Source organism: Tasmannia lanceolata, unplaced genomic scaffold (genome assembly GCF_043159265.1).
Source record: "Tasmannia lanceolata isolate RefF3 unplaced genomic scaffold, GAP_Taslan_0.1 ptg000011l, whole genome shotgun sequence".
NCBI lineage: Eukaryota > Viridiplantae > Streptophyta > Magnoliopsida > Canellales > Winteraceae > Tasmannia > Tasmannia lanceolata.
The window spans coordinates 13,066,044-13,138,132 of NW_027518688.1; the positions used below are offsets into that span (position 1 = coordinate 13,066,044).

At 39.2% G+C, this 72,089-nt stretch overlaps 2 protein-coding genes across 2 annotated transcripts; one reads left to right on the forward strand and one right to left on the reverse strand.

The window, feature by feature from the left end:
* The first annotated feature begins 1,982 nt into the window (after window positions 1–1,982).
* On the forward strand, window positions 1,983–47,533 carry LOC143886155 (DnaJ/Hsp40 cysteine-rich domain superfamily protein). The gene is made up of 5 exons (XM_077390110.1): window positions 1,983–2,186; window positions 2,529–2,617; window positions 2,746–2,818; window positions 38,454–38,550; window positions 47,185–47,533. The coding sequence occupies exons 1-5, from the start codon at window positions 2,129–2,131 to the stop codon at window positions 47,261–47,263; spliced, it is 396 nt and encodes a 131-aa protein (XP_077246225.1). The 5' UTR covers window positions 1,983–2,128; the 3' UTR covers window positions 47,264–47,533.
* A 7,021-nt stretch (window positions 47,534–54,554) lies between these two features.
* Window positions 54,555–59,108, reverse strand: LOC143886920 (uncharacterized). The gene is made up of 3 exons (XM_077391096.1): window positions 58,954–59,108; window positions 58,701–58,809; window positions 54,555–55,355 (listed from the first exon to the last, which is right to left on the reverse strand). The coding sequence occupies exons 1-3, from the start codon at window positions 59,106–59,108 to the stop codon at window positions 54,555–54,557; spliced, it is 1,065 nt and encodes a 354-aa protein (XP_077247211.1).
* Between the last annotated feature and the right edge of the window lie 12,981 nt (window positions 59,109–72,089).

Here is a 72,089-nt window from a genome sequence, read left to right on the forward strand (position 1 = left end):
CACTTCCCATTTACTCTCTTTACCATGACTACATTAGTGAGCCATTCCGGGTAGTGAATTTCCTTAATGAAATTAGCTTTTAGGAGCTTATCTACTTCTTCTTCTTTAATATGGGCTTGCCTTTCTGGGGCAAAGTATCTCTTTTTCTATTTAACTGGCTTGAATAAAGCGTCTACAATCAACTTATGGATGATCACCTCATAAGAGATTCTGGGCATATCATATGCCGACCATGCAAACTGCAAAGACATCCGCATTAGCTTGAAGAAAATTAATCAAGTCAGTTCTGATCTTACCTGAGAATAAGGAACCAATCTAGACATTGTTTTTCTTCATCTCCTTGAAACAAATGTATCTTATTGAGCTCCTCCATAGGTTCTCCTCTCGTTGTCCTTGGTTTATCCTGAGAGTCCGTTGAATGAATGGAAAAAGATTCTTTCGGTTTATTGGTGCCTTTTAGACTAACATAGAAACAAGTTCGGGCCTGATCTTGGTCACCGCATATAACACCGATACCTTTTGAGAAGGGAATTTAATCTTTAAATGGGCGGTGGAAACTATTGTGTGGAGCTCGTTCAATGCGGGTTGTCCAATGATAGCATTGTCAGTGGAGGGTACCTGGACCACGAGGAAGGTTTGCATGAGTGTCCTCTGACACTTATCAGTACCGAAGGTTACTGGGAGATCAATTTGTCCGTCTATTTTCATAGAGGTACCCGAGAAGCCATGAACGGACCATTCGACTGGAATGAGGCGATCAACACCTATTCCCATTTGGTCAAATGCCTTATAATGAAGAATATTCACCGAGCTTCCAGCGTCGACCAGAATCTTACCGATATTAAAGTCAGCGACTACTAAACGAATTACCACTGCATCATCATGCGGCACCGTGGCACCTTTCTTAAACTTATTACTGTGGATATATGAAATTTGTGTAAGGGTATTTTGGTCATTTTCTATGATACAAAGGTATGTTGGTCAATTTTCCATGAGATAAGGGTATTTTCACCGTTCTCTCCAGATAGAGATATTTTGGTTAATTATTCTATGAAAGACAGATATTTTTGTCATGTTCTATGAAATAGAGATATTTTGGTCATTTTAATGACTGGATATTTTTGGCCATCTCCTATTAAAGGGCTATTTTGATTATTAGTGATCAAGTTTTTAGATTTTTTTCTTGATTTTTCTCCCTTGTCATTTCGGTTATTTTTTTATTAAATAATCCGTCATTTTCAATGTTATATTTATTTTGGTAAATAGAGGACGAGCCGCAATGGTAAGGTTGCTCCATTGTGACTAGGGGTGGCAATGGTTCGATTTTGACCCCCAAACCGTAACTGAACCGAAATTTGAATCGGTTTGGTTAAACCAAACTGAAACCGAATTTTCGGTTCGGTTTCGGCCAATATCGCCACCCCTTACTCATATTCAATGGAAATCAGGGGGCAACGGTTTGGTTTGACCCCCAAACCGAGCCAAGCCGAACCGAAATTTGAATCGGTTTGGTTCTACCGAACCGAAACCGATCTGAAATTTGAATCGGTTTGGTTTTACCAAACCGAAACCGAATTTTTGGTTCGGTTTCGGCTCGATTTCAGTTCGGTTCGGCCAATTTTGCCACCCCTAATTGTGACCTGGTGGTATCTGGTTCGAGTCACGGATTCAACCTCTCTACAAAGGAAGGGTAAGGCTGCGTACATCTAGCCCTCCCTAGGCCATACAATGGCAGGAGCTTCGTGCACCACCATGTTTTAATATTTGCACAAGCCTAGCTTGTCTTTTTTGTTTTTTAATCGACTCTTGAGAGCTTTTTGGGAAACGTAACAACCTTTTGACAAATCTTTAAATACTAAAAGACAAGATAGTTTAGTGAGAATATCAAAACATGGTGTAGTGCGAGTGGGAGGCACAGAGAGCCTCATCGTGTGGTTGAGGTCGAACGGTCGAACCTTATATTTACCGAGACACAGATAAAGAGAGCATTATCATCTTTCAAACCCCAACTGAAACTTCTTCGAACTGTTTTTCAGCTTCCATGGAAGCCTTTCTTTTCTGAGCCTTTTCTGTTCTTAAGGAGAAAAGTATCCAAAGAATCTTCTGACAGAAACCCATTTATTCTAACATGGCAAATGCTCTATGCTTCAACTCCATATATTCCTTCAAATCACCAATCAAACCAGGTGATTCCCTCTTCTATCCTTCTCTCAAAAAATACCCAACTTTCAATTCTTTCACAACACTTTAAACCTTCCATTTATTTGCTTTGTTTTTCAGAAATTCAAACTTGGTTTCATTTTTCTTCTTTGAATGTTGTTTGAGACTTGTTTATTGTTTCTAGGGATTGTAATAGGCTCTCTCCCAATCCCAAAACCTTCTCTCAAAAAAACCCCAACTATCAATTCTTCCACAACCCTTAAAACCTTCCATTTATTTGCTTTTTATTTATTTATTCCAGAAACTCCAAATGGGTTTCATTTTTCATTCTCTGATTGTTGCTTTGGACCTTTTTTTATTATTTCTAGGGTTTGGAATTGGTTCCGAGGCTCCAAAGGTCCGATGCATCGATTTCGTTGGAGCTCGAAATGCTAATTTTCGCATCCTCAAGGCGAAGGTTAGGGGGCTTACAATTTATGCAGTCAAAATACTAAATTTCACTCTGTTGGGTTGAAGTTTAGAGAGATTTGTTAAAGTTGCATTAATACTTTTTTTTCCCGTTGTTTGATATCTGTAATTCCACAGGCTGAGGAAAGTAAAGAAAGCTCTGGAGGTGTGAAGCGAAATAGCATTCTTTGTACTGATTGTAATGGAAATGGTAAAGGGAAGGGGATTAGTGAAAATATCGATTATTAGTTTATTTCTTTTTTGTTCACCCATGAGTTAAAATCCAAGTTATTTAATTAAATTTACATGATGGGAATTGTAGCAATGATTTTGGATATTAGATTTCAGGAATTAATAGAAGCATATTTAATACTTATTCTCTGTATATGGTTGTTGATTTAATTGGTTAAAAGTTTATAGAATAATTAATTGAATTTATAGAACTTTCTGCATTGATGGTCTGTGCTTTGGTATCTACTGTGGAATGTGACTCTAGGCAAATGGATAATGCTTTTCTGTATGGGTATGAGTTGCATTAGGAATCCAATATGGGAATGCATTTATTAGTTGCACAGTATTTCATTATATAGTGACTTTGGAATACAAAAACTGTGTTTCAAACTACAAAAGATGCATTTTATCATGAAGTGGGCCTAAATGGTCCATGGGTTTCATATCCTCATATGTTGGTGACTTCGACAAAAGCTTCAATTTTTCATGTAAAAGGCCTCATTATCAAACGGGTTATCATATGGCAACTTTTCACTTACAAAAACTTCACCTTGTCATGTAAAAGACCTACCACGAATTGTTTGTCATGGGTTGGCAGGTTTGGTTTGCTTAAAGTACATTTTTTTTTTCTTTTTTTGTGTCTGTGTTTAAATGTCAATACTAAATGGGGTTTCGTAGATTATCAACTTCAGCCACAAGTAAATCGGTCCTTCTGAAATTGCATTCTTCTGTGTAAAATGTCTCAACAGTTATTGTTTTTAAATCAATTATTTTTTGTTTTGATTTTATTAAGAACTGCAGTTCTGTTTACTTGGTGAACGCATATACATCAATTCCAGGTGTGTTGCTCTTCTTGCTTCTTGATCTCTTATTCATGCTTGGTGGGGAGTCTTTTGGAGATTTGTTTAATGGTTTAGACCATTTTATTTTTGCTTTTTTATAAAACTGCATCCATCGGTCATACATGTTGTGGTGTAAGGTGGCATTTGACAACTCAATATTCATTCCCTCAATTCTATGGGTAGAGAACCTAGCCTCATTACTTTGCTACTTCTGCATGCTTTTCTTGTTTTTCTTGTTTTTTTTTTGAATGGTAGCCAATTTTACTTTGCTACTCATTTGTTTTTTTTTTTTGTTAAAGTGGAAGCATGCTTCAGAAGTTCTGTGTGACCGTAAAATACCTACCAAGTTGAAGGGAAAGTTTTACTAGACAACTGTGAGGTCAGCCATGCTGTACGGCTTAGAATGTTGGGCCACCAAGATGAGTGTAGCAGAGATGCGAATGCTTAGATGGATTTGTGGCCACACAAGGTTAGATAGAATTAAAAATGAAGACATTCGTAAAAAGGTGAGGGTCGCACCAATTGAGGAGAAGATGTTACTCGTGCCAAGTTGCTGGAGTAAAAAGAGGTATTGGCAGACCAAAAACAACTTGGGTAGAAACAGTGAGGAAAGACTTAATGGCTAGGAACATAACAGAGAACATGACCTTGGATAGGAGAGAATGGAAAAAAATGATCCATGTAGACGAACCCAACTAGTGTCAGGATTAGACTTATTTAATTTGAGCCAGGTAGATCCTTTCACTTTCTTCATGTAAATTTTCTAAAGGATTCATTAGCTGACCCCAACTAGTTTGGGACAAAGGCTTAGTTGAGTTAAGTGGAGTTGAATGGTAGCCAATTTTATTGCAAGTAAAAAGGACTGAGATAGTCAATACACAGAAAACAAAATACAAAAAGGATAAGCAAGACTAAAAATAATAAAAGAGATCAAGGGGGAAGTGACTCAATAGCGCCAGAGCTTCTTTTGGGACACCTTCCCTTGCTAGGCTATCAGCCACCCAATTGGTGGAGCAACGCACATGCTTGAGGACGATAGAAGCAGATCCCATCCAATCTAGCATTTCATCAAAAAGACAATCAAATCTCCAAGGATGTTTTTGCAAACCTTTGAGCCATCTTCATGCTTTTCTTTTTCTCCCTACGAACAATTGAACCTCAATAGCTGTTGAATTCTGAATCTGAAACTCAGTTCCAGTGAAGTTTCACAAGAATACTTTGTCAAACATCCAATATTCAAGGTGCATCTTAAATCATCCATTAATTTTCCTAAAGTTCTCGCTATTGGTTCTATCTGTTCACTAATGTCACATAAGCAACTCAAATTGATGATATTATTCATGAGAATCTGATTTAGTATCTGGAACCTGACTAATATAGATGTCGTAGTTGCTTATGAGAGAGTTAGGCCCAATCTATGTAAAATAAACACTAATAAAGCCTACGATAGGGCCCATGACATCACTCCCCTCAATTTGGTGGGGAGTTATCTTTCATGCCCAGCTTGGCTGTCGTGAAGATGAGCTTTGCAAACACCATTTGCCAATACATCAACGATCTACTCATTTGTCGTAACATAAGGTTCACAAATTTGGTTGGTCTCCAACTCCTTGATGAATTGTTTGTCCATTTCGATATGCTTTGTCTGGTCATGCTGTAATGATTATAGCTGATCACAGCCTTGTATTACAATACAAACTCATAGGTTCTTGAATTGTAATGCTCAACTCAAGCAAGAAAATCCTTAGCCATAACAGCTCCCGCACCCTCTCTGCCTCGAATCTATACTCTGCCTCTGCACTTGATCTGGCCACTAGTGTTTGCTTCATACTTCTCAAACTAGCCATGTTAGCTCCTGTTTTAATTGAAAGAAATCGAGACTAAAGAGGAAGAAGAAGAAAAAGTAAAGAGGTAGAGAAAAGAGAAGAGGAAGATAGTTTTAGGGGGTAAAGAAGTCGTAACAATTTTCAAACCCTATAACCAGCCTTTTATTCGTTTTTTGGGAGAAGGGATAAGCCCTCCTTAATGCAAGTGGGTGGAATACACTTCTTAACACAAATGGCCCCCACTCACTTAAATGTGCTCTCATGTTTGTAACATTAGTTATAAACATGAGATTTACTTATTTACCCTCCTAGTAAACACTAGAGACAAGCCCAGTCGTTCATAAGGCACGTTTACATTTATGTGGGCCCTATGCTCCACTCATATCAGACATATAGTATTTGCACGCGTTCAACATAGTTTGCAAAGAATATGTTGCAAATATCCTTGCGGAACGGCTTTGGTAAGAGTGTCTACTAGTTGATCTTCAGATCAAACATAAGGAATCGTAATGATATTGACCTCCACGTTTTCTCTGACTAAGTGACAATAAACTTCAATATGTTTGGTTCTCTCATGGAAAATAGGATTTGAGGTAACATGTATCGCTGTTTGGTTTTCGCAGTGAAGTTTCATCGGTCTATCAGCTGTACCTTCCATCTATCTGAGAAGAGTTTTGAGCCACATAAGCTCACAAGTAGCATGAGCTGTGGCCATGTATTCAGCCTCAGCACTAGACCTTGCAATGACAACCTGACAACCTGTTTTTTGCTCCTCCATGTGGCAACATTACCTCTAACGAAGGTACACTAGCCACTAGTAGATCGATGATCCGTATGAGAATATAAGACAACTTTTCAGGCGTTCCTTTTAAATACCTCAGATCCAATCAACTGCCTCCTAGTCAGTGGATCTAGGCCAGTTCATGAATCCGCTAACTACACGTATGATATATGCAATATCAGGGCAAACCAAAAGAGCTTCATGTCTCACCAAATGAATTGTTTAACAACAAAAATATGAAGGTTAAAGAGTTCTTCAAATGGGGGACATTGCGAGGGGGGTAAGGTTGTGGTTGAACTATTGTCAAACCAAAAGAGCTTCATGTCACACCAAATGAATTGTTTAACCCCAAAAATATGAAGGTTAAAGAGTTCTTCGAATGGGGGACATTGCGAGGGTTGTGATTGAAATATTGTCATTGGTATTATGGGACAACGTTGCATCCCTCAGTAAACATCGAGGCCTTCTTTGGCCCCCATAGTGAATACCTTTTGTTGGTTCGTTTTGGAAAATAGAGTCGAAACTACGCTTCAAAATCAAGCCCAAAAAACGATCCTTTTGAAAGGTCCTACTTCTTGACCCATTCAAGCCATGAAAGTGACCTTTTGGATTAGAAAACATGGCTGCTGAGACCCTTTCCTGGGTTGATCGAAAGAGCTGCTAACTGTGAAAACTTGAGGATTCACGAACATCACCTGAGAGAGAAAACCCATGTATTTTAACCGATAGGTGATTCTAGATCCCATGGTTTACTGGGGTCGAGTAACTGTGAGGTGGCTAAGGTTTCCGACAAATCTTATTCATAAATCAAAATTCACAAGAAGGGCAAATTGATTACTAAAACATTAACTTAGTAACTTACCGCATCAAATGTACTCTAGTTCTTCCCACAACTCAGCACTGCTTGCGGGTATATCGCCCTCATGACAAAGGAAGTCAACTCTTGCTCTTGGATCCAAAGCGGATCCACCGGTCAAGTACAATATTCATTTAAAATTTTATTTGATAACAACTAATTAATAAGACAAACTGTTAAAACTAATGAAGAAGACAATCAAGCCAAGACATCTAACTAACTAAGAACTAAACAACTAAAACCAAAAAATTAATACTATCTAGATAGTGCATCTTCATCTTGTCAATGGCCATGCATGTGTCAAACTCTCCACTGGCCTCACCATAGAGATATAGTTGGACATCTACGTTAATACACTCTTCGATGTTCTTGTCCAATACCCTATTCATACACATGTAGAGACCCTCTTTTACATCTTCCACGTTGAAGCCATCTGAGTATCTGAGCCGGGGATTTAGGTAGTAGCCAGTTGCATGTAGAGAGTGATGTAACTTTTCGTCCATCTCTCATCTATCTTCCTCCAAATTCTATCCCTACAGTTAAGCACCCTCTTTTCGTTTAGCTAATTCCATTAATTCATAAATAAATCTGAGAGCTTGGCTCTCTTCTAAGTCCACCTCTCCAGGGGCACTAACTAATGACCCTGTAATCTTTAAGGAAAAGGGTGCATGTGTCTGAAAGGTTGGACTAAAGTGTAATGCTGTGCGTTCCTTTACACTCTCAACCTTCTTGGCATATGCACTGCTAGTAAAAGTCTTAGAGGAAAATAAGGACATGAGAGGCTGCTTGTACTTATAGAAACACTTAAGCATGAGATAAATCCTGACAAATCTAGTAACTGTAGGATGGACGGAGAAGTTCCTTGTTCTTTTTATGGGTTGTCATCAAGCTAAAGACCCCTACTTGCCCATTAATAAACTTTGTTATTTGCCTAGCCTTCTCAGTGGACTCAGCTTGCACCTTCAACTTAGCTATGCTCTCTAGCATCAAGTCAATTCAGTGAGTAGCACAGGGAGTCCAATACAATTTCTTCCTCTTCTTAATCAACTTCTTTCGTGCACTAACATAGCTAAAATGGTCACCAGTGATAACCTGCACTACCTTCTTCTCTCCAGTCCCCTCCTGTATCACATCATCAATAAGATGCAACTACATATCTTCATCCTTGATCTTGGGAAAAAACTCACTAAAGCCTCATAACTCTCTAAAATCATTAAGTGAATGATTTTAGATTATGAAAAAAGTCTTATAAGGCCCCCTTCACTTAACGTAAATCTTAATAAAGGTTTAAGTTAAAAATTAAAAAAAGAAGCCAAAATAATTAAAAATCTCCAACTTAGGTGAAAAATGACCGCCTTGGTTCTAGATGCCTATGAAGCGCATGCCTTGATTGGGTTTTTAAGCCTTTGCCCCTAGGATGTGTGCCTTTTTAGTAGTGCTTTTTTTTTTCTTTCCCTTGTGCTGCTTGGGGCATTTTTGATGCGCCTCTGCTTGGGCGTGCCTTTCACTCCTAGGGCATAAGAAACCACCTTTCAAAACATTGGCCATTACTTATACGCAGCGTTTCACTCCTAGTGCATAAGAATACCATCCACATATTCCCTGTTTTGGACGCTCTTTCAGTCTTCTCTTCTATTGGATCTACCATTTTGAGTTCATCGATAGGAAACTCTAGACCTTCTAGACGATGAAGGAGTCCCTAGGCATCAAGACCCAAAAGGGTTTGATCCTTCAACAATGGAATGTTTTCATGGGATCGTTTGATGGTGACAAGTTAAATATGAAAATATGAATTAGCAGAAGAGAGTGCTTGAAGAGGTTTCACGATGAAGATAACGGAGAAATAAGAAATATAGAGAATGAAGGCAAAAATAGGATCTGAACAAAATGTTGATGAAAGAATGGAGGGATGATCAGGAATCCAAAGGAGAAAGGGAATAGGTTTGGATCAGAGTGGGTTGATCACCTAATTTTAGCTTATGTTGTGTGCTAAAATGCACCAACTTAAGCGATATGGTGGGCCCTTTTATATTATAAAGGAATGCTTGAGTTGCTAAAATGCACCTCAATTAATTGATGATTTTGAATATTTTTTTGGAGAAAATATGAAGAGGAAACTTGATGCAAGAGTGAAAGAGAATAGGGTGTTATTTATGTGGTAATGGAAGAGAATAGGGAGAAAGGACAGGAAGACTATGAAGAAAGAAACAATTTGAAAATGAGAATAGTGAAGGTGATAGAAATGTAGGTCCTTGAATCTTGATTTTCTTGATCTCGAGCTGTGATGCTATCTAAAACTCTATTGAATATTGTTAGAAATGAGATTAGAAGAAAGGAAGATGAAGAGGAGTAGAGAAGATGGAGAGTCTCCACTAAAGGGAACTCCTCACGTATACAATGCATATATAGGCTCAAATAGGGCATCAAATGTACAAAGACTACAATACCCTGACACTACCAGTAATACCTAAACTATCCTTATATGTTATTCAACACTCCCCTCAAGCTGGAGTGTATTTACTATGAAACTCCAACTTGCTACAAAGAACTACAACAATCAATTAGAAATGCAACAAAAAAGGACCTTATATAAAAAAAAGTACAATAACCTCATACACATCCATCTTGGTATAACACTCATCCTCAATCTGGTGTGATAAATACATGATGAAAACATAACAAAAAGACAGCAACGACCAAGAGTACATCAGCGAGATCTACGACCACAAAAAAGAGCAGCTCCCTCTGAAGTAGCACTACGACGAGAGCAATCAAACAGGGCCTCCCCTGAATGAGAGCATGACGAGCAAATCCACATATCAACGAGCAATGGAGGTGCCATGGCAGGAACCAGTAACGGTCCAACAAGCAAAATAGGCACACCAAATGTCACATAAGAAATGATGAAGCACCGCGAGCAGAAACACCAGCTAAGCAGCACCACGCCAAGGTCGACAGGGAAACCGTCGCCCGGAGAGAAGAAGAAGAGAAAGAGGATAACCAACCAACGATGGGGAAACCATTGTTTGGAGACAAGGTTGACGGCATGAATATCGTCTCCTGAAGATACGAAGAAAAGGAGGGAGAAGATAACCAACCAACCATGGCGACACCATCGTCTGGAGATAAGGTTTGACGGTATGAACATCGTCGCCTGAAAAAAGCCGACCAACGATGGGGACACCATCGCCTGGAAAGGAAGGTTGACGGAAACGAAGCCGTCCCCTGTAAAAGAGCCGACCAACGAAAGAGAAACCATCGCCCGGAAAAGAGAGATCGACGGGAAACGAAAACGTCACCTGTAAGAGAGCCGACCAACGATGGGGAAACTATCGCCTGGAAAAGACGGTCGAGGGGAAAACCGAAACCGTCGCCTATAAGAGAGCCGACCAACGATGGGGAAACCATCGGCCGGAAAAGAGAGGTTGACGGGAAAACGAAGCCGTCGCCTGTAAGAGAGCTGACCATCGATGGGGAAACCATAGCCCAAAAAGAAAGATAAGGCATAAAATTGGACAATACTGCGTAAAACTACGCTAAGAACATGGAAAGGAAACAACGAACATGGCGAAGAACATAAGGCAAACAAAACAACACTCCCGCTCGGGCGATATTACATGAGTCCTGAGAAGACAAGACAAGGAGGACAATATCAAACCTATCAAAAAAAAAAAACAAAACGAAGAGATAAGGCATAAAGCTGGACAACACGAAGAGACATGAAAAGAAGACAACACTCCCTCAAGACGACAATACTAAGACAACAAAGAGGATAATATGATAACACTTCTCCTCAAGTTGAAGGTCAAATACCTTCAACTTGCAACGAAAAGAAGACAACCAAGGCACCACACCTCTCTTAGACATTTTATATAACACTTGGTGTGCGCCTTTGACATCAACACAAAAGACATAGAAGACATAGAAGACATAGAAGACAACACTAGACAACACTCCCCCTCACTAGACAACACTAAACAATGGAAAGAAGAAGACATCCAAGGCACCAAATCTCTTTCTGACATTTCACCGAATACTTGGTGGGCACATTGGAGAGGAGATGAGAAAGACAAAGGCCATAGGCCAAAAAGTTATAGAAAAGTGAAAGTAAAGAGAGAAACAACATAATGAGGCGTAAACACAAAGGCCATAAGAGATAAGAGACAATGCAAAGAAAGAGATAACTACAAGACAACAAGATAAGGTTTATGGCAAACAAATGGCACAAAACAGAAGAGTAATCTTACACAGAGGAATCAAGGTTTAATCGCAAGGAGAAGTGTTAATCGCACATAGAGGAGATAAACACAAGTTTTAGTGTTAATGTTGCGATTAACAGAGAGGTAATCACATGATGGATAATCGCATCATGCGATTAGAGGAGATAAAAAGCCAAATATAATCGCAGACGAGGAGTATGTTAATTGCATCATGCGATTAACATACGGGATAAGGGAGAGTAATCACAAGCATTAATCGCACAAGATGCTATGTTAATCGCATCTTGCGATTAATGTGGAGGTTAGGGACACAAAAAGCTTTGGGACAAAGGGGAGGTTATTGCAATGTTAGAGAAAAAGGCTTGCGAGAGAGGGGAAAACGAGACAAATACGGCAGGAGTGGCTTGCGATGAGGAATATTAATCGCAAGGAGAGGTGCGCACAACACAGACACAACACAGGGAGAAGAAAAAAAAGGGATACAAGGGTTGTTGGAGATGCGCGAGAGGTAGACTCTTCTTCTTCTTCTTCTTCTTCTTCAAGGATCAGCTCTTTGGATTTGATTCCATATTAGAAATGAGATTTGGGTTAGAAGAGATGAAGAAGAAGATTTAGAGTCTCCACAAAAGGGAGCTCTTCATGTATACGATGTATATATAGGCCCCAATAGGGCATCCAATGTAGAAAGACTACAATACCCCTAACACTACCGGTAATACCTAAACTACCCTTACATGTTATTCAACAAATATGATATATCCTAATGACCAGTAGGAGGAATCCCAATCCCATGAATGACCTCTCTTATCCTTCTATTCTCTTTTCCTCCTCCTTTTCTCAAAGACCAACTATCTTCCATTTGAATAATTAGAGATTCATTGATCTACCTCCTAGATATGCCTACAAGCCTGTACTCTGAAATGTTGATGCTCGATGATCCTCTACTCGTAGCTCTCAGTAAGCAAAGATGGTGCTTTCATGGGAATCGGAAACCTCTGCGGGGGGCTCCTCTCCCACGTAAAACCGCATTTTGCATACATCTGGAGGTGAAGGGTTGTCCGACATCTTCACCATCAAACTCTTCTCCTTGTAAGTCCTTTGCGGAGACTCTGATAGGTTCCCCTGGGCCGCCTCTTTGTTTTGCTCAGTCCTCTATGTTCATGTAACAGGCGAGCGGTAAAGAATTTCTTCTTATGCCTGAGTCAGCGATGACGGTACTGGAATTCACATACTTTGTGGACTGCACAAATAGGGTATTGAAATCTGGAACTGTGATATCTTCAATGAAGGATGGTCTTCTACTGATCCAATGCTCGGATGTAGCCTCTGCAGACTCGCTTGCAAAGTTGGTTGAATTGTTCAAGTGTCCCCTGCCATGTCGTCTCTGCGATGTCTTGGTGCTTGGTTATGGGTTGATGCAGCCACCGATACACTTCACTATGAATTTGGTAGTTAAGTATATGTGCCTTCCATCCATGGTTCGTCTAACTGGTCCAACAATGAGGATGCGAGTATTCCTCGACCAGAGGCAGTAAACAGAAATAATGGTAAGCATGTGCTTGAGATAATGCTTCTTTCGAAGGAGGCCTAAGAACCTGGACGAAGATCCTAGCTCTCGGAGATGGAGAGAAAAGGCTAGACATGAGCTTAGAGCCAAAAAAATGCCACTTGAGGGTGGTGTCGGGGATGTGCTACGAGCTCAGAGATTAACAATGGTCCTTGCCAGAGGAAGGGTTGGTCGAAAATTGTTGACTATTGTGAATCGTAGCTCCCCTCTCTTTTAACAAGATTGGTTGGCAAAGCTTTGTGCAATGGCTGCGCCGCCACAACCCACAGTTAGATGGCTGCACCGTGTCAACATCTGCAAGGAGGATGGGGTGTTTGATGTGTCGGAATATTAGGAGGACTCTTCATATGTAGGGTCTGAGCTTAGCTATTCTATACTAAAAAGCGAGGCAAATGATTGACAACTTTTTTCAGCTAGGGAAAGCTAGAGAAAGTCTAACAGCGTTAAGAAGTTTAGCCATTATCGGAATAGATTATTTTATCAACCTAAGGTGCGGCCAAGGGAAAAGAATGCCAGCCCGGCGATGATAGTTTTGTCTTGAGCTTTAGTGGTTTTGTACGAGGAGACGTACATTGGTATTGAAAATTAGGCAAATGAGTTAGTTTCGGGCCTCAAATTCGAATTGTCTGTAGGCCATGCCTTGAGGTCTAATGCTAGTAGTGTGTGTAGATTTCTGATATGGCCTAGTTCCCTTATGAATGTGTGAAATGCAAGTGTGACAACCCAAGAGGGGGGCGGGGGTGGGGGGAGGGGGGTAAATTGGCTAATTAAAAATTTTGGGCTTAATTAGGTGGAAGATTAAGAGTTAATACATTAATTAAGCTCATGTGAATATTCTAACCCTTGTTTAAATAAGCATAGTAAAGAAAGCTAGGGTTAAGATATTCCAATCATGTGCATTTACTAACCCTTGTTCAATTTGAAACATAATAACAAGTTAGGGTTAGAGTTTACCAATCACCACAAGTGCAAGAGAAGAAGGAGAAAAAGAGTCATCCACAAGGCACAAGATTTATAGTGGTTCGGTCTATCACAAGACCTACTCCACTCTTCCAAGTTTACCTCCTTGGGGACTCCACTTAAAGATGAGATTCTTCAATGGGCGAATCTCCAAGCTGTACACCCAACTCCTCCAATCTCCAAAGGGAACAAACCCTTTCTGCACGAAGCCTTGCGATGAGACACACCCTCTTACAATGATTCTCCTTTCTTACCGGGCCGAATCGAAGACCCTCAGACAATGATTCACCTTTCTTAACGGGCTGAATCGGAGACCCTCAAATACAATGGATTCACCTTTGTTACCGGGCTGAATCGGAGACCCTCTATGAAGAACAAAATATAAATAAAAACTCTCAATACCTCTTGATAGGCGGATTACAACTTTAATAGCTCACAATCACTCCAAAGAAAGATACAAATGTAAAGCCTATGGAGTTCCTCTTGATAAGATGTGAAAATACAAGCTCAAAGAGGTTTAGCTTTTGATAGAAAAGTTTAAGCTCAAAAAGATAGGATTTGATCTTTCAAAATGGTTCGAAAGCTTGTTTAGATAGGTTTTGATAGTGTATATATAGTGTATTTGAATATATCACCGTTTGGGGGAAAAACTGTAAAAAATAGAGTTGAAAAAGTCAACCTGCGCAAGCCCCAGCGGCTAGTTTACCCTACCGTCGCGGTCGACCGGGCCACAACGGTCGCCCGCCCCTATCTGGCGTCCTTTTTTATTTTCAAATTTCTTACCGTCTCGGTTGACCGGCCCCATGGCGGTTGCCCGGCGAGAGCTACTTGTCTGCTCAACATTTAAGAGCAAAATCCTATCGCGGTCGACCGACCCCTGGTGGTCGCCCGCCCAAACCCATGACAGAATGGTTCTGATTCCATAGAACCATTTCCACTGTCGCCCGACTTTTCCCTGTCGACCGGCCCTGTGTAAAATTCCATTTTAATTTTAAAAGATTAGGGGCTTTGGGCCATGGTCTTTGGGCTTAAGTCTTAGGTTTTCAAACACATTTTTGGGTATGTTAATGGTTTCCAATGATGTAAAAAGTTAAGTTTGAAAACCATTTGAAAACCTTTTGAATGTGCATTTAAACATAAAATCAAGAGGACTCCAAATACATTCTAAACGTGTATAGCATTGAGCCTTCTTGGAATGTCTTTGCTCTTTTGCACTTCTTTGGACTTCTTTAGCTTGTGAGTGAATTTCTTGAACATGTTTGGCTCTTGTGACTTCCTCCATTCTTCAATGCATGTTGAAAGGTACATGAGGTGTCACTAAAGCATGTTCAACTCCAAGCTCCTTCTTGACACTTGCTAGGAACTTGTGGGATCTTCTTATTCGAGCTTCTTGACTTGAACATCTTCAAATGAGGATGTCTTCACTGTAGGTGCAGGCTCTTGGTTCCTTTGCTTCTTGATCCACAAGTCATGTGTTGAAATGAGTTGTGTAATGGTGATTATGACGAAAATCCTGTATATAACACAACACCCCAAAGCAACACATTAGTCCATAAATGCTAATCAATTTGGGTTTGCTAGCATCAAAACAAGAAGGTAAGGTGAATGCTTGAACCCATGGGAACCCTTGGGCTTACATTCTCCCCCTTTTTGATGATGACAAACAAATTGATTAGGGAGGCAGGAGATAAAAAATATAGACATATAGAGAATAAAATGATACCAATAGAGCATAGCTCCCCCTCACTATATGCACAAGTATAATAAATGAATAAAAAGCATGTGGTGCATATAAAACACGGACTACCTAATCAATTCCAAAAACTCTCCCTCTTTTGGCAGCAGCAAAAACGAAGGATTTTACAATGAAAGTGCAAATTGAGTGTCAAGGTTAATTATAGCTTATGTAAGCTATGTGCCAAGTATATGATATTACATTTAAGCTCTTATGATGCTTCTCAAAGATAAAACACAAGTAAAATGCATGATAAGCTGTTTTTTTTTTTTTTTATGTTCTAAAGATTTGAAAGTGAAGCACAATTCTAGGGGTAATTGTAACGACCCGATTCCGTCAAGTCGCTACGAGCAAAAGAACAACGCAAAAATCATGGAAATTTTTTTTTTTTTATATAATCAACAACCACGACAAAAATCTTATTCCAAATTAAATAAGTCTACCATAACAAGAGGTCATTTCAATACTCATACACCAAATGAAAGGTAAAGTTTTAATCAGTAAAGTTCAAACTAAAGAAAGTCCCGACAAAATAAAAATAGAAAATGACGCAAGACGTCATAGCGCAATAATCCATGAAGCGAACTCTCCGATCACACGATCCCTTATCCCATGGGTTCTTCGTTTGCAAACGCTCCGCCATCTAACGCCTCAACCCCTGTGGTGGAGGAAACAACAGGGTCCTCCAGAGACCGAGCGGAGTAAAAGGAACAATATAAAATGGCATGCAATAATAATTCAGATCCTTAGCAATCATCTAAAAGTAATAATAAATAACTAGAGAATAAATCTACGCCATCTCTATCAGTATAAACAGGAATGAATGACAATAATGAATGATATGTTATGTGTGCATCAAATATGTAAAATGAGACAGCACTTTCCCCAGGTACATCCGGCTTTTTCCCCAGTTTACTTTTCTGTCAGTTCTTTTCTGACTTTCTTCTTTTTGCCGGTGTCCTTGCCGCACGACTACCTACTACCCCTGTCCAATGGTAGTGACGTTATGGACTCGGATTTCGGTCTCGCATTTAATGCCGAGCCGTTTCGGGGATACTATCCCTTTGGATGGTTTGCCAACGAAAGGCTGTACACGCTTCTCGCGTTGGCCTTTGGACCTTAGGTCCCAGGATGATACCACCACACCCTTAATTTCCCCTTCATTCTCCCCCATGTAGGATATGCAATTCGGGATTTTAAGGTACGTTACCTTTGCCTTCTTTTCCTGCATCCTTTCACATAAAGGTTAGAAACAGTTTATTATTTATTTCATTTCAAGTAAACAAGTATAATGAGCTATACAGTTATCACAAAGAAAATAGTATACGTAAGATTACTTTGCATGAAACAAGTTATATTGAAACCATTACAACACAAGGTCTAGCTGTCACCTGCCTTAACTTACGAATGGGGAAGAATGGACGTTTTCTGATAGGTAGTGGAGTGTGATAGTCCTGGAGTCAAGTGATAGAACATAACAATGTCAATTTTTTTCCTTATGTTTAAGTTTTCAAAAATACGTACAGGTACTACGTTGAGGCCCTATCTTAGGTGAAACCCATGCACATAGACATACCATTGCTGTCTTATCTTTGGACAGGAAGGATATATATCCGGAGAAGACTCTTGCTGCCCTGTTTTTTTTTATTTTTTTGGGCGGCCAGCAAGAAGACACATGAAGGACACTATTGCTGCCCTGTTCTGGGGCGTAAAACTTATGCACAGAAAAGCCTACTACTGCCCTGTTTGAGGGCATGAACTCACACACAGAAACACGACTACTGCTCTGTTTGAGGGCATAAAATTCACACACAGAAAAACATCATTGCTGCCCTGTTTGAGGGCATAAAACACGCACACAAAAACACATGACTGCTGCCCTGTTTTGAGGGCATAGAACTCACACACAGAAAAACGTCATTGCTGCCCTGTTTGAGGGCATAAAACACGCACACAAAAATAGAACACTGCTGTCCCGTTTTTAGAATATAAAATACGCATATGAATGATGTAGAACCTGTCCAGTTTTAACACACGAAAACATGCATATATTTGTCTCTAAATCTTTCCAGTTTTGATACATAGAAACACACATATAACGGTCTTTAAATCTGTCCAATTTTAATATATAGTAAAAATGCATATAAATGATCTTAAATCTGTCTAGTTTTGATACGTAAAAACACCTATCAACCGTACACAAATCTGGTCAGTTTTGGGACCAAGGAAACACATGTCAACAGGGTACAAATCTGGACCGTTTTGGGACCTATAGAACATACATTAACAGGGTATAAATCTGGTCCGTTTTTGGAACCGACAACAACACACAAAATAACGCTTAATTTGGCCCATTTTGGGACCAAGAAGAACACACAAAAGCAGTGTTAAATCTGGTCCGTTTTGGGACCAAGAAAACACTATAAGACAAGGAAAGTAATAAGGGTACTTACTTGGATGGATCTAGGGTATAAGGAGAATCAAGGGTAAAGCTTTTCTTCTTCTTTCTTTCTTCCTACTGTTATTGTGTGCAAGGAGACTAAGGCAAGGACAAATATAGGCAATATATAAAGGAAGCAAGAGCGGGGTGTGGGTTTCTTTTTCTTTTCTTTTCTTTTTTGCATGATATGGGGAATCACCTATATTCCTTCCTTTTTGTTTAGCAATAAAGGTAAGTTGCCAAATCTTATAACTACAAGATCTTTTCCATAAAGTAATTTGCTACTAATTAGGGAATTTAAATTTTAAGTGAATCAATCTATCCCACCAAAAGAGTTTAGCAATAAAGGTAAGTTGCCAAATCTTATAACTACAAGATCTTTTCCATAAAGTAATTTGCTACTAATTAGGGAATTTGAATTTTAAGTGAATCAATCTATCCCACCAAAAGAGGTGTGCAAGATCTCCCTCAAAAGTGGAGATCAAATCCCCAACCTATCTTATTTATCTCCTCCTTTCTTTATATTTTACTGGATTTTCATTTAATGAAGGTAGGTTTCCCCTAATATGACTTACTTTCTTATTTAATATGTTTCAAATGATTTCTTATTCCGTGGAAAACTTAATCCCCAAGCTACCGAAACAAATATAGAATAGATTAACAAGAGCCATTGATCTCTGGACCGATTGATCTAAGTAGATCAATGATGAATAAGAGATCCTATTTCGGGATCAAGGGTTGGTCTAAAGTGGATCGATGATCTCGATCCTCGATATACGATCTAACGGTCTAAAATTCAAAATTTAAGGAATTGAGAGAGTGTCAAAAAGTGGTCGTTACAGTAATAGACCTTGTGAGCACATTACAATGATCCATATAAACATGAGTATGATTACCATTAAGCTCTCCCCCTATGTATTTGTCATTCGTCCTAGGTGAAACCTATCTGAGAGGACATGACAATACAAATTGGCTATAGATATGACAGTAATAGCATAGCCAATGGATCTTATCATGATGAATGATATATTTACTCTCAAAATCACATGATAAGAGACAAACTTCATAGGCAATGAGATGAGCAACTCAAGCACTATCCTATGAAGGAGAATTCTAGAGAGTTTTCAAACTCTAGAACAAGATACTTATCATTGGAAGAGATGAAACCATATGAGTATATCCAAGATAAGTATAAAGTCTATAAGGATTTGACATTGATGCTCAGGCTAAGGGTACTTCCCATATATGAGAGATGATCTAAAACAAGAAGGCATAGGACAAGACCCAACTACACTACTAATGGAGCAATGTGGCTCCAAATGAGTGTACTTATCACATGTAATATGATATACATATTAATCGACACATGATAAGATGAAAAGGACAGACATTTACATATAGTGCTCCCCCTTTGTTAAAGGCTCATACAAGGTATGAATCCAAAGGGCTGTCCATGACATAGTCACCAAGGGTTTTAGAGGTGAATGATTGAAAACAACCATTGGGCTATAATTGCATGTTTGCTAGGGGTAATCAAATAATACCAAAAGAGATGATAACGTAGCAGACCATGCTCTCCCTAACTATGTGCATTTATGGCTAATCATGGTTAAGATGTTGGCTAGAAGCCAAAGATATTAGATGTTTTAATTAAAGAGATGAGTGTACACTCTTCAACTTACTAGGTAAGAGGACTAAGAGTACCAATTGAGTACTTTTAACTTTAAGTTTATCGTCTTTATGATGTAACTAATGCCTTACAAGGGGATAACCTATGTATTATATAGATAAGCTCTTTTTGCTCAAATCTATAGGACTCAGACAAAAGAGAAATTTGACTATAGACATCCATGGCTCATGTAAGTGAGAGCATACCACTATGGGTAATCATGAGCAAGATATGACATTTTAAACCATTAATGGATAGTCTACCATGTTTGGACACAAGGAACATGACACATAAGGTTCATGGTCCAAACATCTATGTTTTACATCCACATACCACCTCTCTAAAGATAAAGCACTAAGCACAAACTGCATAGGCCCATAGAAAACCAAAATGTGAGGGAGATAAGTGTTCCCATCACAATGTTCCCATGCCCAAAAATGATAGTAGATTCTTATGAGATTTTCAATTTTACTCAAATGAATTTCATACATTGAATCTAGACTCATTTTCAACTTCCATATATAATATATTCTTATATGAATTTAGGGAAAGATCCAAAGACTTAGTGAATATCAAGTGATAAACACCTTGGACACATACATTCCAAAATGAACGGACACATGCATTCCAAAATGAACTATCATGACTAGATAGTTTCATCTTAGCATTGAGAAGATATTCATTTTAAGACTTTTGGATTACATCTACTTTAACCCAGTAAAATTTCTTGTTCATTCAATGATAACCATTAAGCACACAATAATGGGTTTAAAGGACAACTAGGTGCAAAGTAATAGACATGATTACTCACCTAGGGCACAAGAGATGTCTAAGAAAGGATTTGAGTTGATTTTCTTAGACATGGCTTTTAACCTCTTAATTTTGCTAGAAATAATATACTAAACAAGTTAAGTATTCTAAGATCTAGCAAATGCCAAATTTGTCCAAGATAGAGTTCAAATATAAAAAGAATGTACTTGATAGATTAGGATGAACTCATGGGCTAATGGTGTGGTTGATTTTCATGTAATCACAAGCATGGTTTTCACATTGAATTTTCTATTGTGGATTTCCTTTGTGGATGAATACTAAGTGCAAGAAGATATGAGACAAAGTGTGTGCACTTAGACAACATATTCTAGAATGATATTCATTAAAGTACAAAATATAGTCTAAAACAAATATGAGATTATTTTCCTTATAGACTATGGATGATAAGTGATGTGATCGTTAAGCACTTATGAAGATAAATGCATTCAAGTTAAAACCTCATATATATGAGCATCTATATTATGGATAATAAGATATATCAATAAAGCACACAAAATCTAGATACAAAAATATTATCATGACATGAAGTATCTAGAGTGAAAAATTTAAATGATATAACAATTAAGCACAACCCCATATATCAATATATTCAATGAATGTTTAAATGGGGTACTTTGGAACCCAAATCCTTCTAGTTCCCCCCAACTTTGTTCGAGGAAGTGTATCTTTTCTTATCCAAACAAACTTGTTAAATTTCACAAATCTAAGCTTACATCTAGATTTGTGATATCCAAATCTACCACAATAAGTACCTGAGTAATGATTGGTAGATGAGGAGCAAATGGAATCACAAGAGTTTGAAATTAAGAAAAAATATGCTTATCTTTTTCTTCTTGTAGTCTTTGATTCTTTATAGAGTTCTTTTTTTTTCTAATTTACTATCATTCAATTGATTTTCAAAACATTCTTTTTGATGAGATAAATTAGTTTTTATTCGTTCTTCATTTTCACAAACATGTTTATATATTTCATTTAATTCCATATTTGTGTTTTCAAGGCTTTTATTTTCTTTCTCAAAGACATTGCATATTTGGATTAAGTCATCATTTTTATTTATCAAAATTTTGCTCAATTGACTTAAATTTTCATTTCTTTTCAAAGTTTCATTTACTTTCGATTTCAAATTATCTATTTGACTTTTTAAATCGGAGATTGAATGTTTGAGAAGGTTTTCATTTGCAAAAGATTTTTGTGAAGTCTCTTTTTGTTCAAGAACTTTATCATTTGAAAAGAGACAAACATTTTTCTCAAAAATATTTTCTAATGTGGTCCAAATATCTTTTGCATTGTTGCAATTTGAAATTGTCAAAAATGTTTAGAGTTAATCCACAACACAATAAAATCATTGCCTTTGAGTTCAAGAAAAATAGTTTTAAATCATTTTTAGTACATTTTCTTGAAATAGAAAACCCCCTTTCAATGACATCTAACATGTCATAATCTATGGATTTGAGATAGGCTAACATTTTTATTTTCCTAGCTCTATAATTTGTTCCATCAAAGAAATGAGGAATTAGAGCGGATTGACCTCTCTCAAAATCCATTTGGATTGTCACTTGATCTTTTCTCTTCTAGATTTTTAAAGTTAAAAATCTCTTTAAGAGCATATGCTCTGATACCAAATGAAATGCAAGTGTGACAACCCAAGAGCAGGGGTGAATTGGCTAATTAAAAATTTTGGGCTTAATTAGGTGGAAGTTTAAGAGTTAATACATTAATTAATCTCTAGTGAATATTCTAACCCTTGTTCAAATAAGCATAGTAAAGAAAGCTAGGGTTTAAATATTCCAATCATCTGCAATTTACTAACTCTTGTTCAATTTGAAACATAATAACAAGTTAGGGTTAGAGTTTACCAATCATCACAAGTGTAAGAGAAGAAGGAGAAGAGTCATCCACAAGGCACAAGATTTATAGTGGTTCGGTCTATCACAAGACCTATTCCACTCTTCCAAGTTTACCTCCTTGGGGACTCCACTAAAAGATGAGATTTTTCAATGGGCGAATCTCCAAGCTGTACACCCAACTCTTCCAATCTCCAAAGGGAATAAACCCTTTCTGCACGAAGCCTTGCGATGAGACACACCCTCTTACACTGATTCTCCTTTCTTACCGGGCCGAATCGAAGACCCTCAGACAATGATTCACCTTTCTTAACGGGCCGAATCGGAGACTCTCAAATACAATGGATTCACCTTTGTTACCGGGCTGAATCGGAGACCCTCTATGAAGAACAAAATAAAAAGAAAAACTCCTAATGCCTCTTGATAGGCGGATTACAACTTTGATAGCTCACAATCACTCTAAAGAAAGATACAAATGTAAAGCCTATGGAGTTCCTCTTGATAAGATGTGAAAATACAAGCTCAAAGAGGTTTAGCTTTTGATAGAAAAGTTTAAGCTAAAAAAGATAGGATTTGATCTTTCAAAATGGTTCAAAAGCTTGTTTAGATAGGTTTTGATAGTGTATATATAGTGTATTTGAAAATATGACCGTTTAGGGGCAAAACTGTAAAAAACAGGGTTGAAGAAGTCAACCTGCCCAAGGCCCAACGGCTAGTTTGTCCTACCGTCGCGGTCGACCGGGCCACAGTGGTCGCCTGCCCCTATCGGGCACCATTTTTATTTTCAAATTTCTTACTGTCTCGGTCGACCGGCCCCATGGCAGTCGCCCGACGAGGGCTACCTGTCCGCTCAACATTTAAGAGCAAAAACCTATCGCGGTTGACCGACTCACGACGGTCGCCCGCCCAAACCCATGACGGAATGGTTCTGATTCCACAGAACCATTTCCGCAGTCGCCCGGCTTTTCCCGGTCGACCAGCCCTTTATTTACTTGCAAGTGCTGGATTTCCAGCTACCTTGCCGCGGTCGCCCGGAACACCCCGGTCGACCGGCCCTGTGTAAAATTCCATTTTAATTTTAAAAGATTAGGGGCTTTGGGCTATGGTCTTTGGGCTTAAGTCTTAGGTTTTCAAACACATTTTTGGGTGTGTTAATGGTTTCCAAAGATGTAAATAGTTAAGTATGAAAACCTTTTGAAAGTGCATTTAAACATAAAATCAAGAGGACTCCAAATACATTCTAAACGTATATACCATTGAGTTTTCTTGGAATGTCTTTGCTCCTTTGCACTTCCTTAGACTTCTTCAGCTTGTGGGTGAACTTCTTGAACATGTTTGGCTCTTGTGACTTCCTCCAATCTTCAATGCATGTTGAAAGGTACATGAGGTGTCACCAAAGCATGTTCAACTCCAAGCTCTTTCTTGACACTTGCTAGGCACTTGTGGGATCTTGATATTCGAGCTTCTTGACTTGAACATCTTCAAATGAGGATGTCTTCACTATAGGGGCAGGCTCTTGGTTCCTTTGCTTCTTGATCCACAAGTCATGTGTTGAAATGAGTTGTGTAATGGCCATTATGACATGAAAATCCTGTATATAACACAACACCTCAAAGCAACACATTAGTCCATAAATACTAATCAATTTGGGTTTGCTAGCATCAAAACAAGAAGGTAAGGTGAATGCTTGAACCCATTAGAGCCCTTGGGCTTACAATGTGTTTTATCCTCTTCATGGAAAGGGGATTGTGCCTATATCTTTTATTGCCGAAAACTGAGGGATTAAGTTTGAGACGTCCAAGTCAAAGAAGCGTAATCTTCTGGGTCCTCCTCTCTTATCCCTAGTGACTCTCGGAAGGAGGCAATCTCAGTTGACAAGATGATCTGCACGCAATAGGTTTTATACGAACAGTTCTTCGGGTCAATGTGATTTGGAGTCATTTGATATGGCGATCTCATTTGATGCTGTGATCTCATGTGGTGAGGGATCGCTCAATCTTATTGTTTCGACAATACTATAAACAAAGATTTGGTGACTCACTTTCTCCCCGACAATAATCAAACTAAGGATGCTAACGCCTGAAAAAGGAAACTAATAGTGATAGATTTGCATCCTCAAGTGGTGGAATACACTGATGAGGTTTTGGGGGAATCCCTATCACAACCCACTTTAGTTTTGTAGAGCGTCAATCATGTTTTGGATCCATGAGGGATGATGCATTTATGTCTCTTGATAAAGATTTGGATTCAGAATGGGCCACCAAGCATGGAGTTGTGGTTCCTAACGATAGCCCTAGTGGTAAATCTATATTGAGAGTGGCAGAAAATTCTGCCTAATCAATTAAGAAATGCCCTAGGGAATTGCTCAATCTTGTTTCTCATATTAACGACGAGTCTTAAGTCCATGACTAAGTCTAAGGATCCAAGACGCACCAGGTTTCCTCAATTTTTTGCAGATTCTTGTTTTTTTTTTTGAATGGTGGAGAATTTCATTAAAAGACCAAGATGGTCAATATGTACCGAAAGGAGGCAATAGTATATACAACCATAATACAAAGAAGAAGAAAGAAACTACAAAGCCAAGGAGGAAGAAAATCATAATGCTCTAGATTCTCCAAGTAGACTCCTTTTTTAGCCATCTTATCTACCACATCGTTTGCCGATCTTCTCACATGGCATAAAGAAATACGGTTAGAGCCCATGATATCCAAAATCTCATTGAAGAAATCCGCGAAATGCCAAGGAAACGGGAGGGAACCGGAAAGCCACCGAATGACAATTAAGGGAATCTTCTTCCACCACAACACGATTGAGATCCAATCGTCCTAAAAATTTAATCCCTTGGAGGGCAGCCCGAACTTCCGCCTCGCTCGAATCGACTCTACTAATAGGACCTGCAAAGCACCACTTAACGACTGCATTATTATCCCCTCAACACCCCCCACCCCCCCCCCCCCCCCCCCCCACACACACACACACACACACACACACACACACCCACCAATGGCCGGCCCCGGATTGCCAAAACTCGATCCATCAAAATTCAATTTAAAGAAGTGGCCCCGGATTGCCAAAACTCGATCCATCAAAATTTCAATTTAAAGAAGCCCACATTCGGAGGCTCCCACACTTGGATGACATTTGTAGGAGAGTCGACACTACAACAAACCAATCCACCCATTCCATAGATCAAAAGCGGACACGAAGGAAAAGCTAGGAAGTGCTTTAGCCCAAAATACCGATAGTGTAGAAAATTCCCTTCACTATAAGTGACATTATGCAAAACTGGCGGTCAATCCTATGGGATAGAGCAGTCTTAACTAAACCTCAACCTAAATGGAAACCACCACCGCTGGGTTGGTTTAAGCTTAATTTCGATGGAAGCTCGTTCGGCAACCCTGGTAGGGCTGGGATTGGAGGAATTATTAGGGACGACAAAGGTTCAACAATGATGACCTATTCTGGCCCGATAGGAGAATGTGACGCAAATGAAGCTGAACTAAGAGCGCTCCTCTTTGATCTTCGATGGGCTAATGACCATGCATTGAGTCATTTAATAGTAGGAGACTCAACTAATGTGATTAGTTGGGCTTCGAGCAAATCGAAAGAGCCTTGGCGTTTTCAGGAAATGATCGCGGAAATTTTGGATCTGGTTCTAGTGCTTAAGCCGCGAATTGTGCATAGAAGGAGATTGGCTAATGAAGTAGCAGACTCCTTAGCGAAGGAAGGGGCGATGAGAGATTCTATGTCTGTATCTTCATCTTTATCTTAAGCCTGTAATCGGTTGCTTAATGATGTAATATCAGCGGGGGACATCTTGTCCCTTCCTGGTTCCTTTATAATTAATATATTAATGTCATTTTTCAAAAAAAAAAAAAAAAAAAACCGATAGTGCCATCACCTTTGAAGCAAGATAGGGGGCTCTTTTAGCCACTCCTTTGAAGATTCTAGCATTTATTTCTTTCCACAAAACCCAAATCACTGCAAAGAAGGAAATGTACCATAAAATTTTTCCTTTCCTCCTCCAAGAAGAAAAAAACCAACACTCCAGCGCGTGAGAGAAGTGCTCGGGGAAAACCCAAGCGATATCAAATCTCTTGAGAACACTACGCCATACACAGCTCTAGCTATCTTCAAATGAAGAAAAAGATGATTAACCGATTCTCCATCCTCAATGCAAACAGCACAATGATTAATGATCAACATCTTCCTCTCCCTAAAAAAATCCACTGTCTGAATACGCTTCTGAATGGTTGCCCCACCAAAAATTCCAACCTTAGGAGGAACCGAAATGGACTAAGTCCTAGTGATGGTAGGGGAAGCAGGACAAGACAAAAGGTTAAGGTAAACAGACTTGGCAGAGAACTCTCCAGAGGAGTCCCAAATCCATACCCTAACATCAGAGCTGTCTCGTTTAATGTAGCATCTTTCTAGGCACTCAAAGAGGCTGGAAACCGATGGTATTTCCCTATCAAAAAAATTACGTCTAAAGGATGGGACCCAAACAATCGAACCTTCAACGCTCAGGAAGCAATCTTTGACAAGAGCCACCTTTGAAGAGGATACCAAAAACAGACCCGGAAAAATCTCCTTCAAAGGGGACAGGGCGCACCAAGTATCATACTAGAATCTCACGTGATCACCAGAATGCACTCTGAATCTAATTCCTCTTAGGAAAGAAAAGCTGAAGCTCAGAATATCCCGCAAAATAGTGCAACCCTTATGAACAAATCTATCATCAGAAACCCAATGACCCGTTTTGGCACCATATTTGCTATCAATCACTTTCACCCATAGTGAATTCAGTTCCTTCCCTTACCTCAAGAGCCATTTTCCCAACAGAGAGTGATTCACTATCTTTATCCTTCTAATCCCCCAAACACCCGCTTTAACAGGCTTGCAACCAAAATTTGCCATACCATGAACCACTAATAATTTGGCCAACCAAAACTAAGAATGCGTCGCACATGAAAAACTCTGGTTACTTTGGAAAATCCTCTTTTAGCTATGGGGATGGTGTGGAGGCAGGGGGACTCGTATTACCCAACTTGCGGTTATTGCAACTTTAAATGGAGAAGCAAATGTCGATGGTGTCAGAAGCAAGGAAGAGGAAAAGAAAATAAGAAGAAGGTAGATAGAAACACAACGACACCATGGAGGCGACGAGCGGACTGATATTGCTCATCCTGCAACTACCTAAACCTTAAATAGCGGAGTAGGTGCCGATGGTGCCACCCGGATAAAGAGCGATGCTTCTCTTCTTCCGGTAAACCCTCGAATCTTGTGGATTCGGGAACCGTGGGCAAGGAAGGAGGGTACTGGCCTGATTCCGGACTAATTACCCCTTTGGTAGGAGGAATCCCGTCCTTATCCATTTCGGGCCCAGAGGTGATTACAAGATCTAATATCCTAAATGCATGTTTGATAGGAAAAAGGAGAGATTCATCTGGTTCCATCCAGGATCTTTGGCTCTGGGCGAAAAGTTGTTGGGACATCCCTACCCTTTCTTGTCCTTGTCTTTTATCAGTGGATGAAGTTTTATTCATGTTTGAATCGGTGGAAATGGCCTCTGGAGTCTTGGCTAAGAAAGATGAGGCCTACGGAAGTACCCTACTCTCCCTCTCCATCTGGAATCACAAGTACGTCCAGGGTTCAAAGGTGCTTTGGGTCAACATATATGGCATCCCACTGCAAGTTTGGGCTACCTACCTCAATAGTTGAAGCCTTGGGAAATCTCTTCGGACCGGTCTTAGAAGTGAGAATGGAAGGCAACCACAAGCAATGTATGTGTTTTGTATCGGTTAAAATTTTTGCACCAAGATGGAAATTGAATCTCCCTTCTGTCAATTTATGGATTTCTGGTCGCTGTTATTCTGTGGGGCTCCGAATTCAGGAGGCCAGGGATGATTACCTGGAAACCAACCCGGTTCAGAATCCCCCCCCCTCCCGTGGCATCTCTCCCTCTGCCAAGAGTTTTGGAGATTCCGGCTAGTCTAACGATGGATCAAACTTCTAGAGGCCCGGATCCTGTCCAAAAACCCTAGTGTAGGAGATCCTTTGGGCCTGTTGGAGTCTGGCACCCAGACTTCAAAATTCAAACTCCTTAGAACTTGCATGGGAAAAATGCGGGGTGCCATTCCCAAAAATATGCCTCCCCCATCATCCCTTACTGGCAGATCGGGTCTGGCAGGGAGTTTTCTCAGGCATCAAACATGTGTTTTTGGTCTTCCTTGGTATCGAGGTCTGCCACCTTAACCTTTTCTGCCTTTGGGTGAAAATCTGAGTCTTCCTCTATCCTCTGACATGGTTGAGACAGGTGGTGTGTGGTTCTGTCTTCTGTCAGAAGAAAGGAAGAAAAAGTGGAAATTGCCTTGGCGTGTGAAATCTTCTTGCTTTGGGATTATTGTTCAAATCTTTCAGATAGGCGAACAAGTATTTTGATGAGATGGCTTGATTAATTTATTCGGCTATTTTCTTTTGTACTTGGGTTAGGTGGAGTGGCGGCCACACTAGAATTTAATGATCAGATACACCCATAATGAGCTTTTGGGGGTATGGATGGACGCTTGGCTTCTGGCTCCTGGCTCCTGGCTCCTGGCCAGGGTCTTTGAGAAGCGGTTATGAAGTGAATAGATAAAAGGTATAAGTCCGTTCGTCCTTTGGCATTCTTAGCAAAAAATAGAGAAAGAGAGAAAAAATATAAAAAGCAAAAAGAAAATAAAAAGGCTAGCACTCGAAATGGGAAACCCGGATCAATCCCAGTCTCAATCTAGGAAGATGACTCTTGATGTCGTAGAACTGGAAGAACTGCTAAGTAGACTCCAGGCCTTGGTATATAGTGAAGAAGAGGCCTCTAAAGCAAAGCCAACACCAAGAGAGAAAATTCAATCCTTCCTTAAGAGTCAATGGAAACTATTTAAGGAGGCAGCTGCTTACCGACCAGCGACTCTCTTTGCCCTCACAGGTACTCATAATGTAAAAGAAACCCATTCTTCGATGCATAAGCATCCTTTCTTTCTCAAATTTTTGGAGGATGAAAAAAGAGAAAGGCTTCTTCGGTGGGAAGAAGATAAGGCGTCAGGGATAAAGAGGGTGACAGAGCTGATTAGTTGGAAAATGAATTCTAGTGAAAAGACCTCGTCTGAGGAATCTGTTGCCACTGAGATTGAGCAGCTCGTCTTAGAATTGGAAAAATGTTCATATTAAAAAACAAGGTCCGTCACTTTTTGGTGGGGTAGTGAGGACTTTTAATCTTTTAATGAATTATAAGTAATAGGGCTTTTTGGATGTATCTTCAAGGTAATGATAGAGGTAGTTGGAATGTTTTGCTGTGATGGAAGTTGGTTGGATATGGTTGCTCAAACTCTTCTGCGACTTTTTGTTGTTAGACCCGATCTTGGTTTGGTGCGAGAAGTCAGGCCTCATATTTTTATATCTTTTTCTTTTCTCTTACTTTATGGTTCAGGGTTCGTCCTATCCAGCTTTCTTTGATATTGTGTAATATCTAGTGGGATTCCTGGTCCCCAATGTAATTATTTTAGTATCAATGAAAATTTGTCATCTTTCAAAAAAAAAAAGAATGCGTCGCACATGACTCTTAACCCCTCCACCACACCTTGACCGTTGATCTACAAATAAAGCTCCGAAGACCACAAGCAAATCCAAACAAGAATTTGCAAACACTTAAGAGTCATGTGTGACCCATTCTTAGTTTTGGTTGGCCAGATTATTAGTGGTTCATGGTATGGCAAATTTTGGTCTCTTCCTAGACAGAATGTTCGTTTTGGCATGTTTTTGCCTATTGTTTATTTTTGCTTGAGGTGAAATGTTTGTTGTTATTTTATGTTCCCTTTTTTCTTTCTTTCTTTGTATCCTTTTAGCCCATTTTGGCATGCTTTTAATTGGACTATCACTTTTACAAAAATAATAATGATAAAGTAGAAGAGAGAAATTGTGGCCTCTAAGCTCAATTCCTTTTCATTCAATAATGTAGAATACAGGTTATAACTATTACTTATATAGGGTTAGTTGAAATGACCGAAATACTCATATCATTAATTTCAATCAGTTTTAACAGAGACACTGAGCATTCATCATTTTCAGTTTCATTTGTGATTTATTAGGATTAAGAGAAGCTACTTAACTTCAACTTGTTGGATGCCCCTTGGAAGGTTGCCTATATGTTGGAAGAAACCTTTGATGATTGGGGTTTGTTAGGAGTTAGGACTTCTTGCATCTATTGAGAGATAAATATTGTGGCTGACAGACCCAAAAGCCAATTAGATTCAATTCAACCACACATTTCTTTCGAAGAGTTTTCCGATGAGATTTCCGGCATTGTTTACCGGTTTCTAGGGCCTAAGTCCTTCTAGATCCTTTTGTGAAATCCAACCAACAATGCTCCAGGAGGAGATTTCTTCCGAAAAGTTTTCCGATGAGCTTTCCGGCATTGTTCACCGGTTTCTAGGGCCCAAGCCCTTCTAGATCCTTTGCTCCAGCATTAAAAGTGGGAAGCTTTAGCGGAAGATGGGAGTAGATGTCTTGGAACTGGGTGATAAAATCGGTGGAGGAAGATGTAGTTGTGGATACTGGATTAAGAGTCTTATAGGAGTATATCGGGACATAATCGATACAGGATATACAGTAAAAGAAGGTTTGGAGGCCCTTGAAATCCACAAACACTGTTGCAGGAAGAATCTTAAAAGACTTGCAAATGGCCAGAGCATCAAAGACTTTAACCTGGATAACGAATCACAATACTATGGAGAAGTCCTGTGTAAAAAGGAAGGGTGGGAAAAGGTGATGCCTAAGAAGAAGAAAATGTCTAAAGCTCCGCCTAGTAGTGAGGAAATGTTATCTGGAGATTGGGTCTGTAATAGGTGTGGGTGTCATAACTTTAGACGGAGAGAAACATGCAGATGGTGCAAAACGGAAAAAGTGTTAGATAATGTGAAAGGGGACGAAAAGAAAATTCAAACATCGAAGGAGCATACTCAATGGCCTCCGGTAGGTGCCCCAAAGATAACGGTGGAAGGAGGTTTGCAGGTTGTAAATCTAACGAGGAGAGATATTGAGGAAAGATCATGGTTCCTTAGTAAATGCCTTATTGGACCGATAAAAAAGGAACAATGGAGTATCGAAGAAGTACATGCCTGGGCGAAGTGGTTTTGGAGTATTCCCGAGCTACAACGGCCGAGTAGATTGGGAAAGAAGGAGATCCTATTTTGCTTTGATTCCAAAACCATAGCAGACCGAGTGTTGGGTAAAGAAGGGAATGCTGTAGGTGAGTGGCTATTAAAACTGGAACCATGGAACCCATGCCATCGTGTAGGTTTGGTCTCTAGGTGGGTCAGTTTTCATGGAATTCCACTACATGCATGGTCAAAATCAACCGTGGAGGTCTTGGCAAGCACAATGGGAGCTGTTCTGGAATCTTGCTTGGACACCCAACCTGGAGGTAACCTCGAAATCGCTACAGCATAGATCCTAATTCCCCCGTGGATGGCTGGGTATTCTTCAATTCCGATGAAAATCGATGGGAAATCGTACGAAGTGGGTGCAATCATCGATGGTAGTTTCAGGGAACCGATAGGAGGGACCACTACCGGGCCGAATGATAAAGAGCTCCAAATAGAGAGAAAAAGACCCAATTTGGCTGTTGACCACAGACGGGTGCCGGTAACGGAGATAGCCACCGTTAACTCTCCGTCGATATAACAACTATTGGAGAAGAAGATTGATCTACCGTTGATTGAAAGGGATCATCAATCTAACAGTCCATCCAAATCTGAGTCATGGGATTGGTGCTTGCAAAAATCCTTGAAAGGAAAAGAAGTGGGCGTCGATGTTGATGGCCAATTGGATGTAGGTGATCGCACCGTCCATGTGGACTCGAAAATTCAAAATCAGAAGGCAGGCAGCACGCAATATCTGCCAAATCACTATAATGGAGTACGCGCCATGGAAGGATTGGCGGAAGGAAATCGTGGAAGACCTGGTAACAGTACGTATAGTAGGGGCGAGGCTATACCTGTCACATGGAGGGACAATTTGGCAAAGGGGTGGTATCCATCAGCGATAAATGAGAAGGATCAACTACTCGAGATGTCGTGGGCTGATCATGATCTGGAAAGAAAGGAATAATAGGGTTTTTGTTGGTGATGCTAAATCTCCCTATTGGCTATACGTTAAAATCATTGGCTTATCTATTTTGTGGGCAAGATCCCTTCCTATGTTTAGATTTGTATCGGCTTTTGATTTATGGGAGGGTTGGCAGACAGTTTGCTTCGAAGCATAAAGGTCTCCTGTTTTCAGCATTGGGTTTCTCCTCCTCGTAATTTCCTCAAAATCAATTTTGATGGGTCATGTTTTGGTAATCCGGCTCCTCCGGGTATTGGAGGATTATGCGGAGATGCTTTAGGTGAGGTTGTGTGGGCTTTCTCGGGCCCAATTGGTATATCTGATTCGACTGAGGCAGAAGTCAAGGCGGCATTTCATGGTATCATGCATTTAGATAAAGAGCAGTTTGACTCTGTGATAGTAGGAGACTTCCAATATCGTTAGTTGGTTATCCGGGGTGGCGGTTCCTCCTTGGAGGTTCCTTAGTTTTTTTGAGTAGATCGAAGATAAGATTTTCGGTTCCTCTATTGTTTTTAATCATGGTAGGAGATCGGCTAATGGTGAAGCTGATTCGCTAGCAAGATCCGGAGTCAGTAGAGTGGGTTTGGAGTGGTTTGACTTTCTTCCGCCTTGAGCCTCTTTGTATTTCTTTTTGCTTTCCTTTGTAAATATTGAGGGCCGTCTTGGCTCCTTCTATTAATTCAATACAATACCCCTTCAAAAAAAGGAGATAAGAACACGACGTATTTCCATGGTATAGCGAGTGCCAAAAGGAGAAGGAACATAATTGAAGCTATCAAGGTGAAGGGAGATCTAAGCTTTGATATAGACATAATTACAAAGGAGATTATTGAATTCTTCACCAATTTGTTTACGTCAGAGATGACTTTTCGGCCTCGTCCTGAAGGTATTGACTCCAGAGTAATGGGAGAACTTGAAAGTAAAAACTTGGAGAAACCATTTTCTAAAGAGGAGGTTAAAGGGGGATTATTTTCTTTGGAGAAGGTTAAGGCTCTTGGACCCGATGGGTTTTGTTTAGCATTTTTTCAAAGTTGTTGGAATTGCGTAAAGGATGATTTGATGCGTTTTTTGTGCGAGTTTTTTGACGGCTTGGAGTTGGATCGAGGCACTGGGGCAACCTTCATTGCTCTAATTCCAAAACTGAAAGGTGCATCTGTGGTGACAGAGTTTCGGCCCATAAGTCCAGTAGGTTGTTTGTATAAAATTTTAGCTAAAGTGCTCGCTGAAAGACTGAAGGTGGTTCTCCCTATCATTATTTCGGAAAGTCAGAGTGCTTTTGTAAGTCATAGACAAATACTTGATTGCTCCTTGGTCGCAAATGAAGTGGTTGATTACTATAAAAAATTGGGTAGAAGTGGAATTGTATGCAAACTGGATACGGAAAAAGCGTAAGATCGGGTGGAGTGGAATTGCTTGGACTTCATTATGGGTAGAATGGGTTTCGACATAAAATGGTGGAAGTGGATTGATAGGTGTGTATCGTCGGCGTGGTTTTCTATTCTCATCAATGGTGTTCCTAAAGGTTTTTTCAAATCATCTTGTGGCTTAAGGCAAGGTGACCCTCTATTTCCATTCCTATTTGTAATAGTTCCTGAGACTCCTAGTAGGTTGATTGAAGAATGTAAAGATTGTGGTTTGGTGGAAGGTTTTAAGGTTTATGATAGAGAGTTAGAAGTTTCTCATCTTTAGTTTGCCAACGACACCTTGTTATTCAGTGCGGCGGAAGTGAAGAGTATGTTGAACTTGAGAGCTATTTTACGGTGTTATGAAGCTATTACGGGGCAAAGATCAAACTTGTCTAAGTCTAGCGTGTTTGGCATTAAGGTTGACGAGGATTGGTTAAAAGGCTTTGCTGGAATATTGGGTTGTGAGGCTGATTCATTTCCCACCTCTTATCTTGGCTTGCCGTTGGGAAGGAGGATTTCTAGTAAGCATAATTGGAATCATGTAGTGGAAAGAGTAGGGCAAAAGGTTGGATACTTGGAAGAGGAATCTTGTATCGGGGGGGTTTAGATTAACGCTAATCTTTTATCACTTTTCAAATGTGCAGTCAATGTGGAGAAGAAGATCGAGCAGATTCAAAGAAGATTTTTGTGGGGGGGTAAAGAGGAAAAAAAGGGTATTCCATTGGTTAGATGGAAAAGAGTTTGTAAACCATTTAAGAAAGGGGGTCTTGGCATCAAAAGGGTTAAGGAAATGAATGTTGCCCTCCTATGGAAATGGCTATGGAGGTTTGGGAAGGAGTCAAGTCAGTTATGGGTGAAACTTATCGAGGCAAAGTATGGTTCCTCGTCGGGCCACTGGGTATCAAAAGACAGATTTAACCGCAAGGGAAGAACCATTTGGAGGGATATCTTAGGGGTTAAGAATCGATTTGAGGAGGGAGTCAAATTCAGAGTGTATGAGGGACACGGGGTTAGATTTGGATTGATAAATGGTGCTTGGATCAGCCCCTCAAAATAACATTTCCAAGATTGTTTTCTATGGCAGTAAATAAAGAGGGAGCTGTGAAGGAATTTATGGAAAAAAGGGAAGGCAAGGTCGTTTGGAAGCCGGTATTCAGAAAAAATCTTTTCGATTGGGAGATATCTCATTTAATTCGGTTGTTGGGAACTCTAGAAGAAGGATATGTCAAGCAAGATGGTGAAGACAAGATGGTATGGACTTGGGATTCCTCTGGGGATTTCTTGGTCAAATCTTTTTACTTCCATTTAGTTGGTTGCATGTCATCTGATGTTGTTGCCAATGTTGCCAAAGTATGGACTATTTAAGCCCCCCAAGAGTTTTTTTTTTTTGGTTGGGCAGCTTGCCTAGGAAGACTTCAGATTGTGGATTTTCTAAGAAAGAGGAAAATGATTATTGTCAACCATTGTTCTGTGTGTGGAGGTAGGAGAATCTGCAAACCATCTTCTAATCCACTGCAAGGTTGCTAGGGAGAGGTGTGGGGCAATCTTCTTTCTCGGTTTGGTATTTATTGGGTTTTCCCTGAATCTTTGATGGAGGTTTTGCAATGTTGGTTTGTGGTTCCGTGGCGAAAGAAAGGGAAAATCCTTTGAGAGATCTCCTTCTTAGCTACTTTATGGGTCTTGTGGAAGGAACGCAATGCGAGACTCTTTAAAGGTTTTGTTGGAGGAGCTAGTTTCCTTTTCAATAAGGTGATAGCTTTGTCCATTGCTTGGGCAAAATCCCTTCCGGAATTTGCATTTGGGTCAGCATATGATTTATGGGAAGGTTGGAGGGAGATTTGCATGAGTTTGGAGAGGAAGCCAAAGGTGGTCCAGCCTTGGGATCCCCCTCCTTCTGGTCATCTTAAACTTAACTTCGATGGGTCTAGCTTTGGCAATCCGGGTCCAGCTAGGATAGGCGGGGTTCTTAGAGATGAACTTGGTATTGTTGCTTGGGCTTATGCGGGTCCGATCGGGATTGCAGACGCATCGGAAGCCAAGGTTAGAGCCGTCCATCAAGGAATTAAATTTCTTGCAATCAAGGGTGTTGACAAAGTGATTATTGAAGGAGACTCTTTAAATGTTATAAGATGGCTCAAAGGTCTTATAAAAAATCCTTGGAGATTCGATAAATTTTTTGATGAGATAGATGATTGTTCTATGTCGTTATCTCTATCCTTTAAGCATTTTCGGAGACAGGCTAACGAGATGGCGGATAATTTGGCGAGAATGGGGGTTTCGAAAGAGGCACTAGCTCTATTTGATTCGCTCCCTCCTTAATGTGTTGTATCTCTGTGTATATTATTCCCCGATTATATTTCCCTTTCTTTTGTAATTTGACCATCTCGGTCCCTTCTCAATAAAATTTGCTATCATTCAAAAAAAAAAAAAAACCATGAGGGTGTATGTGTATTGTATTCTGGCGGGACAACTTGTCCTCACTGGGCTTGTTGCCTATAGTTAATAAAAGTCAATTTAAAAAAAAAAACATTTGTGGTTGACAAGTTGTCCAATAAAGCTTTAGCTTGGTTAAACCATCTGGTTTGTAATTCTTCATTGGTTGCTATTTTTTTGTTCTTTTAGTTTTGTATACTTGAATGTAGAAGCTCTGAATAAACTACCAATTCATATAAAAAAGATTAAAGGAATGAGGATTGGGAATTTCTTTTTATTAGTTTTCCCTCCCTAGGTCAACGGATGCTTTATGGTGATAGGCGATCCCTCTCTCTCTCTCTCTCTCTCTCATCTCTCTCTCTCTCTCTCTCTCTCGTATACCTCTCTCTCTCTCTCGCTCGTCACCCTCTCTCACTCTCACTCTCGCCTCCCTCTCTCTGTCTCCTCTCCCTCCCTCTCCCTCTCTCCCTCTGTCTCCCGTCTCCCTCCCTCTCTCGTCCCCTTCTCTCTCTCGTTCATCCCCTTCTCTCTCGTCTCCCTCTTTTCCCTTATATTTTTTGAGTCTCGCCCTCTCTCGTCTCTCCCCATTACTTGCTCTCTCCCGTGTCCCTCTTTTCCTCAGTATCTTTTGAGTCTCACCCTCTCTTTCTCGTCTCTCCCCATTCCTGGCAAAAGATGAGCCTTGGAGGCCGAATCTGGAACCGTGGAGGCCAGATCTGGAGCATGGCTCTTCCGTGGTGGATAGATCTGGGGCTGTGGAGGTTGGATTTGGGGCCGTGAGCAGGATTTGGAGTCAAGGAAAACTGCGGAGGTGGCCGGAGGCCGTGAAAGGCCGTGGGTTGGGGGATCCGGAGCCGTGGAAGGCCGGCTATAGGCGGAGCGAGGCCGTGGAGGATGTGGATTATCAGATCTGTTGGCTGTGGAGGATCTGGGAAGCTGTGGATTGCCGGATTAGCAATGGGGTTGCTGGGCTTGGCTGTATGAGGCTGTGGTCTTCGGAATCAAGATCGCTGCTGGTGGCCTGAGGATGGGCGTGGTGGCCAGTGGCAAAGGAGGTTGCCGGATTCTTGATGACGGTGGCGATGGCTAAGACACCCCCGGCAGAGATGTCTTTTTTGGAGGAGATGTAGGAGGGGCTAGAGGTGGTAACCATGGAAAAGGAGGTGGTCGTCGGCGGGGAGGATGAGCTACTAGTGATTGGTGGTGGTACGAGGTGGAGGCCGCCGGAGATCCGACGATGCTGTTGGGTGGTTGGCTATCGTGCACGATAAGGTGCGCACGATCAGGGGCGATGCCAGAAATTTTGCACGAGGGGGGCAAAAATTATTTTCTATCTTAGGGATGATTGGAAAGGGGGGCATATTTTTTTAAAAAGGGGGTAAGTATAAAAAAATATTAAAAAATAAAGGTATATTTTTTTTCCCAAAAAATTAAGGGGGACAATTGTCCCCCTTAACTTTCAAGTGCCATCGCCCCTGTGCACGATTGCTCTGGGCTTTTGAGCGGGATTTTTTAAAATCGAATTCGGAATGTGGTGGAGAAGTTTGTGTGACGTGGCAGGTCACGATCTTGACTTGGTGGGCCCCACAATATGGCATTTTTTGTTGGATTCGATACAATTGATGTTATTGGGTACTGTAAGGGGTAATGGGTTTTTCTTTTGGGCCAAGGAGAATGCTCCTGGGCAATTCATACTATGTAAATCTGGTGGGACTACTGGTCCCCATTGTAAATTTTGCTGGTATGAATATATTTGTCAATTTTAAAAAAAAAAGTATTTACTATGAGTGCCTCCTTAATTATACTTTCCTTATTGCTTATTAACCTAGCAACACTTTTGAGGAATTTTCTTTATCTGAACAAAGTGGTCGTCGTGACTGTTACTTATCATTCTGTAAACAAATAGCTGGTGTTTGGTCAAATGTACATTGGGAAGTCCCTTTTTACATGTTCTTTTATTTCATTATTTATTCAACCATTTCTTTTATTTTTTGATTTTCTTCTCTTTGAAACACTTAAATCTCTCAGCAATCAGAGATTGATATCTTGCTATTAAAATTATCAGGTGCAAAAGTGTGTACCCAATGCGAAGGTTATGGAGTCAACTCTGTTGACCACTTTAATGGGCAGTTTAAAGCTGGTGGATTATGTTGGCTTTGCAGGTATATCTTTCAACCATTTCAAACATATGTATTATCCTTTGTCTTTATTGCACGTATAAGAAACTAAAAAAGGGGCTTCGACTCCAACCCTAAGATAGATATCAACCACAAACACAAAGGTTGCTTATGTAAGTTGCTTGTACCATTGGTAATTAACTCATTAGATGCATCCATTGCATTGCAAATTTATCAAATCAAATTCATTGTTATCATTGCAATGTTGTTTATGCCGCTAGTGATCATTTTGTTCAAACTTGGTTTGGTGTTGACGAAGATTCTAATTGTCTGAATCATATTTCATAAACTTGAAAATGAACCGACTCAAATTGACTTGGTTGAGTCACTGGTGAATGAATGAAAACTAGTGTATTTTCGTTTAAAAATACATAATATATGGAATTTGTATTGACACCCATAAGTATAGTCATCTGCACACAAACTAAACATGTGTTACATGCCGAATTTTAAGGGTGTTCATACCATACGGTCCATACCAACCTCCACCCCCTCGTGTTATATATATATATATATGAGGAAACTGTTGATGCGCTTAAGCTCACCAACCTTATGGTGCGCTTAAGCGCCCAATCACATGGGTCCCACATTTTCTGTGGTGATCCAAACCATTCATTTGCAAGGTCCTATCGTAGATAGGGGGTGTACCAAAAATCAGCTCCATAGGATCATCCTAACCCCTCCATTTGTGGAGGACAAAACTGGGCAGATTTGTGGATGGGTTAGGATGATTCTATGGAGCTGATTTTTGGTACACCCCCCATCTATGTAAGGACCTTGCAAATGAATGGTTTGGATCACCACAGAAAATGTGGGACCCATGTGATTGGGCGCTTAAGCGCACCATAAGGTTGGTGAGCTTAAGCGCACCAACAGTTTCCTCTATATATATATATACACGGAAAAGTGACCGTACTCGGTCGAGTAGATAAGCTTATCTACTCGGTCGAGCTAAAAACAGTGGAGGCACACATTTTTTGGGTGATCCAAACCATTCATTTGAAAGACCCTTACCTACATAGGGTGTCCACAAAAAATCAGATCCATAGGATCATCCTAACCCATCCAAATGTGGAGGGAAAAATAGGGAAAAATGGGCGGACACAGTTTGTCCAGAAATCTGACCATTTTCCCTCCACTGTTGGATGGGTTAGGATGATCCTATGGGGCTGATTTTTTGTGGACACCCTATCTAGGTAAGGACCTTTCAAATGAATGGTTTGGATCGCCCAAACAATGTGGGCCCCCATTGTTTTTAGCCGACCGAGTAGACAAGCTTATCTACTCGACCGAGTATGTTCACTTTTCCCATATATATATATATATATAGAAAAGGGTTCCTGCACACGAGTGCAGGAACAAGGTGGGGGCCCACATTTTTTGGGGGTCCAAAGCATTCACATGGAAGGCCCTTCCATGGATAGGGTGTGGCCCAAAAATCAGCCCCATTGGATCATCCAAACCCTGTCATTTGTGGAGGGGAAAAATGGGCAGAAACATGGGCACACAGTATTGGGTTAGGACGATCCAATGGGGCTGATTTTTGGGCCACACCTTATCCATGGAAGGACCTTCCAAATGAATGGTTTTGATCCCCAAAAAAATGTGGCCCCCACCCTGTTTCTGCACTCGTGTGCAGGTAACTTACCTGCACACGTTTGCAGGAACCCTTTTCTCATATATATATATATATATATATATATATATATATATATATATATATATCTACTTCTATATAGCAGAAGAGAAAATGTTTGAATTTTTTAAATTTCTCCCAAAATTCTAAGAGAATTACACATCAGTTTTTTTGACTTTTTTTAACAAAGGCACCCATTCAACCCACATATTTTCAATCATACCCCCTCCTTTATACTTTTTAACAAAGCAACATAATTTCAATCTTACCCCCCTCTATGCTTTGTTAATAAAAAATCTATAGGGTGATCTTAACCATCCGATTTAAGAGGAACAACATATTATGGAAACCTCTATAGATTGGAGGGCTAGGATCAGCCTAGGAAATGATTTTTGGGGCACAACCTATTTATGTTGTGTTCCATCACATGGACGGTTTGGATCAACCTATAATGTGGTCCGTACAGTTCTTTGTCGGCCCGTGCATCGCACGGGGTTTTTTACTAGTATATATATATATATATATATATATATATATATATATATATGAGGGCGTGGTTTATGAGCTCTAGCTCAGGCTGAGCTAGAGCTTAGAATACACCATCTCCCATAGTAGTTTGACTCATCCAACCCATTCATTTTACACTACCTCACATAGATAGGGTGTTCCTAACAAACCAGCTCCATACCATAATCCTAGCCATCCGATCTATAGGACCATAATTAGCCATCTATTCTAAACCTCCACAAATCATAATCCTAACCATAGCCATAACCATAACCATAACCCTAACCATAACCTATAAACTAAATGGGTTGGATGACTCAACCAACTATGGGAGTAGTGGTTTCTGATCTATAGCTCAGGCTGAGCTCGAGCTCAGAAACCTTTTCCTATATATATATATATATATATATATAGAGAGAGAGAGAGAGAGAGAGAGAGAGAGAGAGAGAGGTGTCTCTAGTCTGCTGACTAGAGATCATTCTCTAGTCCGCCGACCAAAAACACATGGGTCCCACCTTATTTGGGTGATGCAAAGCATTCATCTGATGGGCCCTGACATAGAGAGGGTGTCCACAAAAAATCAGCTCCATAGGATCATCCCAACCCTACGATTTGTGGAGCTTAAAATGGACGACTATAAACTGCCACAAATCTGTCCATTTTTTAGCTCCACAAATCAAAGGGTTAAGATGATCCTATGAAGCTGATTTTTTGTGGACACCCTATCTATGTCAGGGCCTATCAAATGAATACTTTAGATCACCACAAAAAATGTGGGACCCATGTGTTTTTGGTCGGCGGACTAGAAAATGATCTCTAGTCGGCAGACTAGAGACACTTTTCTCATATATATATATATATATGGGAAAATTGTGCGCTCGAGCACATATAAGCTTATATGCGCTCGAGTGCACAAAGCAGGGCGGGCCCACATTTTTGTGGTGATCCAAATCATTCATTTGAAAGGCCCTTACCTAGATAGGGTGTCCACAAAAAATCAGATTCTATGGATCATCCTAACCCCTCTAAAAGTGGAGGGAAAAAAATGGGCAGATTTGTGGACAAACAGTCCGTCCATTTTCCCCTCAACTTTTGGATGGGTTAGGATGATCCTATGGATCTGAGTTTTGGTACACACCCTATCTATGGGAGGGCCTTCCAAATGAATGCTTTGGATCACCCTAAAAAATGTGGGACCATGTCTTTGTGGCACTCGACCTCATGTAAGCTATATATATATATATATATATATATATATATATATAGGGAAATGATATCTGCGCCAAAGTGTTTTGATAAACATGCGCTCCACTTGTTTGTCGTGTAGTATTTAAAGGACTTTAAGAGCTTTTTGAGAACCATAATATCCTCTGACATCCCTTTAAATACTACACAACAGACAAGTGGAGCGCATGTTTATAAAAACACTTTGGCGCAGATATCTATATCTATATCTATATATATATATATATATATATATATATATATATATATATATAGAGAGAGAGAGAGAGAGAGAGAGAGAGAGAGAAAGAGAGAGAGAGAGAGGGATATTGTTTGTGAGCTAAAGCTCAGGCTGAGCTAGAGCTCACAAACACTATCTCCCATAGTTGGTTGACTCATCCAACCCATTAGTTTTATAGGTTATAGTTAGGATTATGGTTATGGTTATGGTTAGGGTTATGATTTCTGAAGGTTTAGAATGGATGGCTAGAAATTACGCTCCTATAGATCGAATGGTTAGGATTATGGTATGGTGATGGTTTCTTAGGAACACCCTATCTATGTGAGGTCCTATAGAATGAATGGGTTGGATGAATCAAACAACTATGGGAGATGGTGTCTTCTCAGCTCTAGCTCACGAACCGCGCTTCCTATATATATATATATATATATATATATATATATATATAGAGAGAGAGAGAGAGAGAGAGAGAGAGAGAGAGAGAGAGAGAACGGTTTCTACACACAAGTGTAGATTAGTTATCTACACACTAGCTTAAAATACGGTGGGGGCCCACATTGTTTGGGTGATCCAAAGCATTCATTTGATGGGCCCTCACATAGATAGGGTGTGCCCAAAAAATCAGCTTCATAGGATCATCCTAACCCTTCGAACTGTGGAGGCAAAAAATGGATAGATTTGTGAAGGTTTATACACGTCCATTTTACCTCCACAAATCGTAGGGTTGGGATGATCCTATGGGGCTGTTTTATGGAGCTGATTTTTTGTGGACACCCTATCTATGTGAGGGCCAATCAAATGAATGGTTTTGATCACCCAAACAATATGCCCTCCACTATATTTTAAGCTTGTGTGTGTGTGTGTGTGTGTGTGTGTGTGTGTGTGTGTGTATATATATATAGAGGAAAGTGTTGGTGAGCTTAAGCTCACCAAACTTATGGTGAGCTTAAGCGCCCCAATCACATGGGTCCCACACTTTCTGTGGTGATCCAAACCATTCATTTGCAAGGCCCTATCATAGATAGGGTGTGTAGCAAAAATCAGCTCCATAGGATCATCCTAACCGCTCCATATGTGGAGGACAAAAATGGGCAGATTTGTGGACAAATAATGTCTGTCCATTTTGACCTCCACAAATGGATGGGTTAGGATGATCCTATGGAGCTGATTTTTGGTACACACCCCATCTATGTAAGGGCCTTTCAAATGAATGCTTTGGATCATCCTAATAAAGTAGGCCCAATGTGATTGGGTGCTTAAGCTCACCATAAGTTTGGTGAGCTTAAGCTCACCAACACTTTCCTCATATATATATATATTTGAAAAGTATATATATATATATTTGAAAAGTGACATATATTTATTGATACTATGAAAGGTACAAAGGGGAGAAGAAGTCCCTAGAAACATTATATGGCATCTGTATAAGCAATTCAGGGCATACTCTGAATTACCAAAGGAGTATTGGGACTATCAGTCCTGCACATTCGATGATCATTTTACTCTTTAGATGAAACACCGTATACTTTCCAAAAGCACCCGTATATATCTTCCAATTTTAGGACACCCTCCAGGACTTCCCACCATTCCTTACTTTCTTCAGAAAACAAAGTTAGGATTCCCCAAGTGTATCATCCATATAACCTATTACTTAAGATTCAGTCTACTTTTTCATCTTTACTTTTTTCTCCATCCAGTCAGATGCTATGTTCCAACTCCAAAAAAAGAAATCCATCTATCAATTTTCCAAAACAAATTAACAAAACTAACCCTTAATTCGAGACTATCACACACACTCGCTCAGCTCCACCATTAGGATCCCAATATCCAATTCTAGTTCCAAATCATCAGGGAAAAAATTCGGGGCAAACTGTGGATAGGGAACCTCTTCCACTGGGTTCTTCCGGATAGCTATAAGCTCTGCTATCTTGCAAATGCAAAGGGTTCGTTTTGCCTCCCATTCAAGTCGTCTCAAGTTATTAGTATACTCCAACCAGCGCCGGAAAAAAGGAAGTTTATACACCGGTATACAAATCTCCTTTATATTGAGTGTACCTGTTAGAGGGAAGAACTCTTCAGCAATGAGTTTGTAGTCCTCCTGAAATTGCTTCCACTGTCGCTTGATAATCCCTTTAACTTGTTCTGGGATGGTGGGGGCTTCCACCGAAGCTTTTGCAGTATTGTATTGCAGGCTACGAACCCATCGACGATGCTGAAACCACTCTGTGTAATCTAGAATCTCTCTCCTTAATCTCTTATAGGTACGGGGAGCAGAAGAAGAAGAGGAAGGATCAACCATTCTCTTAACCACTAGATAAGGGTAGTACTTACCTTTGCTGAAGAATACGAACAAACCTGATAAATTGACCTACTCTCCCATTATATACCTATAGTTAAATAAGGCTCATTTCTTCGCGTCCTTGGGCCCACAATCTCTTCTCGATAGTATCAGTTATTACAAGATTTTGTTTCTTCCCGAACAAGGCAGTCCTGATATCGACAAAAAGAGCCGTCACCACAATCCCCTATGCCAGTCCACAAGCGCCCTTATCCTTTTTCATTCTAGAAGATGATAACCACAAAACCACATATACTCCTAACTTACTCAACCCTCCCACACAATAGAAATGTCCAAAATTTTACCTAATAAGAGGCCTATCTTCCAAATAGGAGGCCTATCTACCAAATAGGAGAACTCCTCATCCACAAGAAACGAGGAGATTACAATGCAAGGCGGGCTTACCAAATGAATCCAAGGGGGGCCCAACTACTTTTTCCTTTATCTTGGGCAGGGATCCCCAACAATAGTCTGCATCAGGCTTTTTTATTTGGGGATTCTTCACGCAACCCTCTTTACCTCTTTCCAGAAGGGATGGGATAGTTCCTTTTCTGAAAGTACCTAAATATTTCTTGACTCCCGTAAAACGTCCTTTCCTTGACCAAGTGCGAAAAGGACCGACATGCCTTGAATGGCTCTTCGCCAGAGATTTCTTAAACTTTAACCCATTTCCCGTACTAGGGAGGATTAAGGGATAGTTCGGGCCACAGGCAGGAGGCCAATCTGACATGGAGGGAGGTTTGAAATTTGAATTCAAAGGGGAGGGCCCCGAGGGTCCAATGGCTCCCTGGCCAAGGTTTTCCGGCGAAAGAGCGAGCGGACATTCCGCCACCAACACAGAGTTTTCCGGAATTTGAGAGCCAGCATTCAAGGGGCAGAGCCTGATAGGAGTGGCTCTTTATTCAAAGACGATGAACCCCTACTTCCCAAAGATTCAATTCCAATTGTGGAAACTTGTCCGGAAACTTGAATTTGAATAGAGGGTGGTACAAACTTCCACCACGGAGCAAGAATCTTAGCAAAGAAAAAGTCATACACTGGTTGTGGCTCCCTTCCATTTTTACTTATAGAACTCGACCAAAAAGATTACCTAGAGCTTGAACTGTTGATGTGGCCCATACATGAAGAGGAATGCCATAAAATCTGACCCAAAATTCCTCCAGCCCCGGGGAGAAATCTTTGGTCCAAGGGAGGAGGGAATGGAATCGATCTTCCCACATATCATTGCCTTTGTCCAGGATCGATGTAGCTTCTTGTTCCGATTCGAAGATAAATAAAACTTCGTCCACTGATAAAAGACATGGGCTTGAAAGGAAAGGGAGGTTCCAGATTCGTTTGGCCCACCGCCAAAGATCATAAAGATTATCGTTAGCCAGTATAGAGAGGGCCGGAGATCCCGACTCTTTAGTTTTTCCAATTAGACAACATCTAAGTGACGATAATCTTGATTCCACCTCCTTCCCCAACATGGAGAGGACCAGAGAGCCTACATTAGAGATAGTGGAGATTGTCCCTGAGTCGGGCCAAAGATCATCTTCATTAGGATCTGATTCGGGATCCAGATCATTGTATTTTTTACCCAAAGACTGAATCCCATCCTTTGATCCCAAGCAACATCTCCGGCATCTGACTCTCCAACTCTCCAACTAAAATTAAAATATTTACAGGAGGGGCACCACCAATCAACTAATTCCTCATTTAGAACCCTCAATACCTCTCTCTTTTTCTTTTCTTCTTCTTTTTTTTCCACTGCCATGAGTTTAGGGGAATACTTCCAGGTGCATGTTTCCGATTGTGTTGCTTTTCCTAGCGACAATACCGCCTCCATTGGAAGTTCCGATAAGCTCAATCGTCACAATAGCAATCCCCCTCCATTTTTCTTCTCTAGACTTCCCCCACACCCCCTAATTGTATTTTTCCCCTATAGATAGCTGAATTTTGATGGGAGTGTCGTTGACAATCCGGGGTTAGCTGGTATTGGAGGGGTCATAGGGGATTCGAATGGAAAGCCTATCAATATATATATATATATATATATATATATATATATATATATATGAGAAAACGGGAGTCACAACCACCTGCAGGCCCCGAAAATGACATGTTAGGCTTTCCATTTATATATATGAGAAAAGAGTTCCTACACCCTAGAGTAGATAACTTATCTACTCCCTAGGCTTAAAATACAGTAGGGGCCACATTGTTTGGGTGATGTGAGAGAGAGAGAGAGAGAGAGAGAGAGAGAGAGAGAGAGAGAGAGAGAGAAGGGAACCCTTGCATAAAGCAGAAGCTCGCAGATTCGATTTTTCCTGTGGTTGGCTATATATTTTACATTTCTGATGTTAACATCATCGGCTGAGTCATTCTAGCACTTCACTCGATTTTCTAAAAAATAGCTTGGCCGAGTTTTAGGTTGTTTCAGAAATATATTGTCTCTTACTCTTTACGGTCATTGAATTTCCTCTGATTTTAAGATATAAAACTGGCCGTGGTTCTTGTTTAGATCCATCTTGGACCGTCCTTATCATTGCATCTTTACTCTCTATCACCTACCCTAGCTCATAATTCTGTGGTTGAATGCTGATAAGTTTTGTCATCCTTGGGTTCTAGACCAGCTAATAATGCATGCTGTTCCATTATATTGAAGTATTTATTATTTAATTTTGTTTGCAGGGGTAAAAGAGAGATTTTATGTGGGAACTGCAATGGTGCAGGCTTCATGGGAGGTTTTATGAGCACTGCAGATAGTTAAGTCTGATTTGCCAACTATAAGCCTTCAAGACCTCAATGAGGATGAAATTAGTTTCAAGGTATGATCAATCGAAGTGTCTGTAAATGCATCAGCATACTGTCTTCTTATATTCTTGAAATGATAAAGTTCCAAAAAGGCAACAAAGGATGACGTATTGTGTTTTCATGATAGTTACATGTATTATCCAATGTTCTATGTATTAAAATATTACTACCAATATGTCTCCAGTACAGTAACCTTTCTCTATTAATCTCTTTATTTTTTCTTGAATGGTGGTAAAATTTATTATGATATAAGACAACCTTTTTCTATAATCTCAAGGAGTGCGAATGCTAACACATTTATAAATAATATGATTGAAATGCTGCATAAAAGCCCTTTGGTGGATAATATGAGTTTTTGATTGATGCAAGTACGTGACTAATAAATAATTTTATTCCCAAATACTCACAAAAAAATCCCAGGATTAATTAATTACTTTTCTCTGGGTTAAAGTATAAAATATTAAATAATGCCTTTCTCCAACAGCTTAACCTTTTGGAGTTGTTGGTAAGTTTCTAACATGGTATCAGAGCGGCCGATCCGGCCCTGACTACAAATTCCATCAATTCCATTTTCTGGCGGACGGCCGCCTGGCATTGCACCAATTAGTTGTTTCCGCTGCTCTCCTTCCTTTGGTTTGTTTCTCTTCTTTGTTTTCAGTGTAGTTTCAGTACTAGTTTTGTTCCTTTGGTTCTGTTCAAGATCTTGCTCTCGATATACCTTGCTTGTTTTCAATGTGGGAACTGTTTTGCTTTGCTTTTGGGTGCCTGTTCGGTAGCTTGGTTCTATTGGAAAGGTGTACGAACAGATGCCCTCAGATTCTTTAGATTCCAGTGGGTCTGTTCTTCGTGGGCTTTTCGTCTCAATTTATGATAGATAAAACCAACCAAGCAAAATTGCAGACTTGGGATCCAAAGCTAGGAATCCATGAACAAATCTTTCACCATGAAATTGGAATGGAGCCCTAGTCTACTGTTGCTCATTTATTTCTACTGCTATTTTTATTCTACACCTATTTATTGGTGACCGGCTGCTTTTCAAAACCTTAGAGCCTAGTCTCTAAATAGATTCACACTCTTTCATTATTATCAATTTGCATCTCCCCCACATTTGAAAAAGCACTCCATTCTCATGCTAATTTTCTGGATTATTTGTCTTGCCTTTAGTTCTATCTAATCTTTCCACGATATGTCTTTGGTGAAATACTACGCCCCTTGTCTGTTTTTAGTCAAACTACCTACGTTTTGAAATTGATATTGCCGCCCCTTTCCAATTTTTCCCTTTGCATTTAAACTCCCTATTTTGATATCAACACCCTCCAGAAAAAGGGATTTCATTCTCAAAATTCATATTGTTGTGCTTTTCGGCCTGTTGTTTGTGAATTTTATTTTTGCCACCATCGTCTGTCGTTCATTGTCGCTCATGTTATTTTCTTTTTCTTACAAACTCTTATTTCTCAATTCGTCTCCTATTTCAGTTGAGGTACCTTTCCTAAGGTGCGTGCCTGAAATATTGACCCATTTCAATTGAGGTGCTTCATTCATTTTGAAGTGCGTGCCTGAAGGAGGATTTTTAATTCTATGAGGATCGGTATTCAAAGCCGACCCATGCTGTCTTGCCCATTGAGGCTCATTTTTGCCCATCCGGCATTGGTCAATTGTGACCCATTCTGGCATTGGTCCATAGTGATCCATTACTACTCGCCCATCGAGGCTTGAATTTTGTATAGCCCATTGAGGTTATGATTTGTTCTGATCCATCTCTTTGCAGCACATTAGAAAAGTGGCGTCTTCTTCAGCAATACATTCAGCAATAACATCAAGGGATATTCATCATCAAATTTTGGCTGTGCACTTCAAATGAAAGGATTCTATTTTCTTATGAAGAATTCTGGTGGAAAGTTCTATTTTCATAGTGGGGAATTTTATTGTAATCAAACATATGTTGATTTTTTCTATCCACATACGTTTGAGGGGGCATGTTAGAATATGTGAGATCTCACCGTTGGATCAGGTTGAGATATCACCGTCAGATCATCTTGGAAGAAGATTGGGCAAGTTGCATAATTGGGGCAATCTATATATTAGGGAACCTAATTAAATTAGCAATTAGGTTAGATTAGGATGATTCTGTCTTTATATCTTTCCCTAATTATTCCTTGTCTTTCTATGTTTATGTTTCGAGTGTTCTATATAAACACTCTTAGTCTATTTGTAATGTATCCAAGAATAATAGAATTTCTCTAAATTTATCAGAGCCAAAGGTCTCGAGTTCAAACCTCCTGGATAGCAAAAAATCCACATGCGATAGTCGGCCCAAAGTGGGACCACATGTGCCACATGTTTGCCAAGTGGGCCACACGTGCGGGGGAGTGTTAAAGTATAAAGGATAAATAACGCCTTTCTCCAACAGCTTAAGCTGTTGGAGAAGTCGGTAAGTTTCTAACACTATGGAAAATTATTTATGTTGATTCTTTCAAATCAAAACCTCTCTGTGGTCCACAAATCTCAATACACCAATGATTCCTACGCTTCCTAGATTTTAATTCAACAACTACAACACCTAATCTATTAATCTTGGTGTTGATCTGAAGTGTTTCCTCTAAAATCAGGTTATGCACGCGTGCACACACACAAAAAAAAATAAAAATAAAAAATAAAAATAAAGAATGGGTCTTTGAACTTTTTGCAGTATGCATAACTTTGTGGGAATAACAAAGACTTCAAGAAAAGACAACCCTATAAGCAAGGACTCTGAAAAGTTTTTAGTAGTTAAAGAACGCAGTTCTGCAAAAGGTTCATAGCACCATAATCATTGAAAGAACTCAGTTTGCTCTCATATCTGTTTGTGAATAAGGTTTAGGGAATCAAACTTGATGTTTATCAATGTATGGAATGCTGTTCAAATCTCTTGGTGATGCAAGTAAACTGCTAGGAATAACCCAAGAGCAGAATACTTGCTAGAGAATTGAACAATCAAACAAATAATCTAATAGAGCTTCACAAACAATGTCAGAGATAAAAGACAACAGATTTGATCAAAACATGATCAGCATAGGCAACTATTCATTAATCTCCAAAAAGTATATCAAAACTTGACATCTATACTCCCAAAACACCTTAAAACCCTAGTTTAATCCTAACCATTGGTATATGACCAATTTTATCCCTTAGATCAACTTAATTAAATCCTAACATCTATTCTAGAGAATCCTTAAAGTAGAGATTTTCTATGGTGTAAGCCCTTATAGTCCCATATTTTTCAAAAAGTATCGAAGGGCTGGGATCATCTAAAGGAAATGTTTTTGGAGAACAACCTATTTACCTTGTGTTCCATTTTATGGATGGTTTGGATCATCCCATCATGTGGTCCTAGGGATGAGCATTATTCGTTTAAAACCGAAGTAACCGACCAAACCGAAATAGTTCGGTCATTTCGGTTCGGTCATCAGGTTAATCGGTTCGGTTTCGGTTTTCACATTTTACAAAATCTGGTTTTTGGTTTTGGTTTTCCCAATAATTATTTTGGTTTTACCGAAAACCGAAGTTCTATAGTCCTATTCTTTCCTAGGAAAGGTAAAGAGAGTACAGGAGGTTGTGCCAGGTGGGTTCACATCATGAAGACTCAGTGGAAGTGATACACTAACCTTGTTTTTAACTCAAACAGCCCCTCTAATGTATTTAATATCATTATTTCTTTACACTAAAGGGGTTGTACCAACTACCAAGAAGAAAAAGGGGCGAACATATAATTTCCAGCTTTTAATGCATAGTTGAAAAATCATTGACTGGCAGCCTGTGATAGTCAAAAGTGCTGCAAGGAGTTGCATCACATTAATGACTGATTAACTGTCCATTACTTTCCAATTTATGGAAAAATGATATCTCCACCCCTTTTGTTTGCAAAAAAACGTGAAAATACTTAAAAAGGGAGTGGAGATATCACTTCCTTTGAGAATACCTAAACTTTTGTCGCAGGAGCTTTGATTAAAGTTTATTTTCTTTATTTGCAATATACACAAACATCTGGTTTGTTCTTGGGATTTTCTTCTTTACATGAGGAGAAGATATGGCAGAAATAGCACAAGTATTTGTATCCCATCTTCTTGATGCAGTGTTTGGCAAAGAATCGGCATTACAAGACATTAAATCCATATGGGGTTTTGAGGAGGAGCTCTTTAGGGTTTGAACAGTATAAAAAAAGGGGAAAAAAAAACTAGAAGGGGGTTTCTCATGCTCTCTCTCACTCGATTTAGTTAAGAAGAAAGAGAAGAAGAGGCTTGTCATCTCTCTCAGATCCTCCACCTCCACCTACACCATCACTGTGAGTCTCTCTCTCTCTCTCTCTCTCTCTGTCTCTCTCAATTTGGTCTTTTGCTTAGGAAAATTGTTGTGTTGTGGTTAGGTTGTTCAATTCTGTTTTACCCGAACTAACCGAACAACCAAAATTTTTATTCGGTTCGGTTTCGGTTCCAATTTTGGATAACCGAAATAATTTCGGTTTCACGATTTCGGTTTTTTCGGTTCGGTTATAACCGAATACGCACCCCTATGTGGTCCGTCCAGTACTTTTTGAAAAATATGGGACTATATGGAACGGACACGATGATGTGCCTGGTGTCTCATCATAATTACGGTATTGTGCTATCGATAGTGCGAGGCGATTGTATATCATAGCTCTACACCTTTGTCAATCTACAACACATTGGCAAAGCCACCAAACGATCACGACATAATCAAAAGCCCACTACTTATTAAGGCCGCTTAGGGCCCACTCGACTTGGTCTCCACACTACCACTGACAAGGTGACCAACCACTCCTTCCCTTGCTTCTTTGCTTGACCTTGTTTCCTATATTTACTGTTGTCCCATGGATTTTTTTTGATATTTCGATTGTGTGGGTATACACACTATGCACACAAAATGGATGCTTATTCTATTTTCATCATAGAATGATTGTATTATTTGATTTTTTTTTCTTTAGATTATAATCAAATCAAAAGTTCTCGAGATATCAGAATTTGTAGGAAAAACTTCCTTCATTCATGAGCTTCGACAAAATAGTAATAGTTCCGTTCATTGGTATACCACATAATATTTATACTTAATATTTATACCTTGTGGGCAATGAAGTTTATGTTCATTTTAAGTGACTCTCAACGACTTCTCATTGGCTCCGCGCTCTATTCGGTCGGAACCCCGAATAACGAAAGAGTTTGTTTGAAAGGCCCGATATTATTTCATTGAGTGAACCAGAATATTTTCTTTCAGTACCCATTCATTAGTTTCTAATTTAGAATTATGGCACATCAAATTTCAATTTACCCTACCCCATAATAAGTCCTTTTGAGCTCCCATCCCTATTTCTATCCTTACTCCTATCCATTGCTTTCCCATTTCATTCGGATTTGAAAAATCAAATCAATTCATTCGCATTTCCTTTTCTCGTTCCTCCCTTCAACCCACTCAAACAATCACAGACAAAAACTCCTTGTCAGCAGCCACCGAAGAAAGATGAGGGAGCATCTCCATCAACAACCTCAGAACACCATCTGTTGAACCAGAACTTGGACCACCCTTCAAAAGATATGCGGGCAGGGTAGAGCTCGACAGAGGGTTCGAGAATAGGGTAGGGTCCTGTCCTTAAAATTCTGATAAGAAAAGGGGCTGGTCCCTTATGCATGGGGCCAGTCCAGGTCAGAAAAGCTTTGATGACTCAAGGTTCATATTAGGGAAAGAAGAGCGAGGGGAAGAGGGGGCCTCTCATTTTGTTCTAGGATTCTTCCTATTCGTGGGTCATTTGTGGCATGCGGGAAGGGCCTGTGTGCTATGCAAATCCTCAACAGTCCTACACAGATCATCCTAACTCCATTTTGTGGATGGAAAGCTTATTGGTAGGATTCTATGGAGTATGTTCTCTCTGAAATCAGTAAGTCCAAACGGCGGAGGCCCGAACCGGAGGTTTTCCTCCAATCTAAAACAAAAGCGTGGTCCCTTCAGAAGTTCAGTTTTTTCATGGAGAGCTCGTTCGTCTCGCTTTATTACAGGACTTGGAGAAATGCACTTGTCTTAGAATACATCCTTTCTTTGAAGAATTACCAGTAGAGGCGTCCATTTGGACCGTGCTATTCGGGAACGATTAGGTTGCAGTGTTCAGTGTCGAAGAGTACCCTTTTATTATTAACCAACATTAAGATGGAAGAGTCCCGCCAATATTCCCAATGTCCCCGCTGCAATATGATGAGAGGCTATTCCTTCCGGAACAAAAGGATCAAAACCTTCTGCGCCACCACTGGATTTACATATTGTACTTTTCCGGTTCGACCATAAGAATCGGACACCCATATTCCGGAAAAAAAAATGAATTAACCAGAATCCCTCTTCTTGTATTTCTTATATTTCTACATCTAGGATCCAACCCGTATCATTGATAATAATAGGAATTGAACCATTATGGCTAGGAAAAGTTTGATTTAGAGGGAGAGGAAGAGGCAAAAATTGGAACAGAAATATCTAAGGAGTTTTTACATGGTGTAAGCCCTTATAGTCCCTTATTTTTCAAAAAAGTACTATACGGACCATATCGTTGAACCAGACTGCCCATAAGATGGAACACAACGTAAATAGGTTGTTCCACAAAAATCTTTTCCGTAGGATAATCCTAGCCCTCTGATCTATAGAGGTTTCAATAATATGCAGTTCCTCTATAGATTGGAAGGCTGGGATCATCTTATGGAAATGATTTTTGGAGGAACAGCCTAGAAGCATATTACATGTTGCTGTTCTAAAGATTCATGTTTTCTCTACAGAGGGCCCGACAAAATCTAGTGAAATTTTACTGAAAAGTTAAATAAAAATTTTATTTGACTAGAAATAATACGCTGAAGGGCCGTATGAACCCATACTCAGCATCCCATCTTTGATATTTGACCCAACAGCAGCTCACTTTTTAAGGAGCTACCCTTGGATCAATTATCAACCGCGGTACTTCTATTGTACCGCCTTTAAGTGTTTATACGGCCTTTAATCATATAATTTCTCTCGATTGACTTAGGCCTATGGGGCCAGCAATGGATGTTACGATTATCACTAGTCCTCTTAAAAAAGAATCATACATATTATCCACAAAATATAGAATGCAAAGTATAAAACATGTACGAAGAAGTACATCTACTTTCTATGGGCCAAACTCTTCCTCAAAGGGAAAGGTAGGGCCCACAACCAGTTCTGTTTAAGTACATCCTTATGCATCACTTTTTATTCCTTCTGGTCAGAACTTTCAAAGTAGTAAAAGAGTCATACTTAAACTCGTGGGCTTGGAAAATCTCACTTGGAATGATTTTAGTGTAAATATAGAACGCCATGCTAGCGATAGCTGGCCCAGCCCAAAACACCCAATGCCCTTGCCAAAGGTGGCCCCCTCTAACAATTGCTGGCCCGATACATCGTGCCGGGTTCATCCCGGCACCAGCGTACCCTCTCTTCGCCGTTAGTGTTGTCGATATAAATGCAAGGAGCCCGATCAATAGACCGATGATCGAGCACACTACAACGGGTCCATGGGCTGTCAGTTGTCGGATATCAAATGCAATCCCTACAGCATAGAGGAGAACGAATGAGCATATGATCTCGAGCCATAGGCCCGTGTCGGTATCGATACCGACCTCAATGGGCCCATTTGGGCCCGGGGTGATCACTGTGAGGGTGCACCCACCGAGTGAGAAGTTGCTCTCTACGGCTGCGCTTGCTACGGCCTTGAGTCCGAGCGCACCGATCACCTCACCGATGCATTGGGCCATGATGTAGATGGCGGCTCTAGACGGGGAAATGAGGCCGAGGAGCATGGCAGAGAAACTGATCAGGGGGTTGATGTGGCCACCGGAGACAGGGGCGATGGCGAGGATGAGAATTGTGACAGTGAGAGACACGAGAGCGGCAATCAGTATGTTGGGAGTTTTTGTGTCGGTATCGAAGGAGGAGATAACGATGGTGTCGATCAAGAAGACGAGGGCTGCCATTCCGAGGAGCTCCGCCACCGCTGCTCGCCACACCTGAAAAATTGAAGCACCAAATTATTGGAATTGGCAGCAAAGAGCAAGGGTAAATTTGTCATATAAAAAGTCACCAGCCATGCATAAATCTCGTGGGATGTTTTTTCCCTTCTACTTTTCAATATTTTTTTTTTGAATGGTAATGAATTGGATTAAATAAAAGAACGATCAGCCCGGAGATGAAATTGATCAAGCTACAAAGAAGGAAAATAACGGAAAAAGAATAGCACAATCACTTCAAGGGCGAAGAAAATCAAACAACTCCAAAGTTTTACGTGATGGAAGGATATGGAAGATCCCTCTATTCTATCCATAATCTCGTCAAACCATTGACCGAACTGCCAAAGATGTGAGATGAAATACCCCAACTATCCCCATGTAAATTCGTCCCTTCCCTTTAAGTGGAGGGTGTTTTCATCCTCACCTTAATGATTGATTAGGGCTTCCTCTTAAGCTAGTATAAATACTAATCTTTGGCTAAAAACTACAGAGAAAACCCTAAACCTTCTTGAGGAGGCTGTGGGAGAAGAGCAAAATCTTGTCAGAGGCTTAGGAGGATCGGATTTTGAAGCCGGAGATCGTAATCAAGGTAAGAAATCCTCCTAAACTTTGAAAACACGTTCGAGGAATTGTGAAAGTAGGAAGTTGTTCTTTTCTCAAGATAGAGATTCGTTGTATCTTCTTCTCTGGGTATGTTCCATCTCCCTACCGTGTTCCTCGGAGTCTTGTTGTCACAAGAGATCCCATAAAACAAAGGTTTGGTCGTTGGAGCCAGGAAAAGTAAATACACGAAGTTTTACCCTAAACTCTAGATTTCTACCAATCGCTGTCTGATGGTTTTCTGGAGGCCGGGTTGGATTCGTTGGAACCCTCTCATCCTAAGGAGTCCAACGGATCCAACAACTATTGATTTCGATGATCGGAGTGCAAGTTATAACTGTTTGAAATTGTAAAACTAGAAATAAATCAGAAAAGTTAGGGAAAACCCGAACAGAGTACACACGGTCAATCGCATGGTCGACCGTGGGAGACTGTTCGTGGAAGTCCACTGGACGGTCGACGGTGGAGGGTCCTATCCGTGCGGTTCGATTTGCGGGGTTTTTTTTTTTTTTTTTTTCCTTGGAGTTTTGGTATTCTCCTCATGTGTTCTACATCCCTAAACCCCTCTAATGATGAGGTGATGTGTGATGATAGGTGATTGACCCTTGATTGGGGAAGTTGAGAAAAGTCTTTTTGAGGTATGTTTTATGTTGGATTTATGGGAATTCGTACGCAAAAAGAATTAATAGTGATTTGATAGGATACGTGTTTATATATATATATATATATATATATATATATATAGAGAGAGAGAGAGAGAGAGAGAGAGAGAGAGAGAGAGAGAGAGAGAGAGAGAGGAGAGAGTTGTACACTCGACCGTACCTAAGGTTAGGTACGGTAGAGTGCCAAATCACATGGGTCCCACATTTTTTTTGGTCATCTAAACCATTCATTTGCAAGGCCCCATCATAGATAGGGTGTGTACCAAAAATCAGCATCATTGAATCATCCTAACCCCTCCAAAACTGGAGGGCAAAATGGGCAGATTTGTGGACAAACAGTGTCTGTCCATTTTGACCTCCACAAATGGATGGGTTAGGATGATCCTATGGAGCTGGTTTTTGGTATGCACCCTATCTATGATGGGGCCTTGCAAATGAATGGTTTAGATGACCAAAAAAAATGTGGGACCCATGTGATTTGGCACTCTACCGTACCTAACCTTAGGTACGGTCGAGCGTACAATACTTTTCCTCATATATATATATATATATATATATATATATATATATATATATATATATATATATATATATGAGAAAACGGTTCCTACACATATGTGTAGAGAGTTCTCTACACACTAGCTTAAAATACAATGGGGGCCCACATTGTTTGGGTGATCCAAGCCATCCATTTTAAAGGCCCCCACATAGATAAGATGTCTACAAAAAATCAGATCCATAGGATCATCCCAACCCTACGATTTGGGGAGGTAAAATGGATGTCTTTAAACCTTTACAAATTAGTCCATTTTTTACCTCCACAGTTCGAATGGTTAGGATGATCCTATGGATTGATTTTTTATGGACACCCTATCTATGTGAGGGCCTTAAAAATGAATAGTTTGGATCACCCAAATAATGTGGCCCCCACTGTATTTTAAGCTAGTTATCTACACATATGTGTAGATAAGTTATCTACACATATGTGTAGGAACCGTTCTCTCTCTCTCTCTCTCTCTCTATATATATATATATATATATATATATATATATATATATATATATAAATATAAAGGAAAATGATTGTGAGCTTGAAGCTCATATTGCTTATATGAGCTTGAGGGCCCAAACACATGTGGGCCCACATTGTTAGGATGATCTAAAGCATTCATTTGAAAGGTCCTTACATAGATAGCATGTGTACAAAAAATCAGCTCTATAGGATCATCCTAACCCATCCAAAAGTGGAGGGCAAAATAGACAGACACTGTTCGCCACAAATCTGCCCATTTTTGCCCTCTGCTTTTGGACGGGTTAGGATGATCCAATGGAGCAAATTTTTGGTACACACCCTATCTATGATAGGGCCTTGCAAATGAATGGCTTAGATCACCACAAAAAATGTGGGACCCATGTGTTTGGGCCCTCAAGCTCATATAAGCTATATGAGTGTCAAGCTCACAATCATTTTCCAGATAATTCCTATCTTGGTTGGATTGCAAGGAAAAAATTTCTGATGGAAAATTATTTCTTTGGAAATTTTTTTCATTAATGATTTTAGAGGGGAATTATTCTGATTAGTTTAGAGGGATAACGTCAAAAATATTGGAAGAGATCCTTTTTTTAGTCAAAAAATTGGCTAAAAGGTTAACAACTTGGTAGGATTTTGCAAGATTTTTGACAAAAATATTGGAGGAGATCCTATTTTTGCCTATTTTCTAATTATTTCCATAAATATTTGTAGGGAAATCAAAATAGGCTAAAATGGATTGAACGGGTTGGGGGTAAGTTTTCCATTTTAAAATTTTTAACAGAGAAAATTGAGGTATGTTAGTTTTAGGGACCGCTAAGCAATTATTTAGCCATGTATGGACTAATCAGCAAAAATCCCTTTTTTTAAGGGTTGGTCTACAGGTGGCACATGTGGCCCTTCTTTTGGGTTGGCGTGGAATTTTAATATTAAGGAGTTTTGAAGATACCATGTGAAACAACCAATTACTCCAAGAGTTTAAGCTGTTTTGAGATGGCGTTATTTAATCTTATATACTTTAACAAAGAGTACTTTTTCGTAGTTTGTTTTTACCTTCAAGCAGAAGAACTCCCTCAATCCCAACCTCTCGGAGAGTATTTGGCCAAAGGTGGTGGCAGTGGAACTGCTCTTCCTTTCATCATCAATTTTCCATTCTTCTGACCTGCAAAATATAAAACTATTACTCTCGATGTTCAATAAATTAAATCTAATTCTTTCTATTGGCTGTAAAACCGCCTTTAGGACTTCAAAAGTGAATGGAAAGATTTCAAACTAAAGAGATGGGTATCAAAATAGGAGGGTGTACATGTTATCAGTTCTAACAACTGAAAAGTTCTCGCCTTGGAGTGGAGGAGAGGGGCTGGATTCTGTCCACGGATTGGAGGCTTTCTTCGTCTCAGGCGACTGCAAAATTTGCAGCCATCTCTCACCTCTGCCTTGTTCCTTGTCTTCTTTCTTCATTTTCTTTATTTGCTTGGGTGTGTTATAGATCTTTAATCTGAGAGAGAGTAATTAAAAACCATACCTTATGTGATCCGATTAGGATTAGCACGCACCTTTAACGAAGTTACAGACGCCAAAAGTGATAGCGGCACCCACTTTTTACTTGGAACACTCTTTCTGACTTTGGAGAACATCCATCGATATTGATATTGGCAATCCTATTCGTTTATAATCTATTATAATATAGCAAGATATGGGTACTTGACATCAATTATTATTTATTCGTTTATGAAAAAAAGGTTTAGATTTCTATTTATTCACCTTCTATTTTCAGGATGTTTTCCGAATACGTAGGTTAGAATTTTTTCCCGTAAAGTAGAAATTAGCATGATTTCTTCCTAAATCAAGCTTACACTATCTCTAATGAACGTTTCTAATCTCTCTCATGCATAATTGAGAATAGTGATATAGTAACCGAGTAGTGGAAGGGGAGTGGAACTGAACAAATAAGCTCCCCAACACAACACATTAGAAATCTTTCCCTTGATTTTTTGTTGTTTTCTACATGTAAATGGCAAAACTACCCCTCCCATGCCATGCTGCATGTAGAGATTTGTTGATCCCACTCTTGGTTCCACTCAGTATCCATAGCAGTACTCTATAATTAATTTTAAGATGGTCCAATTCATAGGATTATCCTAACTGTTCATTTGTTGGGCCAATATGTGCACCCTGTAAATCATCTCCATATGATGATCCTAACCCTCCGATCTATAAGGGTTAGGATAATCATTTTGAGATGATTTACGCAGGGCAGCCTATTTATGTTATGGCCCAACAGATGAACGGTTTGGATCATCTTATGAAGTGGGCTCATATTAGTTTTTGAAATATACTACACTACATGTGCACAAACATATAAAGTCTTGAGAATTATTGGAATTTTCAATGTAAAAAGTGTCCCCTTTTGGGGCAATTGGAATTTATAAGATCACTAACAGCATGGGTGTAAAATAGTGGGCCCCACCCATCAGAACATGAGGTGTAAATAGTGGGCCCCACTAGATCAAAATATGAGGTGTAAATTGTGGACTCATGGGTCATGGGGAGATTGTGGGCCTCACCTATCAAAACATGAAATGTAAAATGGTGGGCCCAAAATGTTATAACAACCATTCTCTGCCCCTGGAGCAAATTCCTGGCTCCACCCCTGGTCTGCTGTATGGGTTCTGGTTTTTATTGCTTTTCATTGCATTTGAGTTTACTTCTGTCGTAGGTTTTGAGATTTTGTTCGCTTTGATTGGAGAGGGTTCTCAAGCCACATCAGCTTGGAAATCTCCGTCACGGATTTTGTGGACTATCTGATGTCAATATGAGCAAGTTTTTAGTCCAGCCCGTTCAATTGTAATTTAGAGGGACCTTCTATTTCCCTCAAAATTGTGGAAAGTAATATTTTCCTTGCAAATAAAAAATGACTGAGGACAACTTGGAAAATGAAAAAAATGGTGAGGTTGGTGGTTTTGTAATTACAGTCTCTTCAACTGGAGAGCATCGAAACATGGATTTTTTGTTTTTATTTTTGTTGTAGTAGACTTCAACTGTTCACTAGAATTCATGCTTACACATGAGAAATGAGTTTATTAATTAATAATGACTGGCTCAATTTTTCTCAAAGAAATCCACATTAGACTCCACTGACAAGGTTTCCTATGTAAGGCAAGTATGCTTGCCCTAGCTAATCTCCACTCTCAAAGTTTTCCTTGATTCCATCTCATTCATGTTCCCGCTTTTTAACCTTACATTAAACTTTAATAGATTCTGTTTTGTTTTCTCTCTTTTTTTTCAATATACTTTTTTTCCTCTCATTTTTTGTATCCAAAAAGCATAAAACTCTTTTGGTTTATTGCATATCATTTTCTTGAACAAATTAATTTCTCTTGAAAAATGATTAAATGCTTCAATCTTTTCATTTTTCTTTTCCATAGATATCTATTTTTGATCTTTTTGCTTTTCCCCATTTAAAATTTTAAATGACCAAAATGCTTAAATGGTTTGATCTTTTCCTTAGACATATCTATATATCCAGTTCATTTTTTCTTCCTTTTTTTTTTTGTCAAATCTTTACGTTTTCATTGAAATTGAATGATGGAGAAATTACACTCTAATTTTGTATAATTTGCTTATGAGAAGTCAATGACCGCTAACTATATTCCCTTCCTTGAGCTAATTGATAATGTGTATGTTTGGTGACAATTGACAAATGATTGCACATAGAAAGATGATACACCATTGAATTGCAAATTCTATGAACATACTGTGTTTCCATTTTTTTATCGCACGGGTTGCCCACTTGTATATATGTAAAACAGAATCCTGGACAACGTGGGTGCGCCACGTGGCACCCCTTCTACACCAAGTTTCCTTTCCTCACAAGATTCACGATTAGGAAAATAATTAGTAAAGTAGCTGATTTTTTGCCTAAATCTATTTAAAGCTAAATTACTAGATTTTCATATTCCGGGATTTTCTGCTTAGGCTTGATTATTGAGAAAAACTAAATTACAGGATTGTTTCGTATTTTCCCTCGCTAAAAAATTTCCCACTTTTTTGCTATTCTCGAGATTACGTAATATATCTATCTATATCTATACATCTATATCTATACAGATATTATAATATTAATTAATATATAATAAAGAGGAAAGAAGACCAGCAAAGGCCAATCAGATAATTCTATCTATTTTGTAGAAGCAAAGATAAGTAAGTCGAATGTTCAGATTCAATGGCCAGAGTCCATGGATTAGGAACTCTTGACGGATACAATTTTGCACGGAAAAAACTAATACGTACCTAGATGGGTCCCACTTCGTGGAATAGGTTAATTAGATATTTTAGTTAATAAGATCATATCTTAATATATTTAGTAGTTAGGTTAGATTAGGATAGTCTCTAATTAGCTATTTCTATTCTTATCATAAGATCTTTCTAGATCTTTCTATGTTTATGTTTAAGTGCTTTATTGATCCTTCCCTCGAAGTGGATCAAGAGGCCGATCTTCCCTCTAAGAAGATCAATCGTGTTACGAACCAATTCGGGTTCATAACAAGAACCTCCCTGTTTCCCTGAAAATAAATCCCGTCCGGGTTTCAGAATCCGTACGAGAAGAGGATAGGTTTGGGGGGCTCTCCCAAGTAAAAAAAGAAAAAGGGAAGAACGTATCATTTCCCTTGGTTACTTTGCTTTTTTTATGTGGGCCAGTTTTGGGCAAGCACTCTTAATTTTAACTGATATTTATCAAGGCTACTGATATTCGCAACAAGATATTTTAACTAATTGCACATATAGAAAGACGCCTATTGCGGCTACAATTTTGGGATATGGGATACTAGGAATTTTTTATTGCCTATTTGAAATCGTTTTGAGAGCTTCCCATAGTCCAACAAAACATCCTCTCTTAAACTCTTCTTCCTCACCATCGCTAGAAGAAGAAAGCTAATCAAGCACTCTTCCAAGAAGAAAGGAAAGCAGTGAATAGTAAAGGTACTCCATATTCTATTTGACCATATATTTTTTATTCATTGCTCTTCTATTGGCCACTTTCCCTGGGCTCTTTTGTTTCCTTATTAATTGTGTCCATTAATCTCTTGAGAACCAGTTCTATTTTATTCATTGTGTCCAAGAAGTAACTCTTAGATTTTGTAATTCATGATACTTTTGAGTCCAATAATCAGTTTTGGACACAAAATCCAAAACGAACAGGATATATTTTGTCCCACAAGTGGTTCAAATTAGATTCTCAGGAAATATACCCTCACTTCTGTCAAATCATACACCTTAGGTTACCTAGTCATGTCTATTTTTTAGTTTGTAATGCATTAGATATATAGTACATATACCCTACTAGAGTTTTTATATTATTAGTGTATGTTATAGTAGAGATTTTACCTCTTCCTTATCTTATGTTGTTTGTCCCACATGGCAGGTTTTGTACATCTCTTTCTTTTTTCTTTTTTTTCCTTTTTTATGATCTATTACCTTCTCATATGACGAAGACATCCCCTCTAGTTTCGTTTGGTAGTGTTTGGATTCGGGTATGGGCCCACATTATTTGGATGATCCAAAGCGTTCATTTGATGGGTCCTGACATAGATAGGGTGTGCCCAAAAAATCAGCTCCATCGGATCATCCTAACCCTTCAATTTATGGACGAACCTTCAGCTGAGGGGGCAAACCTTAAACAAAGCGAAACTAGAGGGGATGTCTTTGTCACATTTTAAACTATAGGGGTTGAAGTGGATGTGTCAGAAACTAGAGGGGTGTAAATGTAATTATCCCTAACAATTATGTCAATTAATCTTGGCTTCCCTTACTTTTTGAGTTTTCTTTCTTATTGTTCGCAAACCAATTTGGTTCTCACATCTAGATGTGGAAAACTTTTGACTAACCCAACTAAATGTGAGAAATTTGTGTCAAACATAGAAGGTGGTGGAAAGAATCTATTTTTAATCATTTTAACTTTTCAAAAGATAAAATTTTGACTTTTTATTGATAGTTTATAAGAAACATAATTGCATATAAGAAAAATTAGTCAACTTTTAAGAAAAAAGTCGGGCCCCTTCTTCCAAAGTTGTAGCCGAAGTGAATGAGTGAGGACGTTGTTTCAAAGGAACTTTTTGAAAGAAGCCCCGGTTGCTCGATCGGAATTCTCAGCTTATCTCATGCCGGAATTCCTCCCCGATTCATGAGGCTTGATGTCGGGAAAAAGGGATAAAGCGGGAAACACAAGAAGCGCAGTATTTAGTTTCTTGTTCACTTCTCTGTTGTTTAATTCATAATGTTCTATGGCATTTCTAGGAACTAATAATTAATCATAATGCGTCATGAACATTCAATTATGGAATCGGACTAAGATGGTCCAGCTCCCATCTACACCATACACAAGATTGATGGGTCCAATGATCTGGACCATCCATTTGTTAGTCCCATTATGGATTTTTCATCATCCCAAAACGATCGGATTAAGGCAAAAATGGGCATTATTGGACAGATCAAGGAAGTTTAGCAATAATTTGGGTTAGAAGATAAACTGATTCTCTTGGTAGAATTCAATTATCTATACATGTTTGTGGGTTTTAAAGGAAAATCTGGGTTTGTGGCTGTTGGTTAAACATTATAGAGGAACAGATTAAGGTCGTTTAGCAATAATTTGGGTTAGAAGATGAACTGATTCTCTTGGTGGAATGCAATTCCCTATACATGTTTGTAGGTTTTAAAGGAAAATGTGGGTTTGTGGCTGTTGGTTAAACATCATAGACACTTGGACTTAATGACAAGGTTAAATGTTTCTTTTTTATCATGTTGTACAGGAGTCTAACAAGGTTGAAGAGTCGTTTGCCAAAGGATAACTGTCCCGACATTCTAAATGTTTCTTTTTATTATGCTGCACAGAAGGCTAACAAGGTTGTAGATTCCCTTACCAAAGGAGGACCGTCCCTTTCTTCTCTCTATATTGGGCAATCTTCTCGGACCTTTTTCCAACAGTTATAAAGTAGATAAATGGGTCATACATAAAATATAAAATTGGAAAGAAATCACTCTTCCATCTTACCTGCAACTCTTTTTCATATATCTTGAATTGATAAGATATAACATTAAAACTACTATTATCGAACATTAAGGCATTTGATTTTTTGATCAATTGCATGATTCATGTATGGTTTTTTTGTTTTTAACAAATAGGAGTTGTTTTGAATTGCAACCCATTTTTATGGGATCCGATTTGAATTGTAAATTCTAGGATTTCAACGACAGCTAGTTTGATAATGAAATCTATTTATATTCAGAATATTATTTCTGTTTGATAAAATTCATTTTTTTATTTAGGTACTGTTTCGTTTGTTCAAAAACGTTGACTACTTTCTAATGTTTGTAGATTGCTTACTGGAAGAGAATACCGCCCCAATATTCTTAACTAGTAAGTTTCTCTCAAGTTTTTTTTATGCATATATGACAAGAGATGCGTTAGCTAATTTAATGCATTCATAAGCCCGGTCGACCGAATAGGTATTTTTCATCACTGAGCTTTATTTTATATTCCTTTAATAAATTTGAAATTTAACATGCATAAAAAAGTGGTGATATCTTATAACTTATTTATGTCTTTCAAAATTCTTATTCATGATTTGTTAATTTATGAATATTGATTGATAGTTTATAAGATACATAATTTCATATAAGAGACCTATTCAAAGGAAAACAAAAGGATGAAATGATATGGAAAACACCCAGGATGAAAAATCTAGCAACCAAACACACCCAGGGTGCTCCTATTGGCTGCCGTAAAAATAATGAAAATACTTTCATAAGGCATATAACAATATGCAGTGCATACAAATATAAAATTGAATGAACACTAACTGCACTTTCTTGAGATACCAATTTCGTGGAAAGTCATTTCATAATTCACTTTTGCAGAAGAGACCAGCAACCAGTGATTAATTAAATAAGACAAAACATGATATGCATGGGTGTAAAATGGTGGCATCTCATAAAAATATACTGCAAAATAAGATTTGGAGTGATCTGATCTATAGGGAATAAGTAAAGAATTTCAAGAGAAAATTAAGCAAAGGTGGGGCAAAAAATACCAAGATGGTTCATGAATTACAAAAGTTATAGTAATGTTTACAAAATGAGCTTAAGGGTAGTTTATATTTTATTAATATTAGTTTAAAATAGCTACCATTATTTATTTGTTTTATTAATATATTTTAAAAATATTTTGCAAGATTATGGGTAGATTTTATCAATTGATTTGAAAGCACTTGACATACACAATATTTTTTTTATCACCTAATGTGTGTAGCTTTGACAATTGAAGGGTTTTTTTTCCTGAGGGTGGACGGCATATGCTTCTTCTTTTTTGTTGAAATAGCGATTTGCATTAATAAGAAAAAAAAAATGACAAGGGAGCACCCGAGAAGGGGCAACCCAGAGAACAAAAACAAGAAAGAAGAAACAGAGAAGAGGAAGAAAAGATACAATAAAAATAACAAAATTATATTACGGGGGAAGATGATCGAACCAGAGAATACTCTCCCTCCCAACTCCCTGCTTGGCTAACACATCCGACTTTTTGTTTGCCGACCTCCAAACATGATTAAAGACAATAGCCGAACTTGCAACAAAATCCTCAATTTCATCAAATAACGCCAAAAATCTCCAAGGAGGAGCTACATCACCCTTCAACCACCGAATGACATTCAATGAATCCCCTTCAACAATAATATGGTCTAATACTTCTCTACTCAACTTCTTGATCCCAAAATAGGCAGCTTTAACTTCCGCCTCAGAAGAATCACACACACCAATAGGACCAGAAAAAGCCCAAAGAATCTCACCAAACTCATCACGGCAAAGACCGCCCACCTCCGCTGGACCCGGGTTTCCAAAACAAGCACCATCAAAGTTGATTTTCAACATTCCTAGCATTGGAGGCTCCCATCTTTGGACTATGTTAATTTTCCAAAACGGCATATGCTTATTGACAATGAAGCTTTTATATTCGGATGCTACCTCTCGTCTTAGGAAGTACCATTTATGTTTTGCCATTTCCAATGGAATTTTACTCCATTTCTTTTAAAGAATGCCTGTAGGAAAAGCATGTCATGCAGAGTTTTTTTAACCATGTTTTCCCCTTGATTTAGAGGGAAATGATATGGATATGGCTTACTTAGAATAATATGATTGTAAATTGAAGGCACCTCTAATTAAAACTTGAACTACCGTGGTTTAGATTGTTTCTCAATTGTGATTGAATGAAGGAAAGGCAAAAACAAAAAAAGTTTCTTTCTCCTCTAAGAACTCCTGAAATCCAAGCAGCACCTTAGGGTATCTTAATCAAATTTCCTGTAAAAGAAAATTGTTTCTTAGTATAAGAGTATAAGAAACCAAGTAGCCCAACCAGCCCTGAATTTTAAAATTTCCACTTGGATGTAAAGGAATTTTTTGTAAGTTTCCTCATGACATGTTTCATGAATACTTATCATTGTGTACAACTATGCGGTTTTCAACATGTATTTTACTCTCATATATCATCATCATGATTATTATTATTATTATTAAAATTTGCCTATTTGCACTGCAGGATTTTACATTCCATACAACTAAGCCAATTTTGGTGACACCAGTGACTCCTCACACTTGCAAATTTGAAGTTTAAATGCTGCTTCCAGTCACACTTGCAAATTTGAAGTTTAAATGCTGCTTCCAGTCACACTAAGAAATTTCATAACTCAGATTTGCCTGTTATGGTTGATGGGTGTTGTCTCCTTTTTTTTAAACATCTCTCTCTCTCTCTCTCTCTCTCTCTCTCTCTCTCTCTCTCTCTCTCCAGTTGGTTTTATGTGCATATGCTTTTTAATTCCCACTCTCTTTCCATGCAACTCAGGTACCATGATGTTACTCATTACATATATAATTCATTGATCAGTCTGAATTACCATTTTACATATCATATTCCATGCAACTCAGGTACAAAAAATCCAGTGTTTTTTTTTTTTCTTTTTTGCAATGGACCGCACTGAGTAGCGAACTGCCCATTGAAGCAAGCATTGAATGCCATTTCAGGTTTTTTTTTTTTGCAATGGACCGCTCCGAGTAGCAAACTGCCCACAGAAGCAAGCATTGAATGCCATTTCAGGCCACCCCTATTGAGGAAGAGGAACCTCAGATGGGTATTAGTTGTTCCAATCTACTTATGTTATAAATGATGTATTGCTCTATGTATTTATCTTTTAATGTTTCGGCATATCTACTCAAACCTCAATCGAAAGATTTTTATTATTACTACCGTTGTCTTCGTATCTCATCACTCTCATTCATGGTAACGATGTTTATGATTTTAGCAGCAAAAATGGGTATGATTTGAACAAGATTAGGAAAGTGGTCCTTTCTTCTCTATTTTCATGAAAGATATTTAAAATTCCAAGTTTGATGCCAAGTCCTTCTCATTAAGTGTGTCTTCTCTCATTATTGTTCAACGCCATCAATTATTTATAGAATTTTTTAATCAATTTTTAATGTTATCAATTATTTAATTTCTCTATTTTCAATAGTTTGAATCCTCCTTTTAAATAACCATCAATTTGCAATGCTGCTTTCTGTCTTTTGTCGCCCCATGCATCACACGGGTCTGCAACTAGTAAAAAATAAAATTGTACCCAATCGTCGGTCAACCGAGTGACCTCTTCAGACCGAACACAGACTTGATTGACTGATTTTCTCCCGGGGGCGATTTTCTTCCAATTTTTCTTAAATTTTGAGGGCCTCTAACTTCTTCGTTTCACTTTGGAATCAAGCAAGGTTAGTTTCATTGGAAAGCTCGGGGGATAGATTTCTAAAGAGACCAATGATCTTGCCAGAATCTTATCGGAACTTTGTCGGAAGGAGGAAACGAAAGAAAATTCCCTTTTCAATACCCTAATCTAAATGATATCAAAGTAATTAATGTTAAAATTGAACTCCAAACAGTTTCCTTACCTCCAGTGGATCTCTCTGGTGTCCGAAACAATCTCCGACGGCTATTGTTTCTCCCTTGCGCTTTCTCCTCTCTGGATTAGGGTTTCTCCTTGAGAAAAATTGCTTAAGTTTAGTATTTATATCAATATTAAGAAGCACTATTCTCTCACTTAAAATTTGACTAAAATACTCTCTTAAAAACTGATTTCCCGACAGGGAATGCACATATATTGCAATATTTAAAGTTGGGGAGTGATAAATGAACTCCCATATATCTTAAATTGACTCCCATCTGTCTGTCTCTCTCCTCTTTCTCTCTCTAACCCAGAGAATAGGGAGTTGATTTATCACTGCCCTTAAAATTATGCTATTAAAGACTATCCAATCTCGATTCGTCCGGGTATGGATGGACTTCTAAAGGAAAGAAAAAATAACGGTCCAAGCCCACCGGCGTTTACTCCGAAAAGTCAAATGGGTCAGATTGGGCCCTACCTTTATTTTGTGTGCCTACAAAAGTACCTGCGTTCACACATACTTCGTATCATCCTCTCGTGATGCATCTAATTATTTATTTCTTTGAATGATATTCACATGCAAAAATAGACAGTTCTAAAAATATTCAATTGGTTGACTTTTCTTGGCAGAACCCCAAAAGGATGCTAGATTGATCAGGACCATCCGATCAAGGTAGGGTTTACATGGACCTTCATAATTATTAGACCTGGCAAAATCGACCGCGCCCACGGGTCGACCCAACCCACCCTCAAATTTGCGGGTACGGGTTGACATTTGTATGACCCGTCATATTAAATTGACCCGCGGGTCACCCAACCCGGGTTGGGTGAACCTGCGGGTACCCGCAATTCGTTTTTTCTTTTCTTTTCTTTTTTTCTTTTTTTGTTCAAGTCATCAAGTGGCTGGAATAGTGGAATTAAAATTAGAAAAGAACCATTAAGATTGGACCATTGGAAAAACCGTAAGTATATTAGTATAAAGTAGTAAAGGACCCAAAAGGGGGCTCTCTCTTTGAGTTTGCTCCGCATGTACTAAGGGCTTTACCCTAGATTCTGCTACCATCAACTGTGAAAGGGCTCCGGCCTTCTTTTGTTTTTTTGTTTTTATTTTTTCTAAGTCTCTTCTATGTATGAATACACCCCCTAATTTTCAAAATGGATGGTACAGCCCACACCATAGGATGATCCAAACCGTCCATTTAATGGGCCATAATGTAAATAGGTTGTGCCCAAAAAAAATTACCATAGGATGATTCTAACCCTCCGATCTAAAGAGGGACTCACATTATGGAAATTTCAATAGATCGGATGGTTAGGATCATCCTGTGGAAATGATTTTTGGGGCACAACCTATTTACATTGTGGCCCATCAAATGGACGGTTTGGATCATCCTATGGTGTAGGTCATACAGTCCATTTTGAAAATTAGGGAGTGAATTTATCACCGCCCAAAAAAACCACTGTTTGGCAAAAAAATGTGGGTAACCCGCGGGTCGACCCAACCCACCCGTACTGGGTGCGGGCCACCTAGTTGCTGACCCGTAGGCATGCGGGTCATTTTTGACCCAACCCGTTTGACCCGCGGGCCACCCGACCCAACCCGCCCGTTTGCCAGGTCTAATAATTATGGTTGCCAGGTGAATCAACGGATCCTACGGCGTCTACAGTGGACTCATGAAGTTCAAAATGCCGCACTTACCAAAAAGCATGAAAAAAATGTTTTTGGCACGTTGAAGGTCGGCAAATAGCGAGGCAGATAGCTTAGCGAGGGAGGGAGAGGGCATCTTTTGAAATCTTGGATTTCCTTCCTTGCTTGGTTCTTGTTTGATAAATTTTTTTCTTTTGTTCTTTTTCGCATTGGGCAGTTTTGTTTTTATTCAACTAGATTGCCTGGTAGGCCGTGTTGCTCTCTTTATTAATATAGTTCCTTGCCATTAAAAAAAGAATGTTTTTGGCAAATTTTCACTTCGACTATGCAAAGGCAAATCAAACAAGGCCACGTTTGGATGCCCACAAGATTAATTTATATTTGGATTTCTCACCTTTGCAGTTGAGATTAGATTGAAATTGGATCAGATCTTTAGATTTCAAAATCAGCTACAACAGTGAAAAATCTGATTTTCAAAATAATGTCTTGCGCAAGACATTATTTGGAAGTCAAAATTTGTGGCAATTACCTTCACCCACGCTGCTCCTCGACATTGCTGCAGCAACAACGAGATGTCCCTCCCTCACTCCCACTCTCTCCCTCTGACGCATTTTGTATTCAAAATCAAATCCAAATCCAAATCCAAATACAAAAACATGAGGTATATAAACGCGGCCTAAGAGAAACTGACATGGTGAGAAGTGCTTTAATTTATGGGTCCCAATACTAATTTCCCACAATTCTTTTTTCCATCCTTGAAACATCCCAAATTTGTTTTGTTTTATTTTGTTCTTTAGAAAAAAAAAACAAAATATACATCTAGGTGGTTTGGGTGGGGGCGTTTTTGTCCCAAGTTGAAAATTGACAAGAGTCCTTTCTTAAAGAAAGTCTTTTATTAAGAAGCTTGATAGAAGCAAAAACTTCCTAGTCCAATGAGATTAGGATACACGAAATTTAGGAATTATGGGACACTTAAAGGAAATCCATAAAGTCACGTTAAACACAAAATGTGCAAAACTCTACCCTGAAGAATAAAGAAGAAAACTTTGGAACGTGGAATTTGGAAGAGAGAAAAATTGTTCTTCCCTAAAAGGTATGTGAATTAAATTTATTTCCTTATTTTGATATTAATAATCTACTTCAACTCTATAGTTATGATTAAATAATTAAAGAAAAACTAGATTTATTCTTAGATCGTCCTTTGATTAGGAGAAATCATGGATTTTCGAAAGACCTAATGTTAGTTTATATTAATCTGCCTGAAATCTGGGTCTGAGCTCTGTTACGACTAAAAAACAAAGGTCTTATGATCCCATTTAGGTTTTGATGTGTTCTTTGAAATTATAGATTTTTGAGTTTTCTTTCAAATGGCTTTGGCTTCATAATTGTCGGATTTCAAATGAATATTTTATATATATTCTCGTACAGTGCGTCTAATCTGCCTGAAATCTGGGTCTGATCTTTGTTACGACCTAAAAACGAAGGTCTTATAATCTGATTTAAGTTTTGACGTGTTCTATGAAATTATAGATTTTTTAGTCTTCTTTCAAATGGCTTTTGGTTCATAATTTTCGGATTTCAGATGATTATTTAATGAATATTCTCGTACAGTGCGTCTAATCTGTCTGAAGTCTGGGTCTGATCTCTATTACGACCTAAAAACGAAGGTATTATGATCTGATTTAAATTTTGACGTGCTCTAGGAAATTATAGATTTTTGAGTTTGCTTTCAAATGAATTTGGTTTCATAATTTTTGGATTTCACATGAATATTATATTAATATTTTTCTGCGGAGTGTCTAGTATGTCAAAAAAGGT

Bases quoted from the DNA above. Each gene is read 5' to 3' on its own strand.
- LOC143886155 (XM_077390110.1), top strand. From the start codon at position 2,129: ATGGCAAATGCTCTATGCTTCAACTCCATATATTCCTTCAAATCACCA. The intron at 2,618-2,745 runs GTTAGGGGGCTT...GTAATTCCACAG, and splicing joins TTCGCATCCTCAAGGCGAAG to GCTGAGGAAAGTAAAGAAAG. The intron at 2,819-38,453 runs GTAAAGGGAAGG...TAAAATTATCAG, and splicing joins TACTGATTGTAATGGAAATG to GTGCAAAAGTGTGTACCCAA.
- LOC143886920 (XM_077391096.1), bottom strand. From the start codon at position 59,108: ATGAAGAAAGAAGACAAGGAACAAGGCAGAGGTGAGAGATGGCTGCAA. The intron at 58,810-58,953 runs GTACACCCTCCT...TATATTTTGCAG, and splicing joins GTTGTTAGAACTGATAACAT to GTCAGAAGAATGGAAAATTG. The intron at 55,356-58,700 runs GTAAAAACAAAC...TCAATTTTTCAG, and splicing joins GGGAGTTCTTCTGCTTGAAG to GTGTGGCGAGCAGCGGTGGC.